The sequence below is a fragment of the Protopterus annectens genome, chromosome 1.part0, assembly GCF_019279795.1.
Source record: "Protopterus annectens isolate FY-2018-M chromosome 1.part0, PAN1.0, whole genome shotgun sequence".
NCBI lineage: Eukaryota > Metazoa > Chordata > Ceratodontiformes > Protopteridae > Protopterus > Protopterus annectens.
The window spans coordinates 795,740,582-795,812,670 of NC_056725.1; positions in this window are offsets into that span (position 1 = coordinate 795,740,582).

Consider the following 72,089-nt stretch of genomic DNA (forward strand, 5'->3'; position numbering starts at 1 on the left):
CACTATACCTACCCATCACTACCTCATCCCCTCTGTTCCCTTCACCAACATGCCCATTGAAATCTGCTCCAATCACCAGTCTCTCACCCTTGGGTACAGTCATCACCCCTTCATCCAACTCACTCCAAAATTTTACTTTCTCATCCAAAGCGCACCCAACTTGTGAAGCATATGCACTAACAAATTCATCATTACACCATCAATTTCCAGCTTCATAAACATCACTCTATCTGACACTCTTTTCACCTCCAAAACACTCTTAGCATACTGTTCCTTCAGGATAATGCCTACGCCATTTCTCCTCCCACCCACACCATGATAAAACAATTTGAAACCGCCTCCGATACACCTAGCCTTGCTCCCCTTTCATCTGGTCTCTTGCACACACAATATACCAACCTTCCTTCAGTCCATCATATCAGCTAGCTCTCTCACTATACCAGTCATACTGCCAACATTCAAAGTTCCAACCTTCACTATCACAGTCCTAGCCTTTACCTGCCTTCGGGCATCATTTCCCCCTCTTCTCCTCCTTCGGCCAACAGTAGCCCAATTTCTGCCAGCACCCTGTTTAAATGGAGAATGATGACATTAAATCCATGACAACATGATGAAGCTTCAGATGGATAGACAGATAGACAGACAGACAGACAGACAGACAGAGAGATAGAGAGATAGAGAGATAGATGCAAAATGTAAATTTCCTCACTGCTGCAGTGAACTGCCTAAAGAAAAATAGCAGCAAAACAATGACAATAAATTTACCAAGGCTGACGTCCTGTTTGGATGCAAGTAGCACTCAAAAGAGGTCCATAAAAATGAAAAAGCTTTCTTAAAACAAATTTAATGAAAACGAATTAAAAACAAAAAATAAAGTACCTTTCTTTCCACAAACGATAAGTGCTTTCGAATTACTCTTCCTCAGATCATGATGAGACATGGGACAGTCATTTGCTTAAATAAAACCTAACAATAATTGGTCATCCAATACAAATATGATAAATGTGGTTTATACCAATCACTTTTAAGATCGTTCCATCTATTTTGCATACCTAGAGCCACTGGCTTTCAATTGTTAGTGACGCACCTCCTATCCACTTTGAGAATCAAAACCCTATATTGAATGTAAATTAGCTGATATATGAATAGCCAATTAGGGCTCTCAAAATGTGACAATGGCCAATCACAATACGGCTCAATAGCAGTTTCGTGTTGTTCCACTAAGTCAACATAAACGTTGACATATGGACATATACATTGATTATATAGCTGGTTATTTATTTAGTTTATGTATCTTAAAAAGTATAAAGACAGGACCAGATCCCCAGTCATATTTCTTTTCGCGTCAATTGAAAAGGGAAATTGTCGAATATAAATAGCCAATCTGGACTCTCAAAATATGGAAATCGCCAATCACGATTGGTGTAATCTATTCAATAGCCAGTTCGCATCGCTTGACAAAATCAGCACAAGCGAATATTTCAGTCTCTTTCAAAACACCGTTATTAATCTCTCACAAGGCATTTCCTTTTTGGGGCACTTATATCAGTTTTCCATTATTTAACTGATCCGAAAGATGTTCATGGCTTAACAGTTGCATCCAATATGTAAAGTACCTGTGTAGAAAAATTATGGCACTTCGCCGTTGATAATCCAACGTTAAGAGAGCTGAATACTTCCTATATATTGATTATATAACTGATTATTTAGTGGGTTCATATGTCTTGAAAAATATAAACGCAAGGCCAGATCCCTGATCATATCTCACTTCACGTCAATCAAAAAGGGGAAATTATCGGATATAGGTAGCCAATCAGGACTCTCAAAATGTAAAACTCACCAATCACTTTTGGTGTATACAGTTCAGTAGCCAGTTGGCATCACTTGACAAAATCAACACAAGTGAACATTGCAGTCTCTTTCAAGGCACCGTTATTGACCTCTCACATTTCAAATAGATTTTACTTAATGGATCCATAAGGTAATCATAACTTAGCTATTGTCCCCAGCACATGAAATGTCTATGTAAGAGATGTGCAATACCTCGCCACTAAAAACTCCAACTTAGGAGTCCTATATCAGCGTTGGTGAAATATACACTTTCCAACTTTTATGCTCTATTGTGTTATTATTACTTCCTCTATTTATAAGGATGGCCATATATAGTCATAAAACTCTTAACTCTAATATATGTATATCCTGAAAGTCCTGGGCATATTTAATCCATATAATATTCTTTAAATAATCACTTCAATCAATCAATTGCACCGAGTGACAATAGTGCAAGTGCCTTCCATAAGGAAACAGAAGAATGTAAATCTACAATCAGTACAAGATTGACAATAACTGGCTCCAAATATAGTTACACTACTTAACCAAGCTATAAATATGATTTTTCGTAATTCAAAAATACAATTGTTCCATTAAATGAAAAATCTGCTGCCGGATTCTCCTTTGGCTTGTATCACCTGTTCATTACATCGTTACTGTTCTTGTAATGTACAACTTCATTACTGCAGAGTCTGTTAAATAATTCACCTGCTGGATGACTGACAGGTACAAAAGTGCTAGGCTTCTTTAGTTTTTTACTTTGCTCCTGTTTATTCCCATATATGCTCCTCAATGTCACATTCCGCCCAAAACATTTTAAATCAATGACAAATTAATTTAAGTCTGACCTAAATGCAGGAATGAAGGTCAGACCTTTTTGTAAGATTGACTGCTCAGCAGGTGTTAAAACATGCTTTGAAATGTTGACTACCAATGAACCATTTACATAAGTGTTTTTTTCCTCTTCCGATCTTGACTCTGTGATCTCTGATTCTTGTAATGATTTTGTTTCAGAAAAATCAGTAAAGTTGTAGTTAAAGGGAGATGTGTGCCATTTTTTCTTTGGTATGGCCCCTGAGACAGCAATTCCTGGTGTATTCCCTATATTGGTATCCAAAACATCAACTTGTTGTTCTTGTAAGACAGGATTGATAGGTTGATTATCATCATCTGTAGATGGTGTTGCTGCGGAGTTCACATTACTTCATACAAAATTAGTTCTTTTGTTGAAAAGTTGAGAATGGATCCTCATACTAAGCATTATAGGAGTATTACATTTGAAGAGAAAAAAGCAATACATCACTTACAGCATAATAATGATATTAGTTTGAAACCAGCTGATAAAGGCGGAGCCATAGTGGTTATGGATTCTTCATGGTATTCAAATAGGATAGAAGATATGTTAAAAGATTCTAAAACATATATTAAAGTAACACCCTCTGTGATAAATCAGGCTATATACAAAGTGAATTCTTACTTGAATGATATGGTCCTACAAAGACAAATTGATATGGAATTGTTCAACTTTTTAGATATTTCCAAGCATACCATTCCAAGCATCAATGGACTTCCTAAGATACATAAAGATATCTTAAATCCACCATTACGCCCTATAGTCTCAGGACAAGGATGGTTTATTGAAAATATGTCCTTGTACGTGAAAAAAGAATTGAGAGAACTTCTAAGCTCCTATGATACGGTTCTAAGGGATACGGATGATTTTTTAAATAAAATAAATGTGGTCATGAAAGGTAAGATCGATCACTGTAACCTCTTACTAACTACCTTAGACATCAATAATCTTTTTACCACCATCCCGAATGACATTGGAATAGAGTCCATAAGAAGAATATTATCAGCAAAGAAGACCACAACAGAAACCCAAACTATCTGTGATCTGCTTGAATTAGTTCTGGAGAATAATTATTTTGTATATGGCAAAAAAAGCTATTTACAGAAATGGGGGTTGCCATGGGCACCCCCTGTGCCAATAGTTATTCAAATTTAGTCCTAGTAGAATGGGAACTACAATATGTTTTACATCTAAACAATCCATGGAATAATAATATTCTATATTATGGACATTTTGTTGATGATTTATTTATCTTATGGAAAGGAAATGTGGAACAATTCCAACAATTTCACAGTTATATTGATTCCACCACTTCATTTTTGAAATTTACATTGAATTATTCCAGACGAACAGTAAGTTTCCTGGATGTCAATGTCAGACTTAATGAGACAGGAGACTTGGACATTGAACTACACAGGAAAAGCACATGGAGGAATCATTATTTATTGAAGAGTAGCATGCATCCTAGACACATTACAAAAAGCATTATGAGTAATGAAGTCAACAGAATTCATAAACGTTGCAACCAAGAAACCACACGTAATAGAGAGATACAACTCTTACAAAAAAATCTAAAAGAAAGAGGTTGCAAAGAACAAGATTTAAAGCCCACAATTAGAGAACGAAGAGATGGACATATGCATGAGAACACAACAATTAGATTTCTTTTAACTTACAGTACTGATAACCATTAGGTTCAACAAGTGATAAAACAGTTTTGGCTGATCCTAACACAAGACTCACAGTTAAAAGATATAGTGGGTGACAGACCACAATTTAGTTATAAAAATAAAAAGAACGTAAAAAGACTGTTGTGTACTAATCAACAGAATAGAAATCCAATAAAAGGCTGTAAGGGTACCTTTATGTGTGGTAATTGCAATATTTGTTACTTCATAGACAGCAGTAATCAATTTGAACATCCAAGAACCAACAGAAAGTATATCTTTGATGTTAAAGCAACTTGTACGACTATTAATGTTATTTATTTGGCTACGTGTAAATTTTGTCCATCTTTTTATGTTGGTAAAACCAACCAGATGCTTAAGAAATGAATACAAAGGCATCAAAGAGATATTATTAACAAAGATGTATATAATGCTTTGGCATCTCATATTGATATGAATAGAGGGCACTCATTTCTATTTAAAGTTATTGAAACCATACATGTTGGTCCAAAAAAAGGAAATACTGAAAATGTAACTGAAATAAGAGAAACTAAATGGATAATTAATTTAAGAGCTGACCAGTATCCAGGTTTAAACAGTATTATTCCTTTGAAGCCAATCCTGAAAATGATAAGATAAACTATAAAGTAACAGCATAACCTAATAGATAAATGGTTTCACATAGCATGATCTTAAATAGCTAGATCTTATTCTTATATATTTTGTACAACAGGAGAATTTATTATTTTAAAGGAGACCTATTATTGATTGATTATGTTTCACATTCATCGTAGGATCCTTTATTTTTATCTAATTTGATTTGATTACCAATGAATCCAGAGTGCCAGTCATCAGATCTATCTTTTTGATCATGTTGCACAAAAGATTCTTGCCTCTACACACTTGGAAAGTGAAGCCTTATTTTAGAAACATGCTAACTGGTGAAACGTATGACCAATTGCAGTCAGGATTTGACAACTTAAAATTGGATTAATCCATTTTTATTGTGCCATTTTATTCGAGCTGTGATTGACATAAATGGCCAGTAGGTTAACAAGCTCTGAAAATTTATGAACATAGGTTTTTAGGACCTTTGTTTAAAATATTTGACTTGGAATGAGTAAAGAACAGTCATTTTCCAGGTGATACAAGCCAAAGGAGAATCCGGCACCAGATTTTTCATTTAATGATTCCATGAAGAACAATTGTATTTTTGAATTATGAAAAATCATATTTATAGCTTGGTTAAGTAGTGTAACTATATTTGGAGCCAGTTATTGTCAATCTTGTACTGATTGCAGATTTACATTCTTCTGATTCCTTATGGAAGGCACTTGCACTATTGTCACTCAGTGCACATGATTGATTGAAGTGATTATTTAAAGAATATTATATGAATTAAATATGCCCAGGACTTTCAGGATATACATATATTGGAGTTAAGAGCTTTATGACTATATATGGCCATCCTTATAAATAGAGGAAATAATAATAACACAATAGAGCATAAAAGTTGGAAAGTGTATAATTCACCACTGCTGATATAGGACTCCTAAGTTGGAGTTTTTAGTGGCGAAGTATTGCACATCTCTTACATAGACATTTCATGTGTTGGGGACAATAGCTAAGTTATGATTACCTTATGAATCCATTAAGTAAATCTATTTGAAATGTGAGAGGTCAATAAAGGTGCCTTGAAAGAGACTACAATGTTCACTTGTGCTGATTTTGTCAAGTGATGCCAACTGTGATTGGTGATTTTTGCATTTTGAGAGTCCTGATTGGCTACCTATATCCGATAATTTCCCCTTTTTGATTGACGTGAAGTGAGATATGATCTGGGATCTGGACTTGCATTTATATTTTTCAAGACAGATACTTTACATATTGGATGCAACTGTTAAGCCATGAACATCTTTTGGATCAGCTAAATAATGGAAAACTGATATAAGTGCCCCAAAAAGAAAATGACTTGTGAGAGATTAATAACGATGTTTTGAAAGAGACTGAAATATTCTCTTGTGCTGATTTTGTCAAGCAATGCGAACTGGCTATTGAAGAGATTACACCAATTGTGATTGGCGATTTGTGTATTTTGAGAGTCCAGATTGGCTATTTATATTCGACAATTTCCCTTTTCAATTGACGCGAAGAGAATATGACTGGGGATCTGGTCCTGTCTTTATACTTTTTAAGATACATAAACTAAATAAATAACCAGCTATATAATCAATGTATATGTCCATATGTCAATGTTTATGTTGACTTAGTGGAACAACACGAAATTGCTATTGAGCTGTATTGTGATTGGCCATTGTCGCATTTTGAGAGCCCTAATTTGCTATTCATATCAGTTAATTTACATTCAATATAGGGTTTTGATTCTCAAAGTGGATAGGAGGTGCGTCACTAACAAGTGAAAGCCATTAGCTCTAGCTATGCAAAATAGATGGAACAATCTTAAAAGTGATTGGTCTAAACCACATTTATTATATTTGTATTGGATGACCAATTATTGTTAGGTTTTATTTAAGCAAATGACTATCCCATATCTCATCACGATCTGAGGAAGAGTAATTTGAAAGCGCTTATCGTTTGTTGAAAGAAAGGGACTTTATTTTTTTTGTTTTTAATTCATTTTCATTAAATTTGTTTTAAGAAAGCTTTTTCGTTTTTATGGACCTCTTTTGAGTGCTACTTGCATTAAAACAGGACGTCAGCCTTGGTGAATTTACTGTCGTTTTGCTGATAGATAGATAGATAGATAGATAGATAGATAGATAGATAGATAGATAGATAGATAGATAGGTAGATAGATGCACGTACATAGATATATAGATAGATGGATGGATGGATAGATAGATAGATATAGATCATGTTTATGTAAGCAAATATTGAACTAAAAACTTTTAAAACATCATAATATTAAAAAAAAATATTCCAAAATATTAATACTGCACAAAACGCTGTCATACACAAAACTGAATGTAGAATAGTATTTGTGTTGTATCTTTAAGAAGCATATCCAAGGACAGCATGTGCATATAAATAGCAAACACATGCTAGCTTCAGTGCCATTTTGCGAGCGCAGCCAGAGTGTGAACATGTATTTGTGTGATAGCTAGTTTGTTTATAAGTTAAAGTTATTAAGCCTCAATTCTGATGTGTTTGTACATAATAAAGCTGCTTGAACAGAACCCACAGATGTTCATCTGTTTTTTCCTGACCAGACGAATGACATGGTGTTAGAACCAGGATTCCAGAGACTGTTTTTCAGAGCTATGAGGCGTAGAGTTCACAGTGAAAGTAAACTAAGCGAACCAAGTTCATAAAAGGGCCAGAAACAAGCTATAAGTAATGAAAACTTGCACAAATTATTTATTTTATCAAAAAAATAAAACAGAGCATTACAAGAGCACAGAACGCATTATTAAGCAAATGAGAGTACAAAAAGTTTATTAATTAAATGAAATGTTCGAAATTAAGTTATTTGATGTAATGATTGTCAGAAAAGCACATAAGGGGTTCAGAATCACCTCGGAATTGAAAATGAGCATGTTTAAAGTAAAACAAGCATGTTTAGAGCAAACCCAATGTAATAAAGCACAAAAAGGGCACATTAAGCAAAAATAAAGCAAGGTGACTGTATGTTATTTGGCATATTACTGTGCTTTGGCATAAACTACTATTTCACATTGATTGAAACTATTCAGGGCATAACTAAAGTTATTCGGAGTATCTCAAAGTGTGTAAAAGTGCTTACAGTGTATGTTTATTACTGTGCATTCATTCCAAAGAATTTATTGTGTGCGAAGTGGAACTGTTTCATAAAGTGGAGTCAAATTACAGTCATTTCAAAAAGTTTCTTGTGCTAGGTGTGCCTATTCGAAAAATTCCGCCATTACAGAGTGTTTATTGCACTGTATAGAGTTATTTAGCAAAGTACAGCCGTTTTGGGAAAGTTTCAGTGTGCTGTGTACTGTTTATTCACTAAGTGCAGTTACTTCGAAATGTTCCTTACTCTGTGCTTCTTCTGCCCAATTTATTCGCACAGTGCAGTTATTCTGAAGTGTTTCTTACACTGATAAGAGGTGATTTCTTACAGTACAGTGATTTCAAGATTATTATTATGTCCAGGAGACTTATTTCTCAGAGTTCAGTTATTCAGAGACTTGTTGTGCTATTGGGCATAGTTACAATTACTGGCATAAACTTTTGGCCTCTATAGATATATATATATATATATATATATATATATATATATATATATATATATATATATATATATTTATTTATTTATATATACACACATATATATACCTTCACTGGCATGTGTTAATATGGCAGAAGCATTTTGCAGACCAGGTCGACTTGTATTTGATCAGAATATTGCAGACAATTGGAGAATATTTAAGCAAGTGTACAATACTTTTATACAAGCAGCGTATTCTGACAAAGGTGCTTGCACCAGGGCATTAATTTTGTTAAATCTAGCTGGGTCAGAGGCCATTGAGAGAGAGTGAGCATTCATTTGTGTATGCACCAGCAGTATATGATGATGAAGGAGAAAATCATCATATTGTGGTACAGGCTGAATCAAGGGAAAACCCTGAGTGTTTGAAATGCAAATTTAGGGAAACCCCCAGACAAACGTTACATTGAAGAGGTATTTGTTTTACACAAGAGATCAAATGCCAGGAGAAACTTTTGCAGTTTATATTACTATTCTGAGGAACAAAGCTAATACATATAAGTTTGGTGATTTAAAAGATGAGTTAATAAAGGAAATGCTTGTGTGTGGTATTAATAATACTGCAGTGAGAAAGATTTTGCTTCATGAGAGTGATTTAACGCTGAGCAAAGCAATCGAGATTTGTCAAGTCCGTGAAGTTACAGAAAAGCACACAAATATGCTTGCAAGTGATGAGCATAGTTTCAGCAGGCTTCAGAGCAAATTTAGACAGCATGCAACATGTGCCTAACAGAAGCAGGTCTAAGCACATGGCAGCTGTAACCCCTGCAGGTGTAGCAGGTAAAACCCGTAGTTTTCCAGCAAGTTCTAAGACTAGTTCAGTGAAAAGAATGTGCTCAGTGCAATAGACGGGTGAGTCAGCAAAACCCAAGTCAAGCTTTATTGTTAACTGTCACAACTGTGGTATCAGTCATGAGACTAAAAGAGAAAAATGCTTAGCATTTGGTCAGCAATGTCACAAGTGTAAAAAATGGAACCATTTTCAAAAGTTTTGCAAATCAAGTAAACCTCACACAGTTATAAAGAAGGGTCACTCAAAAAAGCAAGATGATCATGTTGAGAGCTGCAACCCTACTTTTTATGTAGATGGTGTATCAGTAATTGCTGAAAAGACTGATGCAGTATATTTATTGACAAACATTGAAGTGTTTTGTACTGTTCAGATCAATGGTAAATCCACTGAGCTCAAAGTAGACAAAACTGCAATGTTATGTCAGAAGACACATTTGCAAAGGTGAGCAACTTAATGTGGCCAGTTGTGCAAAACCTGTTGCTTATGGGGGTGAAGAAATTCAAATTGAAGGCTCAGTAGTGCTATCATGTTATTTGGCTAGGAACTACTCCAGCTTACTATTCTATGAGTCCGAAGACCTGTGCTGTTATTATTGGGTCTCAAAGACAGTCTTTGAATGAATCTGTTTTCCTTTATCAAAGAAGTTCATCATATAAGCAAATGTCTCAGTTCCAATTTCTCCAAAGCTATTTTTTCAGAGGATGCTGATGTTTTCGATGACAAGTTAAGCAAACTTTCACTTGTGTATTCTATGAAGTTAGACCCAGAGGTCAGTCCAGTGGTCAGACCAGCAAGAAATGTTCTGATAGCTATGCAGAATAAATTCAAACCTCAGTAGGATAAAATGGTGCATCAAGGTGCAATTTGCCCAGTTACAGAACCTACTGAATGGGTGTCACCCATGGTAGCCACTCACAAAAAAGGCTCAGAGGAAATCAGAATATGCATTGACCAAAGAGATTTGAACAAAGCATTAAAGAGATTGCATCATCTTATGCCTACAGTCAAGGAAGTCACAGCCCTTATACCAAGCACCAGTGTTTTTTTCTATCTTGGATGCAAAAAGTTCATTTTGGCAAGTGATGCTTGATTGCAAATCTTCACTACTGACAACATTCAGTACCCCATTTAGAAGATATAGATTCTTCAGGATGCCATTTAGAATGAATTCTGCAAGTGGATGCAAAAAGTTCATTTTGGCAAGTGATGCTTGATTGCAAATCTTCACTACTGACTACATTCAGTACCCCATTTAGAAGATATAGATTCTTCAGGATGCCATTTGGAATAAATTTTGCAAGTGAAGTCTTTCAGCATGCAATGGAGCAAATTTTTTCAGGTTATCCTTGTTCCATAATAGTAGATGATTTATTGGTTGGAGGCAATGGTGAAGCAGAGCAGGGCAGAAACCTTAAGAGAGTTCTAGACAGAGCACATGAAGTGAACTTAAAGCTCAATCCTCTGAAGTGCAAATTCAGACCACCAGAAGTTACTTATTTAGGTTATTTGTTTACTAGCCCTGGCTTGAGATTAGACTCATCCAAGGAAGCAGCCATTCTTGAGACGCCAGCACCAGATAATGTTCAAGGTCTGCAATGTTTTCTTGATATGGTCAACTATTTAGGCAAGTTTATACTAGAGTTCAGTGCATTGACAGCACCTTTGAGAGAGCTGATGCACAGAAATGTTACATGGTCTTGTTTCGAACAGCACCAGAGAGCATTTGAAGACCTTAAGCAGAGAATTGCTACCCCTCCTACATTAAGGTACTATAAACCAATAAACCAGTAACTTTTTCCTGTGATGCTTCAAAATTTTGTCTTGACACAGTTATTCTTCAAGAAGGCAGACCAGTAGTCTATGCATCTAGAGCCCTTACCCAAACTGAACTGTAGTATGCTCAAACTGAGAAAGAACTTTTTGCAATAGTAGAGGGAGAGGCTGGCATAATGGTTAAGGTGCTTACCTTAGAAACACAAGGTGCAGAGCTTGATTCTCACATGGGGTGATTGGCTAGGCTTAAAATGGTCCGTGAGGGCTGTTAGTCTAGTACTAATCTATGAAATTTGCATGTTCAAAGTTTCATGATTATATTTATGGTCGAAGTATTCAGACTGAAACTGATCATCAGCCTCTAGTTACTATTTTAAAGAAGCCTATGCATTCAGCTCCTGTGAGATTACAAAAAATGATGCTCAGATTGCAAAAGTACAACTTCAAAATGGTCTATACAAAAGGCAAACGTTTATCTTGCTAATACCTTATACAAATCACTCAGAAATACAATGGAACAGCTTAATTGAGAGACTTTTTACTTTGATGTCATTGAAGTGTATAATTTTTCTACCACGATACTTTATGAGCTGAGAGATCAAACAAAGACTGATCCAGTTTGGCAAAAGCTTATCCATTTCATTAATGGTGGAAGGCCATCAAAGTAATCTAGTCTACTACCTGAAGTGCAAATTTATTTTCCTTACAGAGATGAGATGTTGATGGAAGATGGCATTATTTTCAAAAGTCCTAAAATTGTTGTTCCTGGTTCCTTACAGTGTGAAAATATCCAGATTTTGCATCATGGTCACCCAGGTTCTGAACCTACCAAATGAAATGTGAGAGGACTGGTATTTTGGCCTTCTCTAGCAAAATACATTGATAAAGTACTTTATTCTTGTTCAGCATGCATAGTACTAAACTTCATTTTCAAAAAGAACCACTCCAGCTATGTCAGGTTCCTGAACTACCTTGGTCAACAGTAGCCACTGATATATTTGAGGGAACAATCAGCATTACTTAATGCTGGTAGACTTTTATTTGAACTGTTTGAAATCGGCTTACTACCTAATCTAACATCCACTGCTGTTATCACCAAGTTGAAACATCATTTCTCAGTTCATGGAAGTCCACAGAAAGTTATTTCTGACAATGGTACCCAATTTACTAGTCATTTATTTCAGACATTTGCAAACAAATGGGACCTTGTACATGTCACTAGCAGTCCAGAATATCCACAGTCAAATGGACTAGCTGAACGTGCAGTGCAAAGTGCAAAGCAATTACTTGAGAGGTCAAAGCATGACAATACCGATGTCTTTTTGAATTTATTTAATCTCAGAAACATACCCCATGACGATATACTTGGCTCACCTGCTCAGAGACTTCTATCTAGGCAAACCAGAACAACCTTGCCTATCAGTTCCAGTTTGTTGAGGCCTAAAGCTAGAAACAACAGAGAAATCAAAATCCAACTATTCAGCAAGTGTTCTTTCCAGAAGTCCAGCTATGATAAATTGAGCAGATTTCTTCATTCTTTGAAAGAAGGAGAGGCAGTAAGGATACAAACAGCGAAAAGTTTCGACTGGATTGGTCAAGTAACAAGTATATGTGCTGAGCTGAGATCCTACTTTGTCAAATCTGAGGGTATGGCGTACAGGAGAAATCACAGACATCTTCTTCCTGTATCAGACTTGATATTGCAGCATTGTTCCTGTGATACAGACTCTAGAACTCAGAGCAATCCAGAAAATGTTTGTGTTCCGGAGCATGTCCTAATTTCTACTTTTATTCCAGATAATGTTCCTAATGTCCTCAAAGTTGAAAATTCAGCAGAGATTGTCTCAGTTGCTAGACCTAATTCTAATTTCTATGTCACATGATTTGATCATGTTGCCTAACCTAGTGTGAGATACACAGCAACCTGGACATAATTGTCGATATGTATTTAGTTCTGTATAATGCTTGTCAAAGAATTATTTTGCATCAATTGCATATCAAGTAATGTCGTCAATAATGCATGACTCATTTCTCAGAGAAGGAGGATATAGAATAGTATGTGTGTAGTACCTTTAAGAAGCATATTGAAGGACAGCACATGCATATAAATAGCAAACATGTGCTAGCTTCAGTGCCATTTTGAGGGTGCAGCCAGAGTGTGAACATGTATGTGCATGATAGCTAGTTTGTTTATAAGTTATAGTTATTAACTCTCAATCCTGATGTGTTTGCATATAATATAGCTGCTTGAACAGAACCCGATCTTCATCTCTTTTATCCTGACCAGATGAACAACACTGAATATACAACAACCTCCATTATAATTGTTTACTGCAAGGAGCATGGCCTCCATGCACCCTCCAGTTCCCCAGACTTAAATATACCAGGTCCATAGTCACACCAGTTTGAAGAAGGGCGTTTTTTCCCTGCTGACAGCAGTAATTATCTGTACACATCAGAGAGCTGTACCAACAATGACACATACCAGTATACCCATTCATACTCATCCCAGTACTATAGAGCACACATCGACTTACCTTAACCCAGCCAAGCACAATACTCTCACCACACAACTATTTGACTTTTACACACCTGGTAAGTTGTACAGTAGATATACTGTGTACTCAGTAAAAATCAAACTAAGAAAAAAGTTGATCATCTGAAAAGCTGACATTATATCTGCATGTTTGCATTTACATAGATATAGTGTATATATATATATATATATATATATATATATATATATATATATATATATATATATATTATATTATATATACAGATAGATATTTTTTTTTAGCTAAAATAACAGCACATAATTTATTTTAAAGTTATCTGCTGCTGCAATATAGCTAATCCATTTTTTTATTTCCATTGTTTAACTTTCATATGGGTCTCTTAAATGAATGTAATTTGAAATATAAATGTAAAGAATAAGTGGAAGAAAATTTTAGGGGGAATGAGACTTTTATACCACTCAGATTCGGTAAGTCAAATATGCACTTCATATATTACATTTTTTTTAAAGGAATATAATGTTTTCATGCACAGGAAAAAAAAGAAAAGTATTAGCTGAAGTAAATTTGTGGGAAGAGACTAAATAAAAGGTAATAAAAAACTGAGGAAATGGAAGCTCTGTTATATGGATATCGATAGTAAGATACAAGCAGATAAATGTTTTTAGTCCCTTTAGTTTTATACACAGGTAAGACATCTTTTTTATTAACAAGAAAAGTTGTGGATAGCAATTACTAAAGAACTGAAGAATTTTATATGGGAGGGGAAGATGACAAGAGTCAAATGGGATACGCATATTCTTCCAGTAGAACAGTGCGGATTGGGATTACCCGAGTTGAAGGGGTATTTCAGAGCAAAGCAGTTAAGGCTCCTATACATAGCACAAGCAGAAAACTATAATTCAAAATGGGAAGACATGATGATGAAGCAAGGGGGAAGCTCAAGTAACAGGGAGAAACTGGGATTTTGGATGCAGACCTTTAAGGACAACAATAATAATCATACATTACATTATATTCGTAAAGTAGCAGAAGGTATTCTAAGAATTAAGACAATACAGGAATGGAGAAAGGAAATTTTCTGGATAGGAATGACAGCAATTAATGATACAGACAATAGTCAAGATGTGGCGGTAATATAGGCAACGGAACCAACATACTGGGAGCAAATAACTTGAGAGGGAAAGGTAATAGAATGGGAAGATGCAAAGTACTTATTTGGACTGCAGGTTAGAGATTGCCTTCCATATCAAGGATTGATGTCAGAGTATAGACAAAGAGAAAGAAATAGGTGGTCCTAAATGAAAGACGAGCACTGGTAGAGTTTTGGGTAGAATCTAGAACAGAAGTTGCCGTTAAGAGAGGAATAATTACTAGAGCATATAAAATATTGCATGATAACTATAAGAATCAATCAGATGAAGAGAGAATGGATAAGCAATTCACAAAGAAGCAATGGGGGGATATAGGTATATCTCCCAAATATGCAACAAAAACTAGAAGATTTAGAATCTTTGCCTGGAAGTGTTTACCCCAAGCAGGCTCCAAAGAATTTTTCCTCAGGTAGACAGCAAATGTTGGAGGTGTGATGGGGAAGAAAGAGGCAACTAGGAACATATTTTCTGGGAGTGTAATGAGTTGGCAAACTTTAAAGATTCCCTGCAGTCTGCAATGTCGGAGATGCCGGGTGAGTAAATTGGAAAACTAAGAAAATTATTTTTTGAGCTATGATGCAGAATTGGAATTGCCTAGATGTAGTAAGGCCTTGCTGTGCTAATTATGATAGCTGCCAAGAAAGCAATTACTAGAGAATGGAAATCATAGTCTAAATCAACTTTACTAGAAGTAACAAAGACAGTAACAGAGATATAACAACTGGAATTGGGATCTTTGGAAAAGGGTAGGAGAAAATTACATAGGAAAAAATGGGAAATATGGGAACAATACATGCAGAGGAGGAACAAGGTTTCACAGAAGGCAGGATTTGAATGAGCTATGTACTGGTTGACAATGACTGGATATATTAAAAGTGAAGTATAATGTTTGCAGCTACAGTTGTGTTAGCACAGTTTATAATGTATAATGTTTGCAACTGAGATTGCTTTGTTATGGTTTATTTTCATTTATATAAATGTAAGATTGCTTATGTCATACATGAAAATTTAAGAAATATGTTTTTTGTTTAAGAAATGTGTAGTTTTACATATTGGAAGCTTATAATGACAGCAGGATATAAAGTTTCTGATGATGGATATGGCCTGCTCTACGATTACGGCCTGCTCTCCCTATCCCTTTAGTAAGGTGAATCACACACCACCAAATCTGAAAAGAGCTGGGCAAAGCATTAATCGCATGATGAATTAGGGTTTAACATAATGGTTAAGGAGATAGATTGGTATAATGGTTCATGGTTCCTGTCTTTACCTGACAGATATCAGGTGCAGAATTTGATTCTAACCTCTTGTTATTAGCTAGGCTTGCAATAGTCTACTGACTGATTACCTTGTAATTTATATACGAACCTGTGGTTAAACACCATTGTAACTGAGCCATCTGATAAAAATTAAGCAAGAAAACAAACTGAACAATTAATAATATCAATCAAGCTGTGGAAACTAACATTTTATTGACTTTATTATGAAAAAAGTTACAATGTAGTGCTGCTCTGAATTGCTTCATCTAGTCTACACTGCGCTAACTGTTATGATGTTATGTGGAAGAAATAGTGATCATCTCAATGGACATCTGCAGATATTACAGAGTCAAATAACTATATATTTATGTTAAACTTGAAAAATTGAAGGTATTGTATCATTTTGTTAACTAAATCTTGAAGAATTATGCCAATATGTTTATATATAAGCTTAGTGACAAGCTAAACATCACGTGAATTTATTAGAGTGTATTTTCACGGTACAGTTCCTGTGGTTCAGGGTTGGATTTTTTAGTTGAATTTTGCATTTTTTTCTGTTCTTCCTTTTTTTTCCTCAAGGCTACTTGAACTAGCAACTAAATTGGTTCCAAAACTGTGAATAAGGGACGATAACTAAGTCAAATGGATGTTGTCATTCATCTTACATTTATGCTTCTGAAACATAACTTATTAATATCTTTTAAGACATTAATATTCATTATTAAATAATAGGTATTTACAATAATATGCCTACAGACATAGGAAATGAGCTACTACACTTAAACAGTTTAAATAAGGAAATATATGGAGCTGTTTAACTGCTTAGCAAATTTTAAAATGTTTCATCATATTTATGAGGAATCTAAGGAAAGAATGGTAAAAATTTTACCTTACATTTTCAAAAAAATCATTTGGTCACTGCAAGATGTATAACATTCAAATATCTAAATGTAGATACATTTGCCTACTTCAAATGATTGAATTGTATTGAGGTAATTAACAATAAATTATACGTTGAGCAAATTTTCTTTAATGTACCAGGTTGAAATATGAGATCGGTTCAAGCTGGTTAAAAGTTGAAAAACTTCTAAAAAAAGGTTACGTTTTTTAATCTGTACACAATTTGTATTTAGGTCCTGTATGAATAAATTGCAGTTTTTAGGTGATGTCACCTGAAATGTAAAATGATTTTGAATTAAATGGCACAAAATGTAACTACTTTCTGTCTTCATATCTCTGCATTAAGAGAATGTCTTGCATGACTCTAAGTGTGCGATTATACAAAATGAAGTTTTTTTTTCTTTCTTGTACAGCTTTGAGAGTGACTACATCATCTTGGATATTTAATATTTTAACATACATTTGTCTTGGGATATCTGGATTTCGTGAAGATCTCAGAAATTATGCACTATTTTTATTTGAAGCTTTTGAAACATATTGGAACAATCATGCAGTTGTGCTGGAATATTTTATACAATCCATTAAGATGGAAAGATCAAAATTCTGGAAGAACTCTTATAAGTATTTTATTTCTTCTGCTTCTAGCCTGTATATCTAGCACTTTGTCAGTTCCATTTGAGATGTAATTACTGTGATATCTCTTTGATCATATTGTGAGGTTTATCTTCAAAGTCAGGAATTATGTTTTCTGATATGTCAATTCTTTAATTTATTTCTGTGCTCCATGAATTAATAGTTGAGAATTTTTCTGAAAGATTTTACTTTAAGGGTTGCAAGATAGAATTTAGTTCCCCTTTGGCAAAGGTCTGGTTAGCTTTGGTGAATGTCCATCTGCATCTACTGCAACCATTTAAGTCCCATGTGTTCAAATACTATTGTTTCTGTCTTACAGATTGCAGGGGCTGCTGTTCATGTTCAACATCAACTGGAAGTTTGGGGGAGGTTCAGCAGATATGCAGAGAGAGAGAGAGAGACAGCATGGAGCTGCCTCTCCTCAACTGATTGTAGTGGTTGGGTTCAACCAAGGCAATTGTAACAGCCATGGGGATGGTGTGGGTGGGGTGGGAGTGTAGCGTAGGGTTTCATGCAGCAATTTGGAGTATGGTTTAGGTTTAAAAGCCACAAACGAGATTAGATTTAGGGAGTGATTGAGTGAATGGGAACTTCAGGTTTAGGGAGCAGGAGAGCTGTTTCAGGTTTAGGGAGAGGAAGGTTTAGGGTAAGGGAGAAGAAGCGTTGTTTTAGATTTAGGGACTAATCGAGGACTTTAGGTTTAAAGAGTGTAGAGTGGAGTTTTAGGTTCAGGAAGTGATCAGGAACATTAGGTGTAGGGAGAGGGTTGAAAGTGGAGGTCTAGATTTAGGGCATGACTGAGGATATTAGGTCTATGATGAGAGGTGGACTTTTAGGTTTTGGGTGCTATCCAGGACTTATTATTGAGTGGGAGGGGAATCCTACAGTTAATGTTAAGACCGTGAGGGGAGGTTTAGGGGGTTATCACTAGGCCTCCGGTATGGCTGTACAGTTTAGTATGACCAGGTAGTGGAAGGGCTAGATACTTAAGTAGCATCTATCAAGTGGCAGGTAAGGCATGTGCCATTTAGAACAAGTAGCAGTATTCAAGTATATTATGAACTGCTAGCACATGAGAACTTGTAGTAGGCCCTTTTTGTTCTTCCCTGAGACCACTTTTACATCTTTTGTTTGAAATGTCATTCCCTTATAAGAGCTGCTAAATTGGTCTTAGTAGTTGTCATTTGCATGGAGCCCTTTTCTTGTTGCATTTTGAATTGCAGTATTTGTAGCTCATGCAGCAGGGCTTATTCCAGCAAGAAGAAGAAGAACAGCTAGCAGCACTGGATGCTAGTTTGTTACTGTTTAGAATGATGTACACATTTCTGAAGCTTCCTTCAGTTTTGTAGCTTTCTAAAAATGTTTGCAGGTGATGACTTAGACCAAATCCATAGATTTTTATAAGCCTGAACGAAGAGATGTTTGTTTTGGGAATTACATTAATCATGGTGATGTGTTGGAGTACTACTTATTGTATGACAGCTGTGTTGGATCTCCATCCTGAATGTTTCTAGTTGAGGTCAGGTAAGTGCTACAAATGGCTACAGTGAACACATTTATGGAGTTGTTTGTTGCAGATTTTTTTCTATGAGGAAATAGATAACTTAAAAGAAAGACCACATAATCAAACTGATAAATACTCTCAATTTTAGCCAGTGAAATATTGCTTTTTATTTGACTAGAAAAAATATCCAACCCACAGGCAATTACCATTTGCCTTATTAGCTCTATCAAGTGGTAATTTTCAGTTACTCATGACAAAACAAAGCTGACGACTGTCACATCTTGTATGTGATGATGGGGGGGGGGGTCTGCATTTTTTAAGGACTGCATTTTTGACCACTTTGTAAACCTCTGCTTTTTACCTCTTTTGTATTAAGTAACATGCAAAAGTACCAGTAAAGTTTTTTTATGAATTTAAGGTAAGTTCAGATATGTGTAACTCAGTTAAATAGCAGCTCTGACTCTGTATTCAATAACCATCTGAAAAATATGTGGATGACAACGTCACTGTAACTAAATGGAAAGAAAAGATAATTTCTGATATCTAAGATGTGCTATATTATAATAAATCAAATAATAGATTTGAGAACAGGACAAAGGCACTGAAAAACAAAATTATATCAGTATGGCAGTCCCAACGATGGCCATCTTGATGTATAAGGAATGAAAATATAATTGTAAACACCCTGATTCTGAGGCACTGCATGACAAAAGATGGTGAAAACGTGAATCATTTCAGCATTAGAGTGGAGTTATCTAACATACATGTGGAAGCTGACAGAATATCAGCACGTACTCCAGTTCCTTTCCAAGGTTTTAAAAGTAAGACAGTGATTAAAAACATTTAGGAGTTGAATTTTCCCCGAAGTACTTGAGATTGTCAAACACAATAAACAATCTGCATTTCTGTAATTTAAAATGTGGTTTCCCATCTATTGAAGCATCATTATTTGTAAGCAGGAATTCTATTACTAAACATATTTTTGGTTTGATTCAGAGGTATGTCCTAACAGCTTAAAATAGAACAAGACTAATCATTTTAGTGTCAGCAGCTCATATCTCAAAGCAGATCAAGAACAGCTGTAAGACTTTAATTATGTTTAAGCAATAAACAGCATACAAAGGAGGAAGCTGAGATCTCAATGGCAGTAAATAAATATTAGGATTCATGGCTAACATAGAAAGCTAATTAAATGATACATGTAATTTAATCAAGCTGCAATGGAACTGAAAAGAATATACTAAATTATATACATTATATAATTCACAGGAGGCTTAGAGGGCACAGCCCCCTCCCCCCCAAAAAATACCTGTAAAATATATATACTAACTCCGGGATTGCACTTAAATGAGGAAAAAAGTAGATTTCCCAGTTCTGACTTTATCACAATCTCCATTTAGAATATATACCTGGTTCAATCTTCGACAATGCGATCTTCTGCACTCTTGTTCTTGTAACCTTTCAATGTTTTATATATATATATATATATATATATATATATATATATATATATATATACTTGATTTTATTATAAATGTTCAACCATGTCAAATACCAAATGCTAATTACTGGTAAATTCAAGTTGAAATATTTATATTACCAAAACCCCTAAACACCAAAACTAAAAAATATTGCAAAAACAAAACAATTTCCTTTTGATGTATTTATGCTAAACTCTCTTATAACATTAAACCCATATTTGTCTGAATAGTTATACCCTAGGATTCAGTAAAGCTTACATGGAGCTAAACTCTGTGTAAGAATAGTGGCACGGCTTGAACACGGAGTTCGGAGCCTGTGCGATCTAGTAAACAAGGCTGGGGTGTTCATGAGCCTCCTAGCTCTATTCCAACATGGACACCATGGAATAAAGCTAATCACCTCATTTGCTGGTGAAAAATCATGAAAATGAGCTGAATTAGTGATTCAGCAAGCAGACAGGCATCCGTGTTGGAGCCGTGTCTGCTGCAGAAATGTATTCAGTTACTAACCGTGTACATTTCTGCAAAAATCAAAACGTGGCATGACAGCTCAAAGTAAGGCATGTATTATAAGTATCAGGCATGTCAATGGGCAAAAATATTGGCATGCAAAAGTGTTTCAAAATTATAAAAATCTAATTTTTGGGGAGGTTGATTTTGGCCGTTTATGTGGGGCACAGCGGCACACAAATGAAATTGTGCAGAAAATAAAAAAAAATTGTAAAACGACAATTTTATGTGAAAGATGAATTTTTCCATTATAAAGGGCAGAAGGCAGACTCATAACAATAACAGGTAACACTGGTAGCTAAGGACATAGGCTCCGATGTAGTGGTATAACTAGGGTCTAAGGCAGTGGGATATGCAAATGAGCTAAATTTATTGAATAGCAAAATGGGATACCATGTCCGCAATCACCTAACTGTATAGGAGCTATAATGCAATGGTATAAGCAGCAGAAGCAGTTGACATTAAAAGGGGGTGTGTCATGCTTGGTGTAAGCACATAGGAGCTCTGCAGCTCCTATTTGCACTCAGCTAAGCACAGCTAAGCAAGGGGGTATGTCCGAGGCTGCTTAGCTGTGCTTAGCTCCTTCAAGAACTGATGAGCATGTTCATGTCCAGGAAGGGCCTTTTCTGCTCAGCAATGTTTACACTTGCTAAAACAGTTTGCCCAGAATGCTGCATGGCTTAAACACAATGGAAATAAAAAAAAAAAAGGAAATATCAGAATAAAGGTAATGAACTACAAATCACTAATACAGACTCTGCCACTTACAGTGGTCCATTCAAACCCTTCAATAATATAGTTGGCAGGTGGAATGTATCATAGTCAGCCAATCACACAGACAAAATCTGCAGTATACCAGTATAAAGTATGCAAACACCTTTCAGTCTGTTTTTTTCCCAAAAACCCTGCACTATTGCTGTACACACGTGGGAATTTTAACTGACAAAATGTTAGGGGCTGCTGATGCTTTGCTACATCTCTACATGCTACAGACTGAGGGCAGTGATGAGGATGATGCTGACAACTATCCCAGACTGAGGAGGAGAAGAGTGTTCAGACCCAGGGTAACCTACCAGGGGCTACATGAGCTGGAGATAGTGGAGTGCTACAGGGTGGACAGGGACATACTACAGCAACTCATTGAGCTGTGCCGGCCTCACCTAAGACCCAGAGCCAACAGAGGGGAACCCATCCCAGTGGATACCAAGGTATGTGTACCCTTAAGAATACTAGCTACAGGTACCTTCCAAAGACCTACTGGGGACATCATGAGGTTCTCACAGGCATCTGCATCCAGGGTACTGCACCAGTTCCTGGATGCCATGCAAACACATGCTGGTGAGCACATACATTTCTCCAGCACCACTGAGGAGAGGACCAGCAATATGCATCTCTTTCACCATGTAGCAGACTATGCAGAGGTACTGGGTGCCATAGACTGCATGCACATCCACATCAAGGCATCACCCAGTGAAGAGAGTAGAGTCTATGTCAACTGCAAGGACTATCACTCCATCACCTGCGAGGTTGTGTTTAATGCCCAGGGCATTATCATGAATGTGCGCTGGCAGCCCTGGTAGTTATCATGACTCCCACATCTTGCATGCCTTACAGCTGTACCAGGCATTTGCCAGGGGGGACATCCCATATGGCAGTCTGGTGGGGGATGCTGGCTATGCACTGGAGCCGTGGATTATGACATCCATCAGAAATGCACACACACACACACACACACACACTAAAGAATGCCATAATGAGGCACACACACAAACCAGGAACATTATAGAGCATATGTTTGGGATGCTCAAATCACGGTTCCACTGCCTTGACATATCTGGTAGAGCCCTGCAGTACTCTCCAGCCACATGCTCATAGTATGTGCCATGCTACACAATATGATCGTGCAGAAACAGCTGCAGCAGGAACATCACAGGGAAGGGCCATACTGCACCCCAACATTACCAATGTCCCCACAGGCACAGGAGGACTTGGAAGAGGAACCCCCTGAGCCTGCTCCTGTAGGCATACAGAGGCATGCCCAGTATGCCCAGGCCTTGTTAAAGAGGCAACTCATAACACACACACTGACACTCTAGGGACTCAGGGACTGACACCTCTCTCTGAATCACACATATAGTAAAATGGATGCCACACACTTCACACTACCTTTACCTTACCATGTATAGTCTGTGTACTGCATTCATCTGACAGAGTCAGCCCTCAAGCACTGTCCTCACAACTGCTGCAGGCAAATGGTAAGTCAGTCTGCTTAACAATAAATAAATGGAGTAGTATGTTGTGGTAGCATAGCTATGGTATTGCTGCATGCATGCAAGGTAATGGGGTGGCTTACTGGGATAGCAGCAGACAACCGACAGCTATGTGGGACAACAGGCAATATCCGCCCAATACTGGCTTCCTGAGAGTATGCAGTAGTCCCCTAGGTGACAAATCTCACTGCAGTATATGTGGGGGACTAACTAACTGGGGGGGGGGTCATAGGTCACATCCCTGGATGTCAATGTGGGGGGTCTCATACTCTCCCCTCAGCCTCACCCAGCAAGTCAACCATAAAAAACATAAAGAAATGTCTGGCAAAAGCCCACAAATGGGGACAATGATAAAATATTCCTCTACAGAATTACACAGTGATATCACAGTAGGTCTTGCAGTTGCATTAAGACTGTAAAAGGTAAGAAGTCTGAAACCCAAATGTCTGCCCTTACAATCTAACCTGTGGGCTTTAGTGATATGCCTGTATTCTCCAAGACAGGCACAATAGTATGCTAAATGGAACCAAAATGTAAAACCAACATCAGCAAAGTCTGTCCAAATGTGTACAGTTGACAGGTTTGCCCCCAACACAACCATGTTCTCATAGAAATGCAGTAACATGTTGTAGGGTATCAGCAGCAGAGCACACATTCCCAGGGCTGTCCCACTCAACTCGATAACTTGTTGCATGTCCACAATATGCAGGGGTTACTGAGCGATGTATATGTGTGGTTAATACTGTCAGGATGTGACCAGCACTTACTCCTGGCTGTCATGTCTTAGTGGCCTAAGTAGAGTACTGTGGTTGACAGGGTCCATGTTTCAAGAACTGCAGTGCTATCTATTTTGTATGTCAACTACACCTGTGGTAGGAGTTGTACACACTGTCCAGATGTCAATATCTGTTATTGCAGAAAAGCTGGACAGGTCAGGAACAGGGGGCCACACATATGGACATTACACAGCTCGGACTAACTTACACAGTGCCTAGCATACCTCTCAACTGTACAGACTTTTTTCAGACTGTCCAGAGGTTTGCATCATATTTTTGGTTTGTTTATCATGAAATTGTGGTTTTCTGGCAAATCATTGGCAAATCACGAAAGAGTAAAGTCAGAAAATAATAACAGATTTTAGTTTCAGACTTCATACCCTTTATAAAAATGCATGCTAATGCAAAACCTGTTATTGTAACACCTTTCAAGGTTTGTAAGGCCAATAGTTAACAATGGTCCCTATATTTAGGCCTTTGTCCCCCAATTATGTATGGCTTTATCCAGATGTCTGGCTCTAAGAAGTTGAGAGGTATGGTACCTAGTAGGACAGCAGGTACCTGAAGGTCATTGTACTGCCAGGTTATAAAAGGCTGCCTCCTTACCATGTCAGCACTGACAACATGTCACTGGCCAATATCCATACCCCTGGAATGACAGGCTGTCACAGAAGGAGCACAAGTATATCTGTTCTGCTTGTCCTAACATTGCAGTCACCTGCCAACTATTTGCAAAACAAGAAAGGGTCATGTCAAAACATCAATGGCAGACAGTGGAGAAGCAGGCAATATACCCTTAAGAGAAAGCAAACAAATACCAAACTAGTCTCATAACTGCCTATATTTGGCAGAACAGTATTAACACCCTGTCCCCATGTGTGGGCCTTTGTCTGATTGTCATATATGGGCCTGTCCAGATGACAGTCTGTGAAGGTTTGATAGCTAGGCCAACATGTAGCCTTATAATAACATAGTAGCACAAACAATCTGATGACCACAGCAGACATAGTGGTGCAATGATGGACAACCTGCTAAATAGGTACACTCAGAGGTGTGAAGTCCATAACCTTATGTGTGATGTTACGACATTTACCCCACTCACACCAGAATTACAAATAGATAGCAGCCACTGTGGGCAAAGCCTGTGACTGTACTGCAGAAGTACAAAGAGACACCCATAAGGGAAAGGGGAACCACTAGCCAGACAAATGGAGAATGTGCACACCAGAACAGATTGTGCAGTAACATAGGTGCCATGCAATGTATAGTCAGTAAACATCACCTGCAAATACACAACACACACCCACGTAAGTGGAGGTTCACAACAAAACAAAATCCCAAACAAAGGACACCTCAGAGGCAAACACACATGAGAACTTCACAAACCTACACACCACAGACGATGCATAGTCCACACACCAGGGTCTTGCAAGCACTATGGCCTTACCATACATCCAACATATTACTCATAGAAGTCTCCACTTTGAGACACACAAATGTGCCTCTCACCAGGCAGGATAAAGGGAAAGTCACAGTTACTTGTTTGTCAGGTGCCATAGTCTGCCATATCACACATGCACTCAAGTCACTCCACAGAAGGTATAGGTATCACTCTGGCCTGGCTCATGGCGGTGTGAATGATGTCAGCTGTACCTCCCTGAACTACAGGAAGACAGACATGATTCAGCTTGCTGAATATGTGTTCCATGCAAGTATGTCCCTAGCCTTAAGTACCATTCTGCCATCACCCAGAATGATGGCTCAATACAAACAGAAAATGATTGTCAGTACCACTTAGCTGACTTACTGGTGTCATCCCAGGGGGATCCACTGACTGGCAGCCGGGGAACATATGATCAACAGACCACGCTGTCTTGCTAGAGATGGCCTGCATCTGTCTCACTTGGCCTTCAGGCCTCTGGCAAAGGCTCTTGCCTTCCCCATAGTGCGTGCCTTTATAGGCAAATCCATGGGGTCCATACTACCAACATAAAACACTAAACAAAACTCAAATTCAAGGCCATGCCTCTAAGCACTAGGAGTCTAAACAGAAAAATGCACTCATTGCAAGCAGTCGTAACCCTGGAAGATGGTGCCATTCATGCACTCACAGAAACCTGGACCACAGCCACAGAGAGAAATCCATCCTTACCTGATCACTTATCCTATCACACAGCCAGACCCCAAAATGTGGGCAACAAAGCCAAAGGAGATGGAGTATAAATATATATTAGACAGACACACACCTCCAGGTTGGTCAAACAGTCTGACACACACAAGACTGCAGTCAACTGTTGACAAGACCACTATGCAAATTATACGTAGCTACAGGCCAACATATCTGACTCAGGATACCCACCCCACATATCTGGCCCTATACAAATCTTTCAAGATTCCACATGTCACCTTGATCCTGGCTGACATACCCAACTTTGATTGGAAATCCAACCCTGCAGGAAACAGAAATGTACAGAGATTTCCCCCATCTTATCAATGCTACATCCTTAGGACAGCCACTTAATACCCCCACAAGATGTGATACTTATGTCAGACTTAGCAGTAACCAACATGATCAACCACTGCAGCACCCCTATGGTATCATCATCCCTGGCAAGATCCAACAGAAAAGTGGTCATGTGTCATATCACCAACTCTTCTGACCCCCCCTTTAGCCATGGTAAAAGGAAAATGTCCCACAAGCTGATCACAACCACCAGAGGGCTGGTATAAACAGCTGAACAGCCCCCTATCCCACTAGAGGAACAGGTGCCAACTTCCAAATGTACACAAAACTACTATGTCACCATATATATAGAGAGAGATGCATGGAATCAGGAATACCTGACAGGACAACATCAGCATCTGCAAGGGAGAGTAAACCTGTCCACAAACATCTGCAATAAAGTGACTATATAACAAAAGGATAACATTGCTGTCCAGGATCGAGAAGGAGCAGGTGCACAATTGGAAGTAATCATCCCTTAGCCTGAAAAAACAAATAAGAGCACCAGTGAAATCTACTAAAAGCAAATCCAAGTCCAAATTGCCCAGATCTAACACAGACAATCATAAAGCCTTCCTCACATATGTCTGCAGTCCCAAAGGAAGCTCACAGATTTGTGCAGAACTGGTGGTCAAGGACACCATATACACAAATGCTGTAGATATAGCCAATCCACTGGCTGATATATTCAGTGGAAATGTCTTCCCTCCACCCCTATCAAGAAAGCAGGGCATCTCCAGTACCTGAACACCCAAATTTTATCACTAGGGAACAGGGCATCACTGCCCTCTCAAAGTCAAGAAGACAGCCTCCATGGGACCTGAATACATCCCAGGCTGCAACCTATATGAACCCAGGCATGAACTGACAGCATCATTATGCACCCTACACACCCAAAGCCTGAGTACTGTCTTTGTCACAGCTGAGTGGCAGACAGCCACTGTCACCCCTTTACACCAAGGTGGAGTGCTTACTGATCTAGGAAATGAAAGATCCATCAGCCTAACTAGCCTGATCTGCAAGTCCATGCAATGGATTGTCATGGATCCCATTAACCAGGACATTGGTAAAATCCAAATACGTTACTCTACACAGTATGCCATTCCCAGGGGAGGTACATCAGTAAACTCTGGATGACTTCCCTGAGGCAACCAACAAAGGCATGGATGAGGGAAAGATGGTGCACTCTAGCCACCATGACCTGGCCAAAGCCTTACACGTTATTCCCCACTTGGCCATAGTACATGAACTCTGTCAACTAGGCAGCAATCCATATGTTACCATATGGGAAGTAAACTGGTTCATTGATAGAACCCATATAATCATAGTAGGAGTAGCCAAATCAAACAGTACAACCGTAATATGTGGCATACCCCAGGGATTGGTCTGGGGGCCTCTTGTATATGGGATATACTTCCCTGAGTTGCCGGCCAACAACACTGGCCTATGGCTGACCATGTTGGCAGATGACTGCAAGCTGGCAACAGTCATCAATACCCAAAGTGATGTGGATGTCCTACAGCAGGGTCTCACCAAAACAAATGACTGATGCCAGAAACATGTCTTCAAGCTGAATGCCTGCAGATGCATCATCATTCCCTTCGAGGAGACTGACGTCCCCACATAGTATCACATTAACAACGATGTCCTACATACACAATCAGTACTGAGGCATTTGGCCAGCCAGGTTGATAGCACCCTGAAGTCTAAGCACCATGTTGCTCCTGTTGTACAGAAAGCTTCATAGATGGGATAACTCCAATGTAAGGGTATCCCATCCAGGGACAAAGAGGTCATACGACCCATGTATGCTACCCTTATGAGGCCAATTATTTTGTTCAACGCCCCCTTCAGTGTGTACCTTACAAAGCACATGCAGCAGCTGGAGAGACCACAGAGGTTCCTCACCAGGAGAATGCAGCACCACAAACACCTACCCTACACAGATAGGCTAACAGCACTGTCCCTGTACTCAGTTCCATACAGACTCCAGTGAGATGACCTCTGTCTGGCATACAAAGCAATCTAGACCCTGCCTTGATAGGACTGTTACACATCTGGAAGTCAAGGCCCACTCGATCAACCTGTCCCACACACTCCCCATCTGTGGAGTACACTCCCTGGCCACATCAAGCCAAGTGCCTCAATACCCCTAGTGAAGTGCTCCCTGTATAAGTGCATGGGAAATAGAAAATACAGTCCTGTGATTCCACCTGTGTCCCTACTGGACAGGGGCTCTGGGTGCTGACATGTCTTAACATGGGCTATACTTTCATCTGCGAGGGTAACAAGGGCTTCAGGGCCAATAGACTACTAACCTCATATCAACCTATCAACCTATACACAACTGTCTGTCAGTGGTTCACCACATTACTCTGTACTGCTCTGCCACTGACATACCTGGAAATCACAGTGCTATGTGGATTATACCACACATATAATGGACATCGCTGCTCAGTAGAATGCACTCAGTACCGAGACCCATACCTCTCAAACTCTTACAGCAAGACATCTGGACAAGGTCATAAATAAAAGTGGGACAAAGGCCCAATGATAGGCATATGTTTTAAATATTGCTCTTACAAACTTAGAAAGTTGGTAGAATAACCGATTTTGTATTAGCAGGAATTGTCTGAAGGTTATGAAGTGAGAAACACATTATTTGTCTGTTGTTGTTTTCTAACTTCAGTCTTTAATTATTTGCCACTAACTTGCCAGAAAACCAAGTTTATGAAAAATGAACAAAAAATAGACAAACATCTGGACAATCTGCAAAAAACTGTACAGCTGAGAGCTATGAATTCTGACTTTTCAGGTAAGAAGAATACCACACAAGCAGGAGATCCCCAGCCAGTATATCACCAAGGTGCTGGAATGTTTACACAGCTATATCAGTCAATCAGCTGTAGCCACACCTCTCAACTGGCCGGATTGGGCAAGAATGTCTATAGTTTGGCTCATAATCTTGGTCTGTGCATCATACATCTTGTATTTCTCTAATAAATCACTGTGATGATCTGAGGATTTCTATCAGTAGGTAATGACACAATACATTTCAGTAACTACAATGAAGGAGAAAAAAGTGCAAATGTTGTTTTAACATTTATTGATGCAAGCAGTTACAGGGTTTATTTTACATTATGAATTGTGTTAAAAAGAACTTTTAAAGTGCAGAATTGTTGTTGCAAATGAAGTTATTTATGTTAGTGGAGGTGAAAAGGATTGTGGGTAAAGCCTATAACATGTTAATTTTAGTGATGCACTATTTTATTGGTGAATTTGTATTTAATTGAAGTATTTAAAGCATGTAATTTAGTTTGTTAGTTGTATCTGATGAAGTTGAGGACAAAAATGTATTTTCAAGGAGTATCATTAATGTGTTGTGCTTTCTTACTGCATTAAAACTGTGTTAAGCCCATCTACTGTTTCCTGTCTTCTGGAGTTCCAATGAGGTGTGGATAACTGTTTTCTAAGCTACAATTGCACCTTTTTCTCCTTCATTGTGGTTATTATTTGTTTTTGGAGATGGATGGTGCTTCCAGTACGACGGGAGCTTCAGGGCTTAGTAGGTCCAACTGCAGTGAGGTTTCTAAACTTGTGGGACAGCTGTCTCAGTTGATAGGTGTGCTTACACCTCTCTGCCAATCGATTGTTTCTCAAGCAAGTTCTATTCCTTGCAACCAGGAAGGTGGAAAGCTTCGTATACCTAGGAGAGCATTATTGGATGATGGAATAAGGCTCTTGCCCCCTACCAGCTCTGTTACTGGTTCATCTCAGCAATGAGGAGAATGCAGTGGTTTCCCCAAGGTTTTTTTCAGCAGCAATGTGACTGGACTTAACCAGCGAGAAGGAAGGAGCAGCCCTGTGCGGTCAGGAGCTTCGCCAATAAGAGGTGACTGTAATTTTCACAATAATAACCAAGTGACTTTGAATGACTGGCTTACAAGAAAGTTTGACTTTAGTTCTTTAAATGGCCATAATAATGTACATGGTCGCCCATATAATAAGAATGTTCAGATCTTGAATGGTTTAATTTACAAATATAAAAGTTTGGAAATGGACAATGATTATTTAAATGAATGTACTGAGATATGGACTTAGAGTGTGGAAATTTCCCAACAGTGTGCAAGATGACTCTGAATTCCACCATGAGTTGGTAGGGATGTTTGATAGATGGGGTTTTGAATTAATGAAAGCCATTATAAAGCAAATGAGAAGCACATGTTAACTTTAATGAAAAATATTGAAAATATTAATGAAAGTGTTGTGAATGACTTGCTTTTTACTGTTGATGAACATAAAAATAAATATTTTGAACTAAGGGGACAGACTGACAACAAATGTAAGCAAATATACATTCGGAAAAAAAGAAAGATGGATAGAGACAAGCAGGAATACTCACAAAAGAGTCAGTACCTTAGACCTAGGTTTGTCAACAACCATTTTTCTGTGGAGAACGTGAGCCCCTTGGGGGGAGAAATTGAGGAACAGGAAAATATTCATGATATGAATACAGGGGAAAATGTTGTTGGTACCTATGATTACCCCCCACCATTGAATGACCTTTTAGCATACCCCCCCTCCAGAGGTCAGAAAGGATACAGAACATGCAACCTGTATACCAGCAATGGGACGAGATGAGGGGGAGAGGCAGGGGCAGCAGGAGATTCTGAGTGAAAATAGGTTGAATTCTGTTATAGTGAAGGACGGTTTTAAAAATTCCTGCCAAGGATTTAATATTTTTAAATACAGTGAAGTGGAAGTAGAAACATGACATTTTCAACTCCTCTCTAAGGGGTTGAATTTTGTTCCGAACAGAAAATGTGACTTGAGTAAGACAATTACTGATGTTAAATTGTTTTTGAGGAAAATTAACTTTCAATGGTCTTTGATGAGAGATTGGGAATGAGGGATAGTGACACGAGTATACAAAAAAGAAGTGTCAATAACCCACTCCTACATCCCCAGTTGAAAAACCTAGAAAATTCCATTGAACATGAAATCAGAGCAATGATAAGTAAGAATAGGTTTCCCTATAACTTAACTCAGGTGGAAAAGGAAACTTTAGTAGTGTTGAAGAATAACCTGCAACTAAGTGTTATGAAGCCTGACAAGGGGGAGGGATTGTTTTAATGAATAATGTGATCTATGAGGCAAAAATGCTGGAACACTTATATGATGAGAATAAATATTCCCAAGTCTCTATTAATGAAATTAACATAGCCTACAAAAAGATATATGTGGCTTTGTATGATTTGTTATTGGAAGGCTTTATAGATAGGAAGCTATCTGAGTTTTTGTATAATCCATGCCCACGAGTTCCTTCTACATTTGGAATACCAAAAACTCACAAAAATGTCCATGACCCACCCCTAAGGCCGATTGTGGCTGCAGAGGGATCTGTCACATCCCCTTTGGAAAGGTACTTGGATGTAAAACTAAAACATTTGGTAATGACAAATGAGATGTTATTAAAGGGCTTATGGGATTTTATAAGGACTATTAAGCAAGGGATTTTTAGTGAGGATCTAGTTTTCATCACTATAGACATTGTGGATTTATTTGACTCAATACCTCATGCTATTGACATTGAATGGTTTGAGGAATACCTAAGAGAAGATACATATTTAAACCCTGATGAGATACATATTTGCATGCAATTGATGGAATTGGTTTAAAAAATAATTACATTTTCTTTCAGGGGGAATTTTTTCAACAGACCAGTGGAGTGACAATGGGGGCAAGGTGTGCACCGATGTATGCCAAACTGATACTAATGGTGTGGGAGAAGAAGTTTGTTTTGTGTAGTATATACAAGGATTGCTGGGAATTTTACAAATGTTTTTTAGATGATATTTGTATAATTTGGAAAGGAACATTTTAAACATTCATGGAATTTTATCAGTACATTTCTGAATCTACTGACTTTTTAAGGTTTACTTAGACATCACTATTCACAAGGAAGGTAATAAATTTAATTCAAGGGTATACAGGAAGAAGACGTACTCTAATTCTATTCTACATTATGCTAGTGCCCATCCTTTCCATCAGAAGAAAGGTATTATAAAAGGGGCAATTTGTGAGAATTAGTAGAATGACTTTGAATGATGAAGAATTTAGAAAGAAATGTGATGTGTTACATGGGATGTTTTGTGAACGCGGATACCCAGAAACTTTAATCACCCAAGTGAAACAGGAGGTGGCTAGTGAGAAGACAGGCAAATATGCCCTAATCTTGGGAATTCCCGAATTTAGTCCTGTGGGTGATCATTTAAGTTTGAAAAAAAATAAGAATGAGAGGAACTTTGGTTTGGCATTCATCACTGATTTTAGTGGGGATGCCAATGTTGTATGTAGAACCATCGAAAGGGAATGGACTAGGTTCAGTAGAATAAGTGACCTTAAACCAGACTTTAAAACCCCTTTTAAATGTGTCTATAGGAAGGGAACAAGTATCAAAAATGTTTTGTAAGGATACTATGACTTTAAGGGGGGGTGGAACCCAAAAAAACGAAAGGGACATTCAAATGTGGGAGATGTGCGCAATGCCCTTTCATTATGAATACTAGTCCACCTGAATTCCAGAAATAGAACCCTCATGGCAAGGAGCTATAGTAATTGTGAGACCAGCAGAGTTGTATATCTTGCCTTATGTGAGCGCAAGGCATTCTATGTAGGAAGAACCGAGAGGAAGCTGAAAAGGAGAGTATATGAACATTTGAATGCCATAAGTAATATAAATGTTAATAATGCACTATATAGGCACAGTATAGAATGTGGAAAAGGAAAGTTTAGGTTTTTGTACTTGAGGAGATCCCAAGGGATATGAGGGGTGATATGTGGGAAACCAGAATTGAATACAGGGAACTTTACTGGCATATTTTTTTAGAAGCCAGTAGGTTCCCTGGACTAAACGGTGGTTTATCCCTGGCCCCAGTGTTAAAGCTGAGAGCAGCAAGATTATAGCATTTACAAAAAAGTACATAAATAAGTTTTTACAAATTTTATAAACTTATATATCAAGTTTTTTTATGATGTATTACCGTTAAGGAGAGATGTTGTTTTAACATTTATTGATGCAAGCAGTTACAGGGTTTATTTTACATTATGAATTGTATTAAAAAAACTTTTAAAGTGTAGAATTGTTGTTGTAAATGAAGTTATTTATGTTAGTGGAGGTGAAAAGAATTGTGGGTAAAGCCTATAACATGTTAATTTTAGTGATGCACTGTTTTTATTGGTGAATTTGTATTTAATTGAAGTATTTAAGGCATGTAATTTAGTTAGTTGTATCTAATGAAGTTGAGGACGAAAATGTATTTTCAAGGAGTATCGTTAATGTGTTGTGCTTTCTTACTGCATTAAAACTGTGTTAACCTCATCTATTGTTTCCTGTCTTCTGGAGTTCCATTGAGGTGTGAATAACTGTTTTCTACAATACATTTCAGTGTCAGACATCATATATGTCAGAAAATGTCTGCTAAAACAAACCCTGTAACTCTAGCAACTTCCTTTTTACTTTTGAGAGGTATGGCTGTAGCACACAAAACCCCGGACTGGAGTACAACAATCTCTGGAATGGAGTCCCACTCTTACTATAGAAAGTTATACTGGGCATACTCCTACATTTAGAGAATTACAGCCCATGTCGGAACCCACATCTAACTATATAACTGTATTGTACATATATGTCATTGCATACAGACAGCTATGTATACTTTAACTGTCTCTACACACCCATCAGACAGGATTACCCTCAGCTAGCTGTAGGTGGCCCGTATGTGACATATCTGCATTTGTTGTGTGTGATACACAGACATATATATATATGGGCAACATAGAACAATATGTCAAGCTTACACTCACATAGACATGGGAAGAGAAAGACAGACAGTAATAGAGAGAGAGAGAGAGAGAGAGAGGGAGACACACACAGAGAGTGAGTCATACACAGGGATACATTAAATGGCATAGAGTGATGTCCTGCTGTGGACAGTGGCATACTGTTTGTAACCAGTTGCACATGCCAGCATGAAAGTGAGATCCATTGTTTAATAGTACTGAGGTGGGGGTTGTAATATCACATCACCTGCCTTTGTGTGTGTGTGTGTGTGTGTGTGTGTGTGTGTGTGTGTGTGTGTGTGTGTGTGTGTGTGTGTGTGTCTGTAGGTTTAAGTATTAGGAGTCTTAACCACTCAGTACACTTCCCATTGCTACTTTACAAGATCTGCTGATGCCATTCACCTTAGAAGTACCTTCAGACACTTGTCAGCCCTATAAGCACTGTGGCATGTGCAATATCTGCGTAACAGTATTGTACAAATAACTAGGTAGGTAGGGCCTCTAATCTCAGTCTTGGCAAATGTAAGTGCGTGTGTGTTTGTTTGTAGGTGAAACAGTTTTAGGCCATTCCCACCCAGTACATTTCCCAGTGCCCTACTTTAGCAGTCCTGCTGACGTCATTCCCCTTAGACATACCTTTGGACAGCCTTCAGCCCTATAAGCTCCTTCTCATGTGCAATAACTATGTAACAGTATAATACAAATAACTAGATAGGTAGGGGTTCTATTCTTAGTTCTGGCAAATGTGTGTGTATTTGTAAGAGTGTATGTTTGTAGGGAAAAGTTTTTTGAGGACATTCCCACCCTCAGCACTTCCCAGTACCCTACTTTAGCAATCCTGCTGATGTCATTCCCCATAGAAGTACCTTTGGACAGCCCTCAGCCCTATAAGCTCCATGGCATGTGCAATAACTGTGTAATAACATAGTTGAAATAACTAGATAGGCAGGAGTTCTACTCTCAGTTCTGGCAAATGTGTGTGTGTGTGTGTGTGTGTGTGTGTGTGTGTGTGTGTGTGTGTGTGTGTGTGTGTGTGTGTGTGTGTGTGTGTGTGTGTGTGTGTGTGTAAAGGTGTTTGTAAGTGTGTATGTTTGTAGGTTGAAGTGTTTTGATGCCCTCCCCACCCAGTACATTTCCCATTGCCATACTTTATAAAGACTGTTGTTGTAATTCACCTTAGAAGTACCTTGGGATACTGTTGAACCCTATAGGCTCTGTGACACATGTGATAACTGCATAGCACTGTAGTACACATAACTAGATAGGTAGGTGTTCTTAACTCAATACTGGCAACTGTGATACTGTGTGTGTGTGTGTGTGTGTGTGTGTGTGTGTGTGTGTGTGTGTGTGTGTGTGTGTGTGTGTGTGTGTGTGTGTGTAAAGGTGTTTGTAAGTGTGTATGTTTGTAGGTTGAAGTGTTTTGATGCCCTCCCCACCCAGTACATTTCCCATTGCCATACTTTATAAAGACTGTTGTTGTAATTCACCTTAGAAGTACCTTGGGATACTGTTGAACCCTATAGGCTCCGTGACACATGTGATAACTGCATAGCACTGTAGTACACATAACTAGATAGGTAGGTGTTCTTAACTCAATACTGGCAACTGTGATACTGTGTGTGTGTGTGTGTGTGTGTGTGTGTGTGTGTGTGTGTGTGTGTGTGTGTGAATAATATTGTGTGTGTGTGTGTGTGTGTGTGTGTGTGTGTGTGTGTGTGTGTGTGTGTGTGTGTGTGTGTGTGAGAGAGGCATGTACCACCCAGTACACTTCCCATTGCCCTACTTTATAAGGCCTGCTGTGATGTGTGCAATAACTATGTAATACTATAGTACAAATAATTAGATAGGTAGGGTTCTAATCTCAATACTGACAATTATAGTAGTGTGTGTGTGTGAAGCATACCCCCTCTGGCTGTTGTGTGTGTAGGTTATACTATTTTCAGTCCTATTGATCACCTCCCCATGGCATTACTTTGAAGAGCCTATTAATGGCATATGCCTCACATGCACCATGTAACACTATGCAGCCCATACCAGTCATCTGCACAGATGTATATGGAATATCCAGATTTTTGCAACCTATATGTGGTCTGTGTCCCCTAACAATGAGCATTTATGTGATATCATTGTCAAATATGTTAGAGTTACTGTAGTGACAGACATGCCAGCATCAGACATCGTACCTGACTGAAACATCATGCTAATGCAAAGTCTGTTATTCTATCACTTGTCCAGGTTTGTAGGAGCAATAGATGAGACCAGTCATTATTTCTGGTGGTTTATCCCACCATCCATGAAGGTGTTCCCAAGATTGCATGTTGTAAGTGGTAGTGGGTTATGTCCCAGGCATATAATCTTTGCGGAGCATGTAATGTTTACGTAGCACTATAGTACATACAAGTGGATAAGTAGGGTTACTAATCTGTCTATTGGCAAACGTGTTTGTGTTTCTGTATGCACATCCCCTTTGGCTGTCTTTACAGTGTGTATGCGATGGCTAACCCACTTTGTGTGCCTCTTCCACCCTGTGAACTCCCCCATTGCCAACCTAGTTTCACCCATACAGATGTCATCCACCTTACAAGCACAGTCACAACTATAAAAATAAAAAAACAGCCACCAAGGACAAAACCGGTAGTCTTGATCGGTGAAAAATGAATTAATGCCTTGAATTTTCCTGGTTTGAATGATGGGGTCTCTTTGATGCCCATCTTAAAGTTAAAAGCAAGCCAGATTTGAGTATATTTAATATAAAACATGAGAAGAACATTATCATGTTTTTTCATTCTTAATATTTGGTAGAATTTTATTAACAAAAAATGTATTTTTTAGGGTTTGTTCATTTGTGTAGACTTAGATTCATTTTAAGGCACATTGAGTGAGATTTTTTTCTGCCTGTTTTTATACCTGTGTATTTTAAATTGTTTATTCATATTTTTTGTAGGGGGAAAATGTAACAAATGTTTAAAGTGATATGGTGTGTTTAACTTGCAACTAGTTTTGCAGTGTGAATTTCAGATTGGTTGGTTTGAATGATTAATTAATCAATTAACTACATAATTTATTACTTAAGTGAAGTGTTTGTAAAATACAAATGACTCTGAAGAAGCCAGTGGTTTTATTTGGTGAAAGTGCTTAGTTATTTATGTTTTTGTGTGTTATTAAATTCATTTTTCGCCAATCAAAACTACCGGTTTTGTCCTTGGTGGCCGTTTTTTTATTTTTATAGTTATTACAGTGTTTTTCCATTTGGAATTTATGTTATTTTACAAGCACAGTTACACAATTTCTAACAGAAAGGCACTGTGGTGCATACAATGGTCATATTACTGTGCATTGTACATAGGTAGGTCATCTAATTTGAGAAGTGTCAACTCTATGTGCATGTGTGTTTTAATGCATGTCCCCATGCAGCAATGTGTGTGTGTGTGTGCGTGTGTGTGCGTGTGTGTGTGTGTGTGTGTGTGTGTGTGTGTGTGTGTGTGTGTGTGTCTCAGATGGTTCTACCATGTTTAAGGGCCTCTGAACCCACCATTTGCAATTCTAACAGTCCCTGCATTTGTCACCCACTTGAATAGTAGTGGCAGACACTGCAACACTACATTCCCTCTGTGGTATTTGTGTGATGTATCTAGCACTATCGTTTGTAAGACTGGGCAGGTAGGGGCTGTGCTCAGCCCTTCAACAGCTGCCTCATGTACAGGACTATGACTCTGTGTGCACTACCAGCACAAGAGGCCAGACTTGCATATGAGATACCAGACACACTTGCTGGTGATTGTCAGGTTAGACTAACACAGGCTGACCTGTGTCATGAATACATACCCCAAACCTGTCATACCCAATACCATGCATACCCTCATCAATTGCATCAAGGTTGAGTGGATGGAAAAGAAATGACAGAAGCAATAGGTGCTGATAGGTGAATCTTTTGCAGTTAAAGTAGTGGCTAAGCTTGTGAGGGACGTATTGCCAATATTCAAGTAATCTCCTCTGTTTGTATGAGCCTGTGGTACTACAGAACACCCAGGTGACATGTATGAAGGCTAGCTAGTTATGCCAATGGGGTATATATGCAAGGTCACACTGTCCACATCAATTCTCCCTCACACACTGTTGCATGCATACACACCTGGTAAACATGTACATATACAGCAGTACCTTGTCTATAAAAAGGTCACTGTGTTTCCACTCCACCATACTCATCATTGCTAATGTCAGCAGATCCACAGCCTGAAGACACATAGACACCTGGAACACAAACAGTATACAGTATGTGCGACTACAGTCAATCAGCAGTATTAACATCAGTAATGCATCATGGCTAAAAAGGTACATACACTTCAAAGTGTACCCATAAGTATTTCCAACAGGCAGCACCTTAGAGAGCATTACATTACTACACTGTACTATATTTACCCTGTGCATCAGACCTATATTAGCATGTCCCTGCATCGATGGTATGGATAACAGGGATGTGGCACAGATGTGATCACATGCACAGGGTGTGATGTGGGCTTACCAGAGGCCTAGGCTCGGCCATATGGGTGACATCATGTGTGTGTGTGTGTGTGTGTGTGTGTGTGTGTGTGTGTGTGTGTGTGTGTGTGTGTCTGAAGGGGTGGTGCTCAACTGGGCCATGCAGAGGAGCTGTGTGTGTCTGGTGGTGACCTGCCTGTGATAGAGATGTGTGAGTGTTTGTATGCACACAATCAAGCCATGTGGTTGCCCTACACATGGGGTATGTTGGACATCAGTGGACTGTACATGTCAGGATGTGCAGTTCACTGTCTTCTGCCAGTGACATGGGAACTGGTTCTGCCAGGAGTCTCACTGGCACCACCAAGCCCAAGGCCAGATGCAGCACTACTCCCTGATGGAGTCTGCTGGATCCGCATCCCTGACAGGACCGGCCAGGACCATGTGCCCATGGTCTGCTCCGGTGTGGTGTGGACAGCACCCTCCCTTCCATAGTGATGGTGGCACTGCCACTATGGAAGTTTGAATGTACATGGTGACATGAGCTCTCAGCTGATCTTGTTGCTGACCTATGTCCATGTGGTCGATGCCCTACTCCCACCACATGCTCAAGCACAGACATTGTATGGTCAGGCAATGACAATGTCTCACACCACCGTCTATCCACAACATTGGCAAAATGACGTATGGCATCACCAATGCTGTGGAGGTCATCATGCATGGCAGAAAGTGCTGCATTCATGACCCTGAGCATCTGTCTGGTGTTGTGGTCAGTACTTGCTTGTGCCTCCATGATGGACTGAAATATGCATCTGGTGACACCTGCTGTGACACTTGTGACACGGGCTTGATGGACAGCAGGCCTCCTTCAGACACCCCTGTCTATCTGCCTGTCTGGGACCTCACCTGCTCTCTGACTTTGGCAAGTGTCTACACTCACACTTGCCATAATCACCACACTAGCCTGTTCCATGTCACCACCCTCCAACTATCCATTATCTGTGGCTGCTGGGGACTGGGTATTTGTGGGCATACTGACTGTGGGCAGGGACATTGTGGGTGAAAGTGGGATACCAAACAATGACACAGATTCAGCCTCTGATAACCCCACCTCTGCTTCACTATGACCACCATCATCATCAGAGTCTGCTAAGACACTGACATCAGATTGTGAGAGGGAGAGACACCAACCCCCATATTCACCTGTGAGGGGAAGACAAAATATGTGACTTAATACCCTTGCAGTATAATGTTTGCTGATACACACACACACACACACACACACACACACACACACACAGGTGAGGTGGCACAAAGGCATTATATAGACCACACAGTCTCTGAATGATGACATGCATGACACACAATCAGACCACAACATACACACTCTTGACAGGCCCTTAATGATATGCAGTGCAGCTATGTCCACTTAATATTGCTACTAATATATCCCTCTGAGATACGTGAGGAGTGGTAGTATGTGATGGACAGTCACCTAACACACACTGCACCCATGTACACAATATGGATGTACCCCTGTATAGCAAAGTGGCAACACCTACACAAACATACTTGCCAATATGTTACAGCTCCTGTGAGTAGGCCCCTGTGATGACCACAGTGATGCACTGCAGTTAACCCCACCATAAGTGAACATGCACATATTGCAATATGGATAAGAGTAACAGTTGTGTGCATGGAAAAAATGCATGCCCTTAACATGCCTAGGGTATTGGTGAGCCACAACAAGACATTTCCATACTCACCAGCTTCAAGCTGCTGTTCCCCAGCCCGACCAAAGGGGCCTATGTAGTTGTGGGTGAGAGGTATTGTCAGCACACTCACATGTGGCATTGGTACAGGAAAAGGATGACTTTCTGAACATGTTTAGTACAAGGTCTGATACTACACAATTTGCTGTCATTCACTGCAGATGTGCACTTGTATGCATTACAAAACCCCACCCACAAACGCAGTTTGATCTGACATATGCTTCTAGATACTCCAAGGTTGCCAATATGGATGATACAGTATAGAAGTGATATCCACTGGGCCTTACCCAGATGCTCCTCATCTGTTGTCTGGGTGCTACCCACCTCCATGACAGAGGTGTGGATGGTTTCCTGGGGTGTAGTGGCTGCACCAAGGTTGGTGAAGAACTCCTCTGTAGATGTTAGTGGGGCTTGCATAGCAGGATCCCCAGCTGTGGCTGTACGGTCCCTGGCCACAGCTGCAACCCTCTGCCGGGCATGGTGAATAAAGTCAGTTGCCCTGTATCTGACCTGGTCATAGGTACACCCGATGACCCAGATTGTTGATAGTTTCCAGTAGGTCATTCCGCTGGCCAGTGCATTCCTGCTGCTGCTGTCTGCCCCTACTGAACAGCACTGTGTGGTGCAGTCTTAAGGCATCTATCATTGCTGCAGTCTCAGCTTCCAAAAAGAGTAGTAATCTCTGTTGTGGCATTGCACCTGAAAGACATGAACAGGGAAACACATCACAGGATCTCATACATTGGGCACCATTATGTACAGATCCTGCACATCCATGTCTGCTAGCATTATCCACCACTAACACCCACATCACAACCCTGCCATCTATCAGCACAGTATGTGTGTGGATAGTGTCACCATACTGGCATTACAGCATGCATTGCACTCCTGATCATGAAGTTTCATGTTCTCCCCAATGAGGACCATTAATGTACATCATCCCCCATTCATCATTCACATCAGATGGCACAGACAACAGCTGGGGACATCACAGAGGTTCCCTACCAGGCCACAGCAGCCCATCAGACATCTGCAGTACACCTATAGGCTATGAGGCCAACACTCTAACCAGTGTCATACATACCCCTCAAGAGTTACCTCACTCTTGCAAGCCAGGCAATCACACACTCCACATTGGTAGGACTGCTACATGTGTGCAAGTCATGCTCCACTCTGTAACACACACACACACACACACACACACACACACACACACACACACACACACACACACACACACACACACACACACACACACACACTCCTGGTAAAATCTGGTACAACTTTGCTACCTATGGGCCCTTCTGCCCAGACTGTAAGTTAGTTCTGATTGCCACAATCCATCTCTTTAACAGCTAATGTAAGGCTCTCAACAAAGGGTGACAAATCCTACTGTGTGATGAGCCTATTAACAAAATGGTAAGTGTGACCAAGACCAAGGCTATTGGAGTTAGTTATACAGTGTCACCAAGTGCATATGCAAGTACTGTAAGAGCTGACTTACTGCTATACAGACCAGACACAATGACAGGGTTTAACAATATGTGATAATAACTAATAAAGGAACAAGAGAATACTCTATCAATGCATTAACTACACAGTTCAGACTCACAGGGATTCATTTAAGACAATATTGCAGGACAGTCTGCAATACATATAGGAAACATGTAAAGTACTACATGCATAGGTTCATAGGATGATACTAGGCTATTGGCCTGGATGCATTCATAAGCCTAGCCCAGATTTTTACCCATGCCCCTTCAAAGTCAGCACCTGTTTCCCCTGTCCAGCTGGAACACAGGCAGGATCCCAGGGGTGTCTTTTCTATTTCCCATGCTGTTGTCCAGCTTCTTATTCAAGAGGGCTATAGAGGTACTCTGCTAGACATGGGGAAGGAGTGCATTTTACAGACATTTTATTGTTTGGGACACAAATCTATCTCGCCAATAAGTACTATTCATGTCACAGAGTAGGTGAGGATCTTGCATGTGGGTTGCATGAGTAGGGATTGTCTTACGGATATGTAGAAACTCCATCAAGGCTGGTTTGGAAATGGCCTTGTATGCCAGATACAAGTCATCTATTATCAGTCTGTATGAGACTGAGTAGAGGGACAGGGCTTTCAGCCTATCTGTATAGGATAGGTGTTGTAGACCCAGGATTTTCCTGGTCAGAAACCTCTGTGGTCTCTGCAACTGCTGCATGTGCTTGGCATGGTACATGCTAAAGGAGCCATTGTACTCAGTAATGGGTCTAATAAAGGCGGAGTACAGGGATGTTATTGTCTCCTGGTTCCTGGATGACATATCCTTATTTGTGAGGTGGGCCATATAGACAGCCTTCCATACAATGGTGCCGATGAGGTGTGAAATTGTCAGGTTGCTATCAACCTTGGTGCACATGTCACTTCACACCTGATTGCAAGCTCAGTACATTGTTATTACTGTCATAATTAGTGTGGATGACATCTATCACAACAGGGATAATGATGCATTTCCTGGCATTTAGTTTGAGGCAATGCTTCTGACACCAGTCATCAATTTGGGTAAGGGCCTCTTGGAGGATGCTCACATCAGTAGGGAATGTAAGACAGTGACCAGTTGCAGTCATCTGTAAACCTGGTCAGCCATAGACCACTGGTGTTGTCTTGAACCTCAGAAACATATATCTCAAACAGTAGAGGCCCCCAGACTGATCCTTGGGGTACACCGCTCTTTAAGGGTCTACTACTAGAGGTGGCTTCCACTACTTTGACTGTGCGGGTTCTATCATTGTGTCAGTTAGCTACCTATCTGGAAACATACACGTTGATGCCTAGCTGTGGAGGCTTATGTATCATGGCTATCTGGGAATTATTGTCAAATGCTTTGGCTAGGTGATGATAGGCAGTGTGCACTGTCTTCCCCTCATCCATGTGTTTGTTGACCACTTCAAAGAAGTCAACCAGGTTTAACAGGCCTGATCTCCCATTGACATTACCAAACTGTGTGGGCTCAAGCATGTGGAGGTTGCCAATGTCCATGTTTATAAGGTCCTTGATAATGCCTTCCATGCCCTTGCAGATCTGACTAGTTAGGCTGATGTGCATATGATTGGCTAGGTCAGTGGATGCTCCACCTTTGTGTAGAGGGATGACAGTGGCTGTCCTCCATGCAGATGGGATGTCACTGGTGCTCAGGCTTTGGTTGACTACAGTGTATAATTGAGCTGAGAGCTCATGCCTGAATTCATGCAGGATGCAGCCAGGGATGGTATCAGGCCCCATGGAGACTTCAGTTTTTGCTTTTGAGAGGGCATTACGGACCTGTTCCCTGATGATGAGGGGAGGAGGGCTGGTGATGTGGTGATGTACATGTCCTTGTTTACTAATGGGAGGACAAGGGGGTGAGCTTTTCACTTAACCTGTCTGCAGCAGGTTGGCTATATCTATGCCATATGTGTATGTGGTGTTATTGACCACCACTACAGAGTAGATTTGGGTGCTGCCTCTGAGATCGCAGACATATGTGAAGAAGGCCTTGTGATTGGCCTTGGTGGATGTGTCCAATTTGCATTCAAAGTTAGCCTTAGGGTAATTCACTTGTGACCTTATTTGCTTGTTCAGACAAAGGTGAAATTGCTTCTAATTTGGCACCTGCTCCTTCTTAGCCCTGTCCAGCAAATATTTCCACCTATTATGGAGTTTATGTATTGCTTGCTGTCCACCACAGTGGTTTACTCTTCCTTATGGGAGATGATTTTGTCCTGTCAGGTATTGCTGAGTCCATACAGCTATGTAGGTGCTCATATAGTATTTTGGTATAGGCTTGAACATTACTGCTAGTTTCACCCAATGGTATGGTGGCTGTCAGGCTACTTATACCTGCTCTGAGGAGAATTATAGTCAGTTTTGGAAAAGTGTTTTTTGTTTGACACTGACGGGGGGGGGGGGGCAGGAGAGATGGTGACCTCAAAACTGATGGTTTTATGGTCAGATCTTACCAAGGAGGATGACACTGTAGGAGTGCTACAGTGGCTACTCATGTTGGTTAGGACCAGGTACAGGATATTTCCACCTTTCATAGGGGTGTTGACCAGCTGATCCAATGCATTGGCATTGACAAAGCCAAGAAATCTCTGTGCAGTCATGTTCAGGTAGAATATGTCAGGCACACTATGGTTGGGTAGTTAAAGTCACCCAGGATCAGTGTAGAGGGTTGAATCTTGACAGATTCAAGTAAGTCCAAATAGGTGTACTGGGTGTCCTGAGTCATGTTTAGTGGTCTCTAGCTAGCTATGATTTGAATAGGTATTTTGTCAACAGCTAACTGCACTTGGAATGTCTCTTGTGCGTCATACTGTTTGACCAGCCTGGAGGTGTGTATGTGTATGATAAAGCTTAAATTTCCACCTCCTTTGGCTTTGCAGCCCTCCATTTGGGGTCTGAAAGTATGGTAGGATGAGTAACCTGGCAAGGTTAGTGTGCTCTCCACAGCTTCAAACCAGGTTTCAGTGACTGCACAAATGAGCATTCTCCAGGACAAAGAATGCTTGCAATGACTTTGGTTTCATGACTCCTAGCATTTAGCAGCATTAGCTTTACATTTTGTTTATAATAACCTTTCATGCTGGTAATGTTTCGCTCATGACTTTCCCTACAAAAGGCACTATGGGGAAGGTAAGTGCCTTTGCAGGAAGCCTAAAGCCCAGGGGAGACAGATGCAGGCCATTTCTGGCAAAGCATGAGAAATCACAGGAAAGCACAGCAAATTGCCATCCATGGTTATCAGCATCTGTGGAAGAGAGGTCAGGGATAGTAGAGTGGGTACTATCTAAGGATAGCACCTACAGGTGTGAGTATGGCTGGGTGACATCAAGACAGTACCTGCAAACGAGGGCATCACTCACAGAGGAGTGGAGGTAAGGGAAAGAAATGCAACTGAGATACCTCACAAAGTGTTAAAAATACACAAAGGCACAAAGCCATCCACATGCTGGGTTTAAATACCACAACAATGAAGGTAAAATAGGAACACTGGGACTGGCCAATCAACCCTTGTCCATGAGCTCTTAGCTTAACATCCTATGGCTGACCATTGCCAACCAGTTAACTTACTCCCAGTAAGTGCAGTCAGGCCCTGGGCAGCACAAGATGGTATAGTAGGAAACACAAGAATCACACAAACAGATGTGACTGCAGCAAAGCCTGTAACCAGACTATGCTAAAGATATTTAAAATCTTTTTAGGTCACTATAACACAGGTGAACAGATACACACTTGAATATGATAATAGCAAACAAGAGCAAACTAATTTAAATGGATTAACCAGTTAAACAATAGTAAAGTTCAGAAAAGAGCCTTGTTCCAGCAGTCTTCAATCACACAACTTCTAACTGCACACTCCTGCCACTAGGGTATAGGGGAACTCTTTCCAAAAAAGATGGCCTGGATTAGTATTCAAGTTATAATGATATCTGTCTACTCAGTATGACAAGCTGATGGGAGGTGTGTTCAAAATGAGATTTGTAGTAGGAGCAGCCGAGTCACATGCCAACAAATATTTGAACACAGCAAGGGGGAACCTTTACAATTCCAACAGAACAGAAAACTTTTAACAAAACAAATGCAATACTGGAATACAATACAAAATAGATGTGACCAAAGCTTAACTAAAGCACTTCAAATCAACATTAAATGCAGAAATGACTGGTACTCTTTGCACGGAGACATCTACAGCTGTACCCTATTATACTTATGGACCTCTATATATGCATCCATAACATGGGATTGCATCATACCGACACAGGATAACTCTCCTCCGACACTGCGGCACCCATAGGCTATGTTACACTGCAGTGATATCATGCATACATGTGCATGGGAGTAAGCAATGGTCAAAATAACAGAGTTATAGTATCCACACAAACCTTGAATGTGCTGCACTGCAGAAGTCACCCGCACACAATTGTGGAGTGGCCACTCTACAAGTCACATAACAAACACCTAATTAATGTACAACAGCAGGGGATAGCCATTCATGTTACTCCTGCCATCATATTTCACCCCCACTCCCACACTATCCATATGCATATGAACCTATATAAAGCCCACTCCTGCCATCATATTTCACCCCCACCCCCACATTGTCCATATGCATATGTACCTATATAAATCCCAAATGCAGTACACACTATACAGCACATAGAAGATCACTATGTAGTTATATCCACTTCATATCCTGCAAGGACCACCAAGAATCCTACTCACCACATTATACTCTGCACATCAGGGGGTAACTCAGTAAAGCCTTGTATAAGCCTGTTGTCACAGAGACATAGCTATATATGTGCACCCACACTTGCCTTCATAATCTATGCTGTCCTGCATCATGAGCGTACATATATCCTACAAAGGTGATGGATGGCCATGGTTGGGCATGTCCCATTCCCGCAAAGAATCATGTCTTTCTATAGACATTCCAGAAGCATAAGAGATACCTGTAATAGAAAGGGAGTACTGACCAGCCTCTACAAGACTGTATATGTGGGGGGGGGGCAGTGGCACACAATATCAGTACTATAGGTGGGGGAACTGCAACACACAGCGGTTTTGAAAGTGTGTAAATGACATGATACAATGGGCCTCACAGGAGACTCACAACATATCAACATATCCACAGAAAAGATATCATCAGGAGTTGATCCAACATCAAGCTCAACACTCACTGTGTTTTAATCACTTCTGTCATCCCTGCATGATGATAATGATAATTAGTGGCAAGCATCATACCTGAAGGTTGCTGTCAGTGGTTTTTGCAGTAGACAGATGTTACACATCTCTCATGGAGACCAAGCAGGTAAGCATCCATATGCAGGAGGCATACTACAAAAGTAAATGTACAAATGCCATGTTGGTTGCACTAATACTGCATATATCTTTTACAGGTTCATCATATAAATAAAATGTGACAGAAGAAGGTGTCATTTCCTTTCACACCATGGGGCATGAGGAATTGTTGAGAAAGCAGCATTGCACAGCCGTGTTATGTATTTGTAGTCACAGTACATGCCACTTTTATGATCACACATGAAAAAGCTGGGGTATAGAAGCAAGCTGATGCTGGTACCTGACAGAGTTTGACAATGAACCTGACATACACATTAACTCCCTGTGCCAGGACACATTGACACTGGCCATCTCCTCTCTGAGTGGACAAACACTCACTGATAAAAAATGAAACTGTAGCCTCCTGCTCAACTACTTTATTAACTGCACAACCTATCATAATGCGTACGCAGACAGAGGGGCCCCCCCACACTTTTACTAACATCATCACCACTCCTGTATGGTAGGTAACAGTACATTTCAGAATTAACCACTACCATAGCCAGCCACAACTTTTGGGCATCTCTCGATCTTTACTATTGGTGCATTAACATTTCAGTATTGTTTATGCTCACAGGCATCTGCATGTCTGTGATGGTGAATGAGATGACTATCACAAAGTACAAAGCCTGCAGCTCTCATATTTGGGCTGTCATCATACATACACCAGTGCTGGAGCTGGCCATGTTAGGCAACCACATATAGAACACAGATTCATTTACAAGCTCCATGCAGGTCCTCTTCTACCAGTTCCATCACATTTGTTTCTAGGGTGCATCTGGGCTTGTACTGCAGTCACAGTGCTTTAGCCATGTTGCACAGTATCATATTGTCTATCCCACATGCCTTTCTTGCAATTGCCCCATTGGATCATTCTGTAGTGGCAGCCCAACATAAAAAACAAAGGAAAACTGCCTTGACTGTAACACCCATTTCAGTTGCCAATGACCTGTTGTCCCCCAGCCCTAGTTATTTAGAATGCCATATATCCATGCCTCTAGGCAGCTTTGCAAATGATAATGTTCACAACCATCACCAGTTAATGTATGTTGTATATGGAAATGTCTAATAGACAATGTGACTCTGGCATGCACTGCCCTATATAACTGAAAATCACTTTTGGACCAATTGTCCTTCTTCAGGTCAACTTAAAAATCACATTATACAACAGTAAATTTAAAAGCCAGCTATCCCGTTAACCCAATGGGCTATTTTACGCCCTTTAAGGGCAGGCTTAATCAATACACACACATTATGTCCTGGTGCCTTGTCGGACTGCAATGTAGCAATTAAATTCATTTCAGCCATTTCAGTCTTATTAACCACATCCCCTCCATGGAAAGCTAATTTCACGACTTGTAGGGCCATGAAATTAAGCATATGCTCAGTACATGTCTATTTCAGTGAGATAATCTTAGAAAAATGAATAACTGACAAAATCAAAGGCTCTAGTGAAGTCAATAAAAATGGCTACAGTAATTAGGCCTTTATCCATTCTAAGAAGAATGTTGTTGATGAGTGTCCAGGTAGCTGTGGATGTAGTGTAACCAGACCAAAAGCCATATTACTTTTGAGAGAGAAGGTGGTATTGGTTGATGTACTGAGTGAGTTGCAAGTAAAGTAATTTTTACAGAATCTTTCCTTTGTGAGTGGTTTTACAACTGCATTTTTTCAGATATTAGGCATATTATTGTATTATGTGTTTCAATAGAGTTATGTTGTCTCTACACTGATAAATAAACCATGGGTGAAGGTTTTCTGTACAAGGGGCTATCAAGTTTAACCTGCTCAGGCAGAGGGTATGTATCCTTGGATGTGATGGTTCTAAAGTAGAATGAAGGGATGTATGGAGGGGAGGTAGGATTGTCAGATGCAGTTTGGGATGGGCTAGAGAAAATGCTGGGAAGGTTGCTGAAATGAAAAAGGAAATAAAAAGTAGAACATGGATACGCTGTGGAATTCATAGAGGGAAGGCCCTTCTGTCTTATAAGATAATATACCTCTTTGCAGAAGTTTTTTGAATTACTTTCTTAGTGAGGTTTGGAATGGTTTCAACAGATTGCTTTTCTGATGGTGTATAGCTTGTTTGGGAAGGTTGCATAGCTGGATGCAGTGCTGTCTGTTTATAGTCATAAGAAGTGCTTTCCAAGTATGCCATGTCTTGTCTCTGAGTTGTAAAATTGAAGTCTCCAAAAATTATGAAGATGCTTGATATTTTCTGTGGAAGAAGTTATTTACTTTAGGAGGTTATTTAGCTTGGGGAGTGAGCAGGGGGGGGGTAGTAGATATGCTACAGTGAGATATAGAACATTATTATTGTAGGAGGGTATGGGTATTGTAGACAGAATAATTATTTGTGCTAATGTTTCCTTGAAGAAGTAGTTGGACATTTGAGTGTAACTTGAACAGATGGAGAGCTCCACCTCCTTGCCTTGTGTTTGGTCGATGTCAAACAGTAGTTATAACCAAGGAAAAGTGATGTAAAGAAGGACTGTAAACCATGAGGGTTTCAAATAGATCTAATCAGTAGTAGTGTGTGGGGGGTGCCCTGTTTATATTGCTTGCCATAAATAGGCTCATTTAAAATTAAGCAATATGTATATTTCCCACACTTACTTTTAAGTATATAAAAGCTGATATGTTTACCATTGTTAAAATATTTCTGATTTTTTTTTCCCAAAGATCGCTTGTCTGTGACAAATAAAGGCTTGTTGCTTTGGAACACTACCTGGATTTCATGATGTTTGGAAATTATTGTGACTGAGATCATCAACAAAGTTTTAAGACCACTAGTTTCTCTGTTTGACCACCAGTTTCTCTGTTTTTTATTCCTTATCCAATGATTTTGTGACAGCAACTAAATCAGACTTATATAAGGGAATGAAGGCATTAATCTGGTTTGTTTGTTATACTTTGTGCACGAGTTAGGATACAGGATAGTGTTGAAAGACCTGAGTTCGTTTTGATGTTGCCTTAAAGGAATAGTAGGAGTAGAAATGGTGAGAGACTGTAGACGTGTTTGAGCAGGTGAAGCAGCAGATTAAAAACTGTCTTTCGGCTTTTCCTGGTTAGGGGTCACCACAGCGGAACTCCGGTCTGCTAATGATTGGCAGTAGATTTTTACGTGCTGGCTTGCCAGGCCTAACGCACAACCTTCAATGAAGGAATGCCCATTCACACATGTCGACACACAGAAGATGCTCTAACTGAGAATTGAACATGCAACGTCTAACTGTGAGGCGACAACGCTACCGCAGCACCACCACCGCAGTATAGGTGAAGCAGCAGATTATTTAACAATAAATGAGAATATATATAGAAGGTGTTAGTAGTTGAGATAACCGGAGAGAGAGATAAATATGTAGGATATGGTAATGGAGAAGAAGATTTAGCATATGCATGGGCTGTTTAACTTGCAATAAAGATACTATAGCAGAGTAGTAGTAGTAAGTAGAAGTGGGTGAAGTATGAGTGGAGAGTACCTGACAGAGTGACATGGTAGGTATTGTTTGCAGGGATAATAATGAGTGTTAGCAGGAGGAGCAAAAGTAAATAGGAAAAAAGTGGAAAAATGGAGTATATTATGTGCTAAGGAAAAGAAAGTGTGTGTGTGCATGTGTGTGTGTGTGTGTGTGTGTGTGTGTGTGTGTGTGTGTGTGTGTGTGTGTGTGTGTGCGTGTGTGTCTCTCTCTCTCTCTATATATATATATATATAGATATATGTGTGTGTGTGTGTGTGTGTGTGTGTGTGTGTGTGTGTGTGTGTGTGTGTGTGTGTGTGTGTATGTGTCTAGGAATCCTGGGCACTGCCAGGGTGCTGTGCAGACACATGAAGTGTTAGTCTTTGCAGTCTTCCTGGATGTTAATGGAATGCTAACCTTCCTTATTGATGTAATACTGACAATGGGCATCAGACAGAACATTTATTGCCACAGAATCTACATATATAGCAAATCCATGCATTCCTCCAGTTCCATTCTGTGGGAAATTCACATCAAACAATAGTTGTATAATTACGTACACCACTCACATGCAAAACAAAAAATGAACCACAGGAGCCAGAAAACTTCACAGTCCTGGATTTAAGATTCAATTTTTTTTATTGACTGACAGTTCTAAGTTGAGCAAAAAGCAGCAAAATAGCAGCAAGATGATTTTTACCAGATACTGGATAGCAGCAGAAAAATTTCAAGCAGTGTCCAAAAGATAAATACAACAAACAGCAACACAATCATCTCTCTTAGCGCCTCGGCTAAAACAGCCTTTTCAGAGTACTTTGTGTGTAAAAAACATTCCTTTTTATATAAAACAAAATCAATTAATCTGTTAATCACTCATCTAAAAAGGTGCAATCAATTAAGTAAAAAAATGTCATACTTTTAAAGTAACAATCCTGTATAAAACGTCTCCAGTGACATTCTTTATTAAGTCCTGTAGGTTGTCATTTATTGTATTTTAATATGAGAATTGATTCTTTTTTCCTAATCAGGTATTTTATTCTATTTTCACTTAAATAACTAGAATTAATTTGTTCTCAAATGGAAACTTGTAAATTCATAAATTCTCCCCCATGTTTTTTTATTGCAATGTTCTGCAAGTGGACTTATTATTTTATTATTTCTGATGTCTCTCACATGTTATTTTATTCTTTCTCCCAGACTTCTTTTTGTTTCACCAATATAAAACTTACTACATCCACACTTAATAGCATAAATTACACCTAAACTTTTGCAAGTGTAGTTTCCTTTACTTTGAAATGTTCTACCATTAATCTGATCAAATGTCCTTGTTATATACTAGCATAGTGTACATTTACACACATGCTATAGTACCTATTTTCAATTTTATGTTTGTTATTATTTTCTTAGGTCTTTTATAGGTACTATGCACTAAGAAGTCCTTTAAACTCCGACCCCTTTGATATGAGAATTTAAGTTGAATTTCCAAAAGTGAAGAAACTTCTCTTCTGGTAACATTCCAGAAATCTTCTAACAGTTTTTGTAACTTTTTTGAAAATATAGTGTATTTGGATACAAAAAATATTGTTTGTTCCAGATCCCATCCCTTTTCTATTTCTATACATTCATTACCAAAACTCTTATTTCTGGAATCTGTCCTTTTACATCCAAATATTCTCATATAACTATCTTTCATAGTTGTTTATGCATACCCTCTATCTATAAACATGTCCACTGCTTTTATAGCCTCTCTTTTAGCATCATGCATATCACTGCACAATCTATTGATCCTGAGGATCTCTCCATAAAGCATAGCTGTTAGAGTATGTGTTGGATGGCAGGTTGATGCATGGAACATGTGACTGGGCTGCTGAAACTTTCTATAAATTTGAGTTTTTATTCTTCCATCACATAACCCTTCTAAGGTCAAGTCCAGATAATTTACCCTTGTGCCTTCCTGTAATCCATCATATTTTATTTGAAAACTATTGTTATTCATGGATCAGCTTAATTTATTCCCTCTTTACAAATGAATATAAGGTCATCTATGAATCTAAAATATCCTGTCACAAAATTTCTATAAAATTCACTTCTCTATGTATGACTAAATTCCACAAGGCCCATAAACAAATTTGCATACATTGGGGCGAAAGCTGTTGGTATAATATGCCATCAAATTCAAAAATATTATTCACCAAGCAAAAATGTAGCAGTTCTTTTACATATTGTACTTTAGGGTTGCCCCCCATAAAATAAATCAATGCCACCATACCTAGATTATGTTGTATACTTGTATATAAACTAGTGACATCTAGTACAAGGAAATACATATCTTTGTCCCAATATATATTTTCCAATTTTCTTAATAAATCAAATGAATCTTTAATGTATGAAGGCAATTTCACCACTCTTTTAATAAACATTAATGTAGGAAACGACCCAAATTATGCATAAAATAGTCACTAGCTGAAACTATAGGTCGACGTGGGGGGTGTATCATATTTTTGTGTATCTTAGGGATACAGTAAAATCTAGCCATTGTACTTTCTTTGCTAGAAAATTTATCATTAACATCTGATTTGAAAAAATAATTCAAGCACACTCCTTTATTTAACAATTGTTCATACTCAGTAATGGCTTGAAAATATTTTTCTTCATTAACTGTGCAATACACTTCCTCATTCCCCAGATGTTCCATACACATTTTATAGTAATCCACAGTTTTCATAATCACTATTTCCCCCTTTATCCGAAGGTTTAAAAATTAAGTGGTATTTTCACTAACTTGTTTCAATGTTAACCATTCTTGCTTAGTTAAATTATACAATTTCTTTTCTTTGTTAAAATCATGCATTTCTTTATCTAATGTTAAATTTGCTGCTGTTTGAAACCGTGAAATGCTTTCATTTCTAAATGGCAGCATAAATGTGCTTTGCACTTTTATTTTACTTGTATCCAATTTGCTATATGCATTGTTCTCCATTTCAGACGCACAAGAGTAAAAGCTACAATCTGTAGATGAATCCGTGACTTTATTTAACATATTATTTTCAACTTTAACTAAGTTAAAAAATTCTCCTTAATATACATCTTATGTACTAATTTGAAAATATCACATTTTAATTCATGTAATCTAGGCATGACTGTCGGTATAAATTTCAAACCCCTATGTAGTACAGATACCGCAATGTCATTTAACATATAACCCGATAAATTTACTACATAAGTGTCAATATTAGCTGTTTGTGCCTTATTAATGTGTCCATTTACTACGTTTGTTGTATAGTCCATAGTTTTGTTCTCTATTCGCACCATGTCCAAACCAGGTACATTTTTTGGTTGTGTCCTTTGACCATGTTTGTTCTCTGAATGTTTTCCGAAAGGAATCCCCTTCTTCTGAAACTGGTAACCTGGGAAAATGCTCCTCTTTCTCACCTTCATCCATTGAGGATGCCGCACTCTTGCCCGACGTAAAATAGCTGGATTGCTGTCCCATCACTTCGTGATCTTTTTAAAACCTTACGAGATTACGTGGAGAGTGCTGATTGGTGGATACTGGAAAGCCTTTTTTCTACTGTACTCCCGCAAGTCTCTTTGAAGTTTTGTTTTTTTTTACAATTCAGTAATTCTTTCTCATAAGATGAAAGTCTTTCATTTATACTGCCCAGAAAAGACTCAAGAGCAGTATTGGATGCTTGTTTAACTACTTCTATGCATTGCTTTTTAGTTTATTCTTTAAGTAGGTTTCTTTTTAACATGCCCCTTTCTATCAAGATTGCAACTCATTCACTACTGCAACGATGAGTTGCCGCTATCCATCTATCATGGAATAAGTAATCCTGCTCATCTGTTAATTTGAAAGAGGTAGATGGACTTTTAATAGCTCGGAGTCTTCTGGGTGTAATTTTAAGTTCTTGATACATTTCCAAACTATGTATATTGTAAAGTACTGCTGTTTCTTTAAATACCCATTTCTCTATTTGGTTGCAAAGTTCTTGTACTGCTGTCAAGGTTGACAATTCTGTTAATAGTTGTATAATGCCTCTATCCACATGCCTCCATCTTGTACTTGTTGGTCTGTGAGTTGGTGTGAGGTAATGCACTGATGATTCTATTTTCTTTTGCACATCGAAGATTGTATGTTGAGCTTATGAGGTACTGTTAAATGGCAGAAGCTGCTACTAACATATTTGCTTGCAGTGCTGCTTTGAGGAACACTGTGATAAACTCCTGAACTGAGTAGACAAGTTTTACTTTGAGAAGGCCTGGAAGAAATTATGGGATTTGAGAAATTTGTATAGATGGAAAATGGCTTCACCTAATAACTAAAACAGAAAACAGCTAGTTTTACTGTCCAGGGATGAGTCAAAATTATTTGTTTGAAAACAGAAATCCAGTCAAGAAAAACTCAGCCAGACAACATTCAGAAAACAGTCTAATACAATGTTACAGCTTCTTCTACCTACGGATCAATCTCACAACCCCTTTTACCCTCATTGTTGGAGAAGCCTCCAAGATAATTAAAATCTTCCACTTGAGATATATGCTTCCATCTGACCTACTAGGAGAAATTGTTTAATGTAAGTGCTTTCGTGCAATGCCATGTACTTCTTCAGACAAATGAAACTCTCCTTAAATAATCAAGTTAATTATTAAATTGAAAGTCAATTAACTTTTTAAAGTTACATACTCCTAAAATACATCAATTTAAAAGGTAGAAACATGTAAATAGACTATACAAAGCTTTCATTACCAACATATCTATATATATATATATATATATATATATATATATATATATATATACATATATATATATATATATATATATATATATATATATATATATATATATATATATATATATATATATATATATATATATATATATATATATATATATATAAATATATATATATATATATATATATATATATAATAAAAAGCTTATTTAAGCCTACTTAAATTAAAGGCTTTAGACAGATGATGGTTATTTTATCTTATATATATTTATACATATAAGTTCACATATTTTTAAATTTTTTTTTTGTATGTTTTAGTTTTATATCAAGCTTAGATGAATGAAAATGATATTGTTTTTTTTTTCTTTTGGATGCTGTTTATATATATATATATATATATATATGGGTCCCCTTCACATGGTCGACAGTTCATATAATCGACACTCATTTGGTCGACAGTTCATTTGGTCGACAAGTAGATTTGCCCCCTTCCCCAATGTTGTGCAACCCTGGAGTTGATATATATATAGTTAGGGGGGGTGGGGGTGTGGGGGGTGAAGCCCCCCACCTAAAATGCTTGTCGATCAAATGAACTGTCGACCAAATAAACTGTCGACCATGTGAACTGTCGACCATGTCAGGTAGACCCATATATATATATATATATATATATATATATATATATATATATATATATTTAAAAAGTTAATCGACTTTCAGTTTAATAATTAAGTTGATTATTTAAGGAGAGTTGCTCAGGGATTTATTTGTCTAAAGAAGTACATGTCATTGTTTGTACGAAAGTGCTTACATTCAACAGTGGTGGTTTATTTCACTAGTGCATCCTTTGTTCACTACTAGGAGAAATTCACATTTTCTCAGGGGGGGATGTTGATTTCTGGTTTTGATTTGCTTGATACACTATTCCATAGCTAGGGTAGATCTATATCTGTCCTACTGAACTAGAAGCACTGCAATTAGACAAAGTATCTTTTCCAGTTCGTTGATATAGGCTTTTCCAAGAGGACTATTCAGACTGAACCTTCTGTTATGGAAATACACCTTATTCTCCCATGTTGTGAAGTAGCAAAAGTTCCTCAGCTTCCATGCAGCATTGAAAAGGTACATAACTCATTTCACCACAACAATACTCAACACTATCAGCATTTCTTGCCAAATGTCATCCACCCTCACAGCCTTACAACCACAGATCTAGCCAATTGACACAATGACCTTATTTCTACAAATGGTTCAAATCTCACTATTTCTTCTAGGCACTGCATTCTCAAAGCAAAGCTTGTCTGCCCAGTTCAGGAGTTTCTCAAAGTGAACCTTTCACTCCCTCAAAATTGCCTCATTTCTACACTCTTGCTGATAAGAGTTTAAACACTATCTCCCATTCCCAATACCAATACTCACTCTGTTCTTCCTCAAACTTATCAAGGAATCTTTTATTACCCAGTCCTGACTTTTTCTCTCTCATTGCATATTTCCACAACTCCATGTATGCACATTCAACAGTTGGTAAACCCAATACTCTTACTTGTTATTTTTCTTTGCGTACATCCCTAAAAAAGTTCTGCACTTAGTCTTGTAAGTTATTGACGAATGCATCAATGTATCTATGCATCTATATATGTATGTATATATGTATGTATGCATCTATGTATATGTAAGTATCTATGTATGTATGCATCTATGTATGTATGTATGTATGTATGTATCTGTATATATGTATGTATGTAATCTATGTATGTATGTATCTATGTATATGTAAGTATGTATGTATGTATGTATGTATGTATGTATGTGTCTATGCATCTATGTATGTATGTATGTATGTATTGTATGTATTTATTTATTTATTTTTATTTGGTTGTTAACCAAGTAAGCCCACAAGACAAACTGTCCCTTTTCAGGGGTGACCTAGGGAAACTGTCTGGCTAAGTAAGTTGCTTAGAGTCACACAACAGACAAGCCATGTATCCACGACTACAGGAAGCAGCTCATTAACAGGGCAGACCCTTCCTCTTCTGGAGTAACAGTCAGATGTAAACATTTCCCAAATCTAAGTGTAATATCTGGACGGTGACCAGAAAGACCACTGCTGATACTTGAATGCAATAAAAAACTTTTTATTCTTGATTACACACGTTACAAGCAGGTTAAGCGCTTTCAGCTGTAAACAACAGCCTTCCTCAGAACAATGTTATGCCTATATGGTCTAACTTTTATACAAAATCAGCTACTCACTTAATTGAATAATCATCCTGAATACCGCCAAAATTTTTTAAGGGTGTATTATCATCTATACAAGGAAGTTCAAATATACTTTCATGGTCTAAACACTTCAACCATATTAATTCTCATATTCAATGTAAAAATAAGATTTAGGAAATATAGGAAATGAACAAAGTTGGGATAAATATCCAAAATGTGTGTATAAAACAGCACCCAACATTAAAAGGATGTTGGAAAAAGTTAGTCATATCAAGGGTAAAGTAGACACACACAAAAGCACAACAAAGTGTGGTAGGTGTAAGCAATGTAAGTACATCAATATAGCCAACACCATCAGATTAGATGATATTAATAACACTTTCATCAGATGTAAAGCTGGGAATTGCTGTTCGAAGGGTGTTGTGTACATAGCTAATTGCATTAAATGCAATGCACACTATATTGGGAAAACTGAAAGACAATTAAAGAAACGCATATATGAACATACATATAGAATACAGAAATGTGATAGTAAAAACGCGTTATATAGACATGTTATGGAACAAGGGATAGATCATAGTTTCATTTTTGCTATTGTAGATCAGATCCCTATTACACCCATTGGAGGCAATTGGAAGATGGAGTTAGCAGCAAGTGAGAGTAGATGGCAGATCTTGACAGACTCTACTAGAAAACCAGGTCTTAATGACTTTGTGAGTATTAAACCCTTTTTAGCTTTACTATGAGTAAGCACATACAACTGTTAAAGAGAGATATAATTATGTTATACTGACCTTTTACATCTACAATATTTATACATACAGGTGACATGTACATCCATATCTCAAGGATATGGTTTGATATAGTAGAACATAACTACTTATATGCCCTATAATTTTATTATTATTATTCTTACTCTCTTATAGTAGTCTGATTTTCCCATATTTATAGTGTAGTTGGCATCTTGACATCATGGTCGCAGTATCATGTTGTTATTAAGTACGGTATTTTTGTACCATACATAGAACTTATGATGAAGCAGAAAAAGTATGGCCAATGATATGTAGTTTAAATATTGAGTAATGTTGTGAACCATATGTAATGGATTTTTCCATATGTTTTAACATGGACACTCATGCATTTTAATTAGAAATATATTTTCTAAACATTTTCAATACATATTTTTAATTTACATAGTTGTATTGTTTATACATTTTTAATGTGTACATAGTAGTTTTAGATAGAGTAGAATGTACTAGAGAGGATAGGTTAGGATGAGCTATATATGTACTTTATACACGCTACATCATGTTTGTTTGCATATGGGTTTTACATAAATCTTATTTTTACATTGAATATGAGAATTAATATGGTTGAAGTGTTTAGACCATGAAAGTATATTTGAACTTCCTTGTATAGATGATAATACACCCTTAAAAAATTTTGGCGGTATTCAGGATGATTATTCAATTAAGTGAGTAGCTGATTTTGTATAAAAGTTAGACCATATAGGCATAACATTGTTCTGAGGAAGGCTGTTGTTTACAGCTGAAAGTGCTTAACCTGCTTGTAACGTGTGTAATCAAGAATAAAAAGTTTTTTATTGCATTCAAGTATCAGCAGTGGTCTTTCTGGTCACCGTCCAGATATTACACTTGGTTCCTTGCTGAGTAGTGTATTTCCCAAATCTAGTAACTGTTTTATGTTCTTGTTCGAATATGTACTCCATCAGAATATGAATTCTTGCTACAAACTTTCCATTTGCCTATCTATGTCATTTTGTTAATTAATTTATATTTTATTTGATATGCATTGTGCAACCAACTTTCAAACTAATTCCTTGGTTTCTTTCTCAGAAGAGGAGCATCAAGAAAATGGCAGCTATATTTGCATCTACCTTTAGTTTTCTTATCAGTTCTAACTTCTAATTTCTTAATTCAAGTCACATTTTGTCATGACACATCTTTTTCCTATTTAAATGAAACATCCTCTAAAGCTTGGCAATTCTAGCATGTTCAAGAACTTTATTAACATTTGCCTTATTTTGCTTTTGGATTATTTACTAGATTATCTATTTTACTGTTTGTTATGATGTAGTATTTAGTTCACTTTGAGACCCCAGAAATCTTTGCTCCTCTTCTTCCTATCTTTTCTGACAGTTCTGTTTGTTTCTTTTCCCACATGAACACCAGCCTTTCACCTATTTTGTTACCTTTCAGTAATGTCTCTCTCACCTTATTCTTTCTTCTTCACAGTTTTTCTGCAGTCACTACTACAGAGATATTTTCAGTTCTCAGAGAGACATCTGGTACAATGCACACCTCCTTATCATGATTAATAATGCATTGGATAGGTTTCCCAAATGTGGACATTGAGATTTTAAGAATGTATATATCAAGGCTATTCTGTCAATCAAGCTACTATGACCATCAAAAAGATCAACAATTACAGTTTTGCAAATAGTACAATTAAGGTAAATAAATGTGTGCAGAAATGTAAAAAAAAATATGGCCAGTGGTAAATCAATCATAATAAGGAGAAATATTTAAAAGGTGCCACCTAATTTACAATGTATAGCTTAGAAATATATGAATGTTTACATATTGATAGTTTTGGACTAAGGGTCGTAGTAGACTTTTTTTTAATTATACTATTTCACTCACACCACCAACCAGAATGTATATATAGAGACATAAATTAAAAAAAAGCATTTCATCAGTTTTTGACTCAAAACCTATATCAGAAAACCAAAGATAAATAATTGTGTCTTTCAGCAGCACTGTTAATGGACATCAATACCAATGGAATAGCTATTAGAAAATAGTCAGTACAGCACTTTGTTTTTAAGTTATAAAACAAACCAAATGAGTTATTTTTTAAAGCTGCATCACTTTCATAAATCTTATAATCCCATGTACCTATACAATAAACTTGTGAAGGGGATCATTGTTTACTAGTGTAGTCCTTCATGTGCACGCCTAGCAAACAGTATGCAGAACCTTTTGCTCTGTAAAGCAATATGCGGGTATAACTCCCTTCTTGTCTGAAGTATCTCCTTTTTGTATTTCCTTTTAAGGCAGTTCATAGGTTGATAGATACTTACTAGACTCTTGGTCTGTGAATATCTTAAGAAGCTTAGTCTTACATTCCCATGGTATTTCTAGCCCTTATGTTTTGCATATGAATAATCCAGAGATGGGTAGAACAAGGATTTGTTGGGTTAATTACATTTCCCCTATCCACAAGGGACAGGGGTGGTTTTGTATTTACCCATCCATTCATCTAAATTAAATTTGAATAGTGTAAGAGATGTACTTTGCTTTATGTGGAGTGGAAGACACTTCCATAGAAGTGCTATCCTCTATGAATCAAAATTATCCCAACAACATGTTTTCTTTATTTTGCAAAGGAGACTAAGATCCATTGAAGAGGTATTTATGATATACTTGGACTTCTTAATGTGTAATCTGTTTGACAGAAAAGGGTCTGTTGAAACTGTATGCACAAGGTCAAGGTTTCTTCACAGGACCCTTTATGATATTGAGATGAGACACACAGCTATCAGATAGTCTGCATTGTTTTTATGATTTAGGATGCTGATTTTCGTAAAAGTAAGCTACACTATGAGAAAGGTCTGTGTGCCTGCTTTAAAAATGTTGCAGATTATACAATAGACTGAATGACCTTGTAATGTCTAGTTGTTGGGGCCTTTCCTTACTTACTCACTCTCTTTCTCTTTATCTCTTACTCTTTTCTTGATAGTGGTCTGTAAAGGAGCCTCAGCTACCTTCATTGAGGCACTTCCTTGCAGTATGGATTCTATTGTGAGTCTATGGGTTATTCTTTCTCTGTCCTTGATTTGGTTAAAGTGTATTTGTTGATAGATATATCCATTCAATTGTGATATTCTCAATACCTATGTCAGTACCTGCTTAGAGTATAATGTAGTGTAACATATTTGTATTTGGGAATTTCCTGTTTCTGAAATACTTTATTATTGTTTTTAGTAAAGTGATCTTTTTTACATTGTCTTCGTACTATAATGATTGTTAATATAATATTTTACATCATGTAAGAACTATATGTGCAACATTTGGATGGATAGTCACATACTTGCACCAGGACTATCATATATTGGTGAGTAGTGTTGTAATAAGCTGTTAAGGGCTGGGCAATTTTCTGGCTTGTAGATAAGTCTGTGTATTGTAATTACTTGAGAAAGAGCTATCTGAAGTGGTAGCGCTAACCGGTTTAATTCTCTGAGAGCTAGGCAGTGGTGCATTCTATTGTTGTAGTTTACAGGAAGTTTAGCTCTATCCTTATCACATTGTTCAAGCCTGGATAGTTGTGAGACTTGAAGGTTTATAAAAATTAGACCGGCATAGAGGAGAGATGAAAGTAATAAATTAGTGGCTTTATATTTTCTGGCTATGTCCGTTGGGTAGGTTTTTACTTTGTTTAATGCACCTAGTTTTTGATTGTTTTGTTTAACCATCTGTGATACATAGTAGTGAAAGTTCAACTGGTCATTTATAATGGCAACCAATCATTTATTATGATTTATTGTTCTATAATGGTGTTGTTGGCAGAGGTGATAGTGAATAGTTTTCTTTGGTAAGGATGTATTTTGGGGTAAAGAGCAGAATTATTATTATTCTTTTAGGTCTAGAAGAAGTTGTAAACTAAAATGCCAAGTTTCAGTTGATAGGAAGCATTTTTGTGTAAGGTCTTGGATCTTGGAGTTAAGAGATAGTTCCATGGAGCACACATAAGATTTTATGTTATCAGCTCACTGATCTATGATGGCAGTTTTTGTAGCAATGCAGAGGTCATTGATGAAAAATTTGAATAGCATGGGGCCTAGTACAGGTTCTTGGTGGACACTTTTTGGAAAAAAAATCTTGGTCTGTTTTACTTTTGCAATTTTTCACTTGCTGAAAGTCAGACAATAAGTTTATGAGACCCTCCTGGAAGGCATACATAACTCCTTCAAGTTCAGTTAACTCAATATGGCCAATGTGGGAGGTGGGGACATAACAGAAAAAATCTATAAGTCTTTTTGTAGAAAATGTAAAGAATTGGGACACTTCTGGTTTGACTGTCCCATATTAGAAAATAAAAAAGTTGGTGAAGAAGAAACCACAGAAGAAAGATAAACCTTAGAAAATATTACAACAGAAGACATTGAAAGAGAAGTTGGTATGGGAAAGGGAATACTGAAACAAATGTTAAAAAATGAAGAGGTAGTTAGAGAAGAAATAACAGCTGAATGTGAAGTTATTAACATACAGGAAGAGAACAGATTTGCAATTTTAGAAAGTGAAGAGGAGGAAGAAGAGGGAGACATGGTGACAGGAAAATAACAAGAACAAGATAATGAAAAATTAGTTGGTAAGAGACCTAGGAGAAGGAAAAGAAAAATAATGTCTGGAAGTAAAACATTTACTAAAAAGGAAAATGATAATGTACAATTTTAGCATTAAATGTAATTAGCTTTAAAAATTATATAAGAGGTTTGGTGGTGCTGGAATGGGGTAAAATATGAAAAATGGATGTTTTTGCTTGCTAGATACCAGATGTAACAAATAAGAAAAAGAGAAAAGAATATAGGCAGTGTGGGTGGGGGGAGGGGTTGGTCTGTAAGAAATGAGACATATTTTGGAATAGGTATTATTTTTAAGAAAATAGTGTATAAGAAAAAGTAGAATATAAAGATATATTTAGAAGTAAGAAGAAGAAGAAACAGAAATAATATGAAATATAAAAAATGTCTATGGATTTATGAGAAAGAGATAGAACAAAGAAGTGACAAAATAAGGTGAAAAGAAAAACAGATATATGAAAAGAACAGTGAAAAAGTAAAAATGATGCTACATAGGCTAGGACTTTTATTAACAGAAAGAAAGAAAGAGGAGATTTCCCCTTATTTAGGTAAAGTAATAACAATGAGAGAAGGGAGGATGGATGCTATATAAGATGGCAAAGGAGACATAAAATACAAACAAGAAGATATTATGGTGGTGGTAGAAAATCTTGAAGAGAAAATGTATGAAAAAGAGGAAATTGATGGGCAAGAAGTAAGGAAAGTAAAAAAATTTGAAAAAGTGAGGACTTTTTTTAGAAAATTATATAACAATAGATGGAAATAGGGAAGGTGATAAAAAAGAAAAGAATGGATTAACTTTATTATTAGTATATGTTATGAGTATTATAAGGAAATAAAAAAAACAAAAGAGAAGTTTTTTTAAATAAATATTACGTGAATGGATGAAGAAAGTTATAATGGAATAAGATATATGTTATAAAGTGATAAGACTTATATGGAAAAAAGATAAAAGAAACTATATAAACATTGGAGGCAAGGCCACTAAGAAATACTGCCCATAAAATATTTATGAAAATACTACAAAAAGGATATAGAAAGTATTGGATGAGGTGGTAGGAGAAGGGATTTGCGGTATAAAAGGATAAAAGGTAAAAGAAATATTAATTATAATGGAAGAAGTAGTAGAGATAATACTAATAAAAAGTAAGACTGATAGCATGTGACATAGCTAAAGCATTTGATAAAGCGAGGTGTGTGGCAGATTTTAGAGACATATGGCATAGGAGAAAAATATTAATGTAATAAAGGAATGTTAAGTAAATTCATGGGTGCAAGTTATGATAAATGGATGGATGGTAAAAAAAAAATAAGTATTTCAGCAGGGGAGTAAAACTTGGATGCTTGATTAGTATGTGCTTACTTGCCTTAGTAAATGCATACAGTAGTACTGACATGCATGTATGAAATGAAGGAGGCAAGATGTGAAATGGAAGGAAATTTATACCAAAACAAAGAACCAATAAAACCAAATCCAAGCAATGTAGGTGGGAAAAACAGAAGGCATACATTTCTTAGCTGAAAGTCTTTAATAAAATTGAGCACTTTTGTCTGTATGTATCAACAAAACTTCTTCAGAATACAAAAAATAGAAAAATCAAATTATTTAAAACTCCCTCTCTCCATCACATGACTTCAATTAATGAATAAGCAAATAAACATATAAAAAAAACTGTGACAAACCATTGCTTAAATAACAAAAACAATTTCCATTAATAAATTGCCAAGGTTACACTAAATAAGAAAGCAAATTTAATATACTACTAATAGACATACTCCCTGGGATTCATGATACCATCTTATTCTTGCATGGACCTGTTTGTGTCCATTTAGAACAGCAGTGTGCCTTGCATATGCATGAAGGCATGCTGCTGTTTAATCTACACAGACATGAACCGTAAACGAGTGCAGGGGGATATAAGAGCAGTGCCCGCACATGTAACATGCCCCCTGTACTCAGAAAGTACCTTTATGGCATTTTGAAATATAAACAACAGTGTTCGTGGGTATAATGCACAACTGTACAGATTTTTGTAGAATGTCCATAGTTTTGCCTCACATATCTGGCCAATGAAGGCTAAATAATATATAATGGTAGACATTTGAGTTACAGACTTCAGACACTTCAGAAAATTCATGCTAATGCAAAACCCATTATTCTAATAACTTTAAAGGTGTGCAAGAGAAAATTTCAAAATCATTCCTTTTTTTGTTCCTTTGACCCCCATTACTTATGGCTTTGTCCAGATTTCTTGTTCAAAGAGGTTGAAAGTATGTGCATACCCCTAAAGTGAGAAAAAGTTAAAATACATGTTAATTTTTTTTGTCATCATCCCAAGTAAAGTTTAAGTGTAGCTGAGCGGGTGTGCATGTCACGCGGCTCTTCTTAGCACAGCTTAAATATCCCAAGGAGCTAAATAGAAATATACAGGCAAAACTTTCAAAGTGAGGGAGCGTAGGTTAGAGCTTATGCTTTGTATGCAGGCATTCACGGTTCAAGCTCCAAGGAAAGCTGTTCACTTTTACATGTAAACGCTGTATTAAAAATCTCATGTTTTATTAAATGAGGTAGTACATACTATTTATCAACCAGGGTAGTGTAGCAGGTCCAAAATTTAGGTGCCAGTCCCAAAAAGATGTGAACCCCCATATAAATAGAAGTGCCCCATACAGTATACTCAGACAAGAATAAATGTAAATGAAAGCACATGGGAGGTGTTATGGAAGGTAAACATAAAATTATAATATGTCAGTAATGAATCAATCCCATATACCTGATAGTCTATAAAATGAAATTTGAGCAATGCTAACTACCACTCAGCTCTGCTTAGCTGGTGTAAGCATTGCTTAAATATAAGTGCTAAGCAATGAGTAGCCCAGCTAAGCAAATTTGCGCATTGGTAAGCAGTGCTCAACATCTGACCCTGTAAGCACTGCCAACCTTAGCTAAGCGGGTTTGCCCATCACTTAGCTTAGCTCAGCATATTCAAAAATGGTCCAATGATGGCAAAGGGTGAGAAGTCAGCCCTATTTATACCTCGCAGGTGGGAATACAGCCCATAACCAGTTGTAGCTCATCACTGCAGACACTATGGCAGGAGTTGGTGAGTGTCAAGCTTTCAGGCACAGTGCTGGAGCATTCAGGAGTCCAGGGTTATGGTTGGACTCCTAGTGAAAGACCATAAGGAGAGATTGCTGCAGAGCCAATACCAGGGCTCCCAATATAAAGCAGAGGCCTGGGATCAACTTGCACGTGATCTCTCCAGTGCCATTGGCATCCCTCAGACTGGTGAGCAGGTCCAGCACCATTTTGCTGACCTCAAGCATAGGAAGAGTGAGCTGTTGGTCCAGTGGGTCCAAGATGCAAAGGCAGGGAATGTCCCAGATGTGTGTAAGTATCAGTATCAATTAGTGTTTTCCAAAGTCCAGCCTGTGTATGTGATGGATAGGTATGCATAAATGTTTCTCTATCTTCTGTACAGCTGCAGATGACACGGCCATGAATGTGAATGCCCATGCCAGCAGGTTGCTAAGGCTGCTTTGTGAGGCTGGTGAGTGCAAATCTAGCATGATTATTCAGGGCAAATAAATAGAAAGAAGTAGAATGTCAACTGCCTGTAGGTTAAAATGTGTATTGTCTGTAATGAATAAATGAGACGTTAGCAGAGTAATACTGATGTACAGGGTATATATCAATAAAAGTGTCAGTACTCATCAATAAAACTAAAAACCCCAGGCTGTTATGTTTGCTTTGCTATGTGGTGGTATGAATCACAGGTTCTGCATGGCAGTTGTGGCTATGACAGCATTAATCAATTGAGGCTCATTTGACAAAGATTGTGGAGTTGTACAACAGGAGATTAACTATATGAAATGTTCCATGCACCAAGATCTGATCCCTGAATAGTAATGTTGTGTTAACCATTGTTTTCAGATTGTAATATGTCAAAGTAGTAAAACACAGTATAAGAACTATCTGCCATGCATGAATGTCAGAATTACATGGTCAGATTGTCCAAACAAGAGAGTATTATGAAGAAAACAGTCAAACAAGGAATAGTAGTTTCCCCAATAGCTCATTGTGATGAAACACAACCTTGTTGTAATTTTTTGCACAAACAGGCATGGTTTGAATCTCGAGAGTGGTAGTAAGCTGTATGTGTAATTTCACCAAAGTATATGTGAATATCTGTAGAAACAGTCAGGTAGTGTTAACAGATATTTCCTCCCACAGGTCTGCTAGGCAAGGAAATGTTTATCCTAGCTGTAAGAAGGTTGTACTTATACACTGTGTACGACACCCACTGTCCAACCCCAAGGCTGTAAATGACAGCAAGAAGTACATAAACCAAGTAGTCTCCTCTGATAAATGTCCCTCAAGTGTCATGCTGTCATGGCTACTGGTCACTGCTGCCAAAACCTAGGGTGACAGATAGAAATCAAGGTACAGTAAGGCAGTAGCACACACACACACAGTACGAGTACAGGGCACCCCTGTCAGTGTCACATATGTAACCTTGAATATATGAATATGGGTAGAAACAGTCAGGTAGTGTTAACAGATATTTCCTCCATAGGTCTGCCAAGTAAGGAAATGTTTATATTAGCTTTAGAAAGGCATTAGTAATAAAATGTGTACAAACATACCGCTTCCCAACCCCAGGCTATAGGTAGATGTAAAGTGAAGTTATACCTGGAGAGTAATGAGTAGAGTAATAATCAGTGCAGTTGTGAACAATTGAAGCATATACAGTTGTTAATTGACATCTCTCTCTCTCTCCCACCCTATCTCCACCAATAATTTATATACATAAATCAATGAGTATGTTGTTCTCCAAACCTACTCTTGGGACATGTGTCCTATTGTTCTACAAATATTTAATTGTTTCATTATTAATGTACCATGTTCACATACTATCATTGATGGTCTGTTGCTATCAATGTAACTTGCATGCTGTTATAATGGCCACTGTGGTTCCATATATCCATGTGTTCTGCTTGCTATGCAACTGTTTCAAATCTGTTTTATGGGGTTAGTTGGAACACTCATGCATGCTCTTATAACTAATCTTGGAATGTGTTGTTCTTGACTAACCAACATATGTTGTAAAACCTCAATACCATAGCACATCTGGCAAGGCCGATCCCAGTGGATCCACCTGTCCCGCCTCATCTGGCCATGGCACCGGACCACAGCACATCTGGGACCCAACCTGGGACCTCCTCATCCTCTGGTCCTGCACCACCTTTGGGTGGAACTGCCTCAGGGGGTGGGGCTCATCCTCCCCAGGAGCGGGCCTGGATAGGAAACTGTCACCCATTGTCAGGTCTGAGGTTTGGCGCATAGAAAACTCTGAAAGTAGTTTGGAGATCAGCTATGGCAGCTTGAGGGTATTGTGGTGCATATTGAGGGTGAGCCTGCTTCTCCTTTTCAGCCTCCAGCAGAACCACCTTTGGGACCATGAAGGTGCAGTGTTGACTGCCCATGGGTGGGGATCTCAGTCCCACTGTATCCATTTGAGGGCTCATGAGTGTCCAATTCCCAAGCACCCTCCCCGTCCAAGGTGTTTACCCTCCACATGTGTCATATACCACCCCTGTCTGACGTCTTGTCTGTCTGCTCCGTCTTCCTACCCAACTTACCTCCCCAAATATACCTACTATCCTTTCCCAACATCCCACTCTCATCTTAAAAAAATGGGCATCTGTCCCCCCCCCCAAAAAAATACGCCCCATACATAGCTGTCAATTTTTCACACATGTCCACTTGACATGTAATATGGTCCAATTGGCTTGACAACACATTACTGTTGTCCTCACCCCTCTCTCAGGGGTTTGAGTGTCTAAATTTTCGTCCAAATTCTGTAGACAATCAAAGCTGCTGCAGTTGAAGAAATGGATAGCTATGGACCATTCCTACAACTGTCCTACACATCCCTAGCTATCTTTCATATTGTTTTGCACCTGTACGGTTAACCATGTGTTGGTATTGCTTAGCATCCTGCAAACCCGAGCAAACCCACTTACAACTGCTTAAAAGTGCTTTCATCACTCTGTATCCATCAGCCACTGTTCTTCTCAGCAACAAAATGACCAAACCTACCAAGTCTTGAACCCAGGACTCTGTATACCATAGACAGAGCAATGTACTACTACACCATCTGAGCTGTAGCAACAAATGCTGCTTTTTCAAATATATCATTCAGTACAGGTATAGAATAGTATGCAACAAACACTGTGGAATCAATCATGTTTACTATATATAAATATACACATATAGATCTGTATAGTGAGAGCTAAATATGAAAAAATATATACATCAGATATATTGAGATATACATATAAAACAAATACATATAGAATATATAAATATATATTTTTATATAAGTATATATATATATATATATATATATACACATATATAGGAATTATATATCAGCACCATACCTCTCCACCTCTTAGTGTAAGAATTCTGGACAAAGGCTGTCAAAATGTGGGGGGGGGGGCAATGGGCCAAGACTAGGGACATAATGTAAGTACTGCAGTTATAAATGTAGAATGTTGATACAGTAACAGGGTTTGTGTCAGCATACATGTTCTGAAGGATGTGAGTTCTGAAACTGAAATGTATGTCATCATTTACTGACAGAAATCCTCACATCATCACAGTGATTTACCAGAGAAATGAAAATAATGATTCTGTGGAACAAAACAGAAATATGAGGAATAAACCTGGACAGTGTGAAACAATCTGGCCAGTTGAAAGGTATGCTCAGAACCCCTTAGTACAATAAATCTGGACCCAGCCTGACAGGGGAGGGGGTAAAGCCATGAAAATGGGGACATATCCTAAATACTGGAGTAGATAAGGTGACACAGTTGATGCAGTAACACCCTCCTCTCTGTTCTAACATATATTGACTGGAATAGCCCAAGTCCAAAACCCAATTATTTCCCACTAGTTAGTGACATAAATCTTCACATCATCCCACTGATGTGTCAGAAATGCACAACACTTATGGGGGCCAGGCAACAGTACATTTGACAAATATCTGGACATAACATCACAGTATGGAAACTACACTGAACTGCTAGGCATGTCACCAAGCACTGTTTAAACTACAGGTGGACTGACACAACACTAAGCCAATTTTGCTATGGGGGAATACACATGTAATTGCAGATATATCAGGCACTACAGGGATGTAACAGCACTGACAAGCAGACACCACTGTTAAAGTGCATACCTTTAACCAATCTCACCACATTCACAGTGACATACTGGTAAGCCAAATGAACAGTAGAGTATATGGAGTGTGTGAACAAAATCATCATCATGCTTGCCACCCTCACACTACTCCTACATATACTGGCCCAATTCACAGTGTAGTCTGATGCCTGACTGTGGAATGGGATATGTCGCAGTCTGCCCCTACAAACATATACAGCTGATAGAGCACCAGAAACTGGAGCAGCATGCAAAGTCAGATAGAAAAGGACCCATCACACTTACATCTACCCCCCCTCCCTACACAGGCCAAATAACACATTCACAATACACTGCTATACAGTCCTTACAGTCTGTCAACAATCATCAGAAATACACAGACCTCTCAACTGTACAGAGTCCCACAGAATATCCAGGCTTTGTCCTCATATATGAGACCTCCTTCACATAACATGTCTTGCAGTCTGATAATTCACTGGGATGATATCAGGAATGAAGTCGCTATATAATGATATAACATACCTATGCTCTTACTTCGTGACATCTGGACAAAGCCTGACATACTTGGGGGGCAGAAGCCCAAACACAGGGGTATCATTGACATATTGCTGTTATAAACAAAGAAAGTTGCTGGTGTAACAAGGTTTGTTGTAACATATCTGTTCTGAGGGATATGAAGTCAGAAATACACATGAATGTTACCATTTACTGACTGTAATCCTCGGAGTATGCTACTGAATTTCCAAGGGCACAAAGTGTGTGAGTAACACACCAAATGTAAGAGTCCAAACTCTGGCCAGTCTACGGATAGCCCTACAGTTGAGAGTCATGTCAACCACATAACACTGTCAGACTTAAAATCACGCAGAACAGTCATATCCACACAAACCCTATTAGTCTAGCATTATGTCAACTGTATAACAGCAATACATTCTGTCCCTATGTCCAGAACATTCTTCACCAGTTTCTTGGGCTGTCTCCACAGTGTTTGTAGTAAGAGGTATTTCCAACTACCCTCTGTGATGTTGTTTGTCACACACCTCCATGAAGTTCTCCTCACAGGCAAGGAAAAGGGGCAGGAAAAGGGGCAACACCCACATGAAGTACTCAGTTATAGGAGTGTGTTTCTATGCTATTGGGTATAGGAATGATACCACAGCTGTTCTATATGCAATTAGCAAGTGAGGGACTTCAATTGGTGCACAGGCCATCAGCTGCTTATGAGCATTACCTACAAAAGGCAAGCTGCTGCCTATGCAAAGCAGATGTATTTCCTACATCTGACTCAGAGAGAGAGAGAGAGAGAGAGAGAGACAAACAAACAAACAAACAAACAGACAGACACACACACACACTGAAAGTGAAGTATTATACCAACTGAACCAAAAAAACAGGCATATCAAGCAATTAAGCATGCAATGGAATG